The sequence below is a fragment of the Acomys russatus genome, chromosome 26 (assembly GCF_903995435.1).
Source record: "Acomys russatus chromosome 26, mAcoRus1.1, whole genome shotgun sequence".
NCBI lineage: Eukaryota > Metazoa > Chordata > Mammalia > Rodentia > Muridae > Acomys > Acomys russatus.
In genome coordinates, this window is record NC_067162.1 from 6,438,114 (window position 1) to 6,499,061 (window position 60,948).

At 44.2% G+C, this 60,948-nt stretch overlaps 1 protein-coding gene across 1 annotated transcript; it reads left to right on the forward strand.

Moving 5' to 3' along the window:
- The first annotated feature begins 16,465 nt into the window (after positions 1-16,465).
- Positions 16,466-60,309, forward strand: Otud4 (OTU deubiquitinase 4). The gene is made up of 21 exons (XM_051169294.1): positions 16,466-16,624; positions 21,822-21,905; positions 23,346-23,396; positions 27,502-27,548; positions 28,484-28,556; positions 30,218-30,299; positions 32,078-32,207; positions 35,945-35,999; positions 36,202-36,319; positions 36,409-36,473; positions 38,902-38,996; positions 41,788-41,888; positions 41,992-42,175; positions 49,498-49,660; positions 51,689-51,812; positions 52,490-52,545; positions 53,307-53,384; positions 54,218-54,356; positions 54,962-55,216; positions 56,134-56,174; positions 57,251-60,309. Exons 1-21 carry the CDS (start codon positions 16,466-16,468, stop codon positions 58,463-58,465), a joined length of 3,315 nt encoding a protein of 1,104 aa, XP_051025251.1. The 3' UTR covers positions 58,466-60,309.
- Positions 60,310-60,948: the final 639 nt, after the last annotated feature.

Genomic DNA, 60,948 nt, shown 5'->3' on the forward strand with positions numbered 1-60,948 from the left:
AGACAGAGGGCTTGGCCAGTATCTGAGGAAGAGATAGGAAGAGGGCAGAAGAAAAGTTATGCTTTCTGAGTTAGATCTTAAAAAGCAGGCAGGCTGAGCAGCTAAGATCTAAGAGCGGCTGCGCCGAAGGAGGGGCACCTGGGTGTGTAAACCTGGGGTGTGTAAGTACATTGTATCATTTGGCTGCACCGAAGGAGGGGCACCTGGGGTGTGTAAGTACATTGTATCATTTGGCTGCACCGAAGGAGGGCCACCTGGGGTGTGTAAGTACATTGTATCATTTGGCTGCACCGAAGGAGGGGCACCTGGGGTGTGTAAGTACATTGTATCATTTATGGGTCCTTATTCTTCCCTTTTCCTTAACGTATCTTCTGATGAGTCTGATTTCCTGAGGAGTTACCTCCCGGCTAAGTGATGGGCAGCCCAGATTGGATTAACACCCCAGGGAAGGGGCAGAGATAGAACTAGCTTTCCTTTAATGGGCCTCAACTGCGCCTTGCCATCGTCACCTTCTTCTTTTCACATGGGAGTTTATGACTAAGGAGCAGTGATTGTGACACTTGTCTTCTTGAGCGTTATCAGGGAAATAGGAAGTGGAGGCCCAAAGCTGATCCCGAGGGCGGTGGCCAACCCTCTGCAGTGCCGACCCCTAATGCGTGCCCGGGTCCTAACACTCCACCATAGGTGGACAGTGCAACACAGTGGAAGGCTGTTAGCCTGGCCTTAAATCCCATCTTCACATGGGCTTCAGTACTCTGGTCTTGACAATAGAAACAATCATACTTTCTAGTGTCACAATCACATGAGATAACATACATGAAACATAGTTCCTGTAAGTAGGACAGGACGTTAATGGAGGCCATTGTTACCCCAGTCTGCTATCTGAATAGGTCTTAGGTAGCATGGTAGTTGAACAAGGTCCTCGGAGGGGAACGGCTGAGTACATTTGCAGACTCGTGGCTTTGGTGTGAAGATATTCATGTAATTGGCAAAAACACCCATGTGCCCCAGGGGCCAAGCACTGTGTATATAGTAGGAAATGATTAGCACAGCTAACATGTGCTAACGAATGAAGAACAGAAGTAGGAAGTAGCCAGGGGTCTGGGGGAAAGGGAAGACTTTAAGATTCCGAGTTGAAAGTGCAAGAACTGCAAGTGTCATCAGTTATTAGGACCAGAGACGGGGCTGGCAGCTCTGACCAAGCCAGGCTCAGGCCCGGATCCTCAAGAGGTCAGTTTAAACAAACAGGGCACAGAGCAATGCAGAAAGAGAAGAGCTGTGCACTGTGTTCACACTGGAAAGAGGAAGAAAGAGACTCAGTAGCCACTGCCCAGGTCCATCTTCATGTTCCTAACGTAAGCTTATGTTTAAACAGAGAGCAAAAGAGACGCACAGGTAAGCACCCTGGTCAAGGTGCAGCGCCACCCACATCATTGTGCTGGCAAACTCTGTCCTGCACAGTAGTATGACAAACTATCAGAGGGCCTTTAATCCCAGCACTCGGGAGGTAGAGGCAGGTGGATCGTTGTGAGTTCGAGGCCAGCCTGGTCTACAAAGCGAGGCCAGGACAGTCAAGGTTACACAGAGAAACCCTGTCTTGAAAAAGAACAAAAACAAAACAAAAGAAAAACTCCTGCACTCCTGCCAAGACAGCTACAAAAACCAGCAACTAAACTTTTAGAAGAGCCAGAGGCACATTGTGCCTTTCACAGTGAAAACTAGACATTCGCATTTTTAAGGTTATTTCTTTTTCATCCTGTTGTTAGCTAGTATTTCAATGTCATTTTTTTTCCTTTTTGTTTGTTTGTTTGTTTGTTTGTCTTGAGACAGTGTGGTAGTATAGCTTTACTTGCGGACAGAACATGATTATCTTGTTATTGGCATTAGTAAGTGTCAGACCCTGGCCTGACACGCTGTTCAAGGCCAGCCACCCTGTCCAATAACAAAAGCAGAAGGAGATTTATTCATTTGGGAAGAGGAGGGGCAAAGAGATCCAGTGATTTCCCACTCGAGTCCATCTGGGGTCTTGGCACTGGGTTTAGGTCCAACTGTCTGGCCAGAGTTCTGCATAATTACCCAGTCCTGGTGCCCATCACTGACCCACCATTGTTGCAGCTCCTGTCTCTCCTGCAAGGCAGTCTGACAAGTTGCAACTGTTCCTCAGAGAGCAGTTTGTCCTCTGCCTGACCTAGGCTCTAGCCTTTTTATTCCCCCCCCCCCACCCAGCATGAAATTCCTGGGGGAATTCCAATTTCTTGGTGTCCATTGTTTCAATAACGTGATGGCCAAAGTAAGGGCCTGAAGTGTCTCCTCAGTGTCTCCTCATCCTTTCCAGGAACTCCAGTTGCAGTTCCATCTCTGTCCTGGTGACAAGGTAGAAACCACCTCTAGGATCAGCAGGTGAGCATCAGAGAGGAGCCATCCCTTCAAAGGAACAGATGAGTTCTCCCGTAATGGTGAGCAGCACGCAGGATGGACAGAGCCGAGGATGCTTGACAGTTACCTGGGTATCGGTAACACACAGGAGGCGGCAATGTCTATCCGATAACGGGACTGTGAATGTAACTCTGTTAGTACAATGCTAGTCTAGCATGCAGTCTAGGTCCCAACTCCAACACCATCTGCGTGAACTCCGTGGTACACACCTGTAACCCTCCTTATCTACGTACTGGGTTGGGAGGCTCGCCCGGCCCGCCCCCTGTGCCTTGTGTATGAGATCCTGTCTCCAAAAAAAAAAAAAAAAAGGTTGGGCAGAGAAAGAAAAGGCCAAGGAGCATCTTGGAGAGGCGCCAGTCTCTAGAGATAGACACAACAATGTGGACAAAGTTCAATACACAGAATTGTCAACTATGCCAGAAAATAGTGGAATAGGGGGTTGGACAGCCAGAGATAAAGAGTCTCCAAAGGATACACAAACAGCAGATTTAGTGAGCAGCCAGCACCCGCTGTCCCAGCTGAGACAAGAGAACCCGTAGTATGGCTGACTTCCAGACTCCAGTGGAAATAGCACAGACTTGGTTCACCAAGGGTAGAGAAGTTTAGTGAGGTACATTCCAGAGTGTCTCGCATACTGACTACTGACTGAGTTGAACATCGTACCCAGCTTTATTATTGGACAAGCCTTGGAAGGTGGGTGGATTTGAACCAGAGAGGTAAAGATGTAGCAAATAGCTCAGAGTATTTATAGGATTATCTTAAATATTTATCTTAAATCCATATCATCCATCAGTCTTATTTATTCATCTTTGAGTGGTTGGGGGGTGGGGGGGTTGAGCCAGGGTTTCTCACTGTAGCTCAGGCTGTTTTGGAACTTGCTCTGTAGACCAGGCTGGCCTCGAACTCACAGAGATCTGCCTGCCTCTACCTCCCAAGTGTTGGGGATAAAGGAATGCATCACCACAGCCTCAAGTTAGGCCATCTTAACAGGAAAATGTTGACATAATTGTTTACTCAAGCAGCAAGACTGACGCCGCTGCAGTGTAGGTGTGGACTGGCTGGCTGGGAGCAGAGTAAAGCGTGATGTGAGCTCCACAGTAAGTCAGCTGTACACTGGGTGCACGCCGGCGTGCAAGCCCAAGTGAGTGTGTGAGGGGCATGGTATCGCCCATTGAGCAGGCTGGGAACTGACTGGTTCATGAGGCACCATATTAATCTTTAGACCCCTTACCTGGTACTTTTGGGCACCAGGCACTGACTTTCCATGATGTGTCTGTGACATTCCTAGGCAAATGCTCAAGCACCACTCCCTATTTCATTCCCTTCTAGGAATTTCTTCCTAGTACCCCTCGCCGTGCTTTTTTTTTGGGGGGGGGGGGTTGAGACAAGGTTTCTCTGTGTAGCCTTGGCTGTCCTAGACTTGCTTTGTAGACCAGGCTGGCCTCGAACTCACAGCGATCCACCTGCCTCTACCTCCCGAGTGCTGGGATTAAAGGCGTGCGCCACCACGCCCGGCTTCACCGTGCTTTTTAAAACCCAAACTAATGTAATATAAATTTTAATAACCTTTTACAATCACATCTTTGTGGCCTTACATCTGTGCTTACATTAATACCTTCATTTTATTTTAGGTGTGTGTGTGTGTGTGTGTGTGTGTGTGTGTGTGTGTGTGTGTGTAGAGGTACACATACCATGGTGCACATATGTGGAGTTGATTCTCCCCTCTCACCTTTATGTGTGCTCAGAGGATTGAACTCTGGTCATCAAGCTTATGTCACAAGCGCCTTTATCCACTAAGCCATCTTGCTGACCCTAGCACAGGCTTTAAACAGGCAGGAAAAACACCTTGTTTTTTATAGTCTCCAGAGTGTCGACACAAATGCCTTCTTCTCTGGAATGTTTGTTACAAAGAACTGGAAAGAAAACATGAAAACGAGTAGAAAGTTCGGGCCCTGCTCTGCTTTTTTCTCATTCTACTGGCATTATGTGGGTTCCCCTCCCCCAGCATGTTAATTATCTATTTTTACATCTAAGATCATGGTAGAGAAGTTATATTGAAAAAGAGTGGTTGGGGACTAAACCTGTATTTGTAAAGCTGTGGATATTTACTGTACAAAATAATCCAAGGTAAACTGATACTATTAGCAACCTTATGAGTGGAAACATGTTAACTGTTTTTGCTAATTGACAGAAATGAAACAAACAACTAAATTAATTGGAAACAACAGATGTTGGCACAAGGAAATGTTACTTGGTTTATAAAACTAAGTCTCATGAGACAATCCAAAGGCAAATAATAAGATCCACTCACTTTTAGCTTTTATTTTGTTTTTTATTTATTTTATTATTTTTAATTTTTGTTTGTTTGTTTTGTTTTGTTTTTTTTGAGACAGTTTCTATGTATAGCCTTGGAAGTCCTGGACTCACTTTGTAAACCAGCCTGGCCTGGAACTCACAGTGATCCAACTGCCTCTGCCTCCCAAGCGCTGGGATTAAAGGCATGTGCCATGACACCAGGTTTATTTTGTCTTTCTATGTTGTTTTTTAAAATGAAAAACAAAAACCTCTTCATCTTTTTAAAGCAAAAAATGCACAATTTTCTTCTTTTGTTTTTGTTTTTGTTTTTCAAGACAGGGTCTCTCTGTGTAGCCTTGGCTGTCCTGGACTCTCTTTGTAGACTAGTCTGGCTTTGAACTCACAGTGATCCGCCTGCCTCTGCCTCCCTAGTGCTGGGATTAAAGGTGTGCACCACCATGCCTAGCTTTCATTTTATTTTTTTGAGACAGAGTTTCTCTGTGTCCCTTATAGAACAGGCTGGCCTTAGACTCACAAAAATCCACCTGCCTCTGTCTACTGAGTTCTGGGATTAAATGCATGCCCCACCAAGCATGGCCCAATTTTTTTATATACAACTTTATAGTATAGTTTGTGTTTTATAAAACATTACAGTAACACTTGATACACTTTAGGGTTTTGTTTGTTTAACAGTGTTCCTGTTCCAGTGATTGATAGACCCACATAGATACATTTAAGGAAGTAGAAAGCAATTTGTTCTTTACCAGAAAGTCTCCTCTTAGAGAGCACTCCTTTTAAAAAATAATTTTAAGACCAAGCGTGGTGGCACACACCTTTAATCCCAGCACGCAGGAGACAGAGGCAAGTGGATCACTGTGAGTTCAAGGCCAGCCTGGTCTGCAAAGCTAGTCCAGGACAGCCAAGCCTACACTGAGAAACCCTGTCTCAAAAAACCAACTACAACGACAAAGAATTTTTTTTAAAAAATCTATAAAAATAAGTGCTTTACCTGAATAGCCTACCTTCTGTTCAGTCACAGCCCATCTACCTGCCACACTTTCTCCCAGAAGTCAGGCCATGCTTGACCCTAGTAATCTCTTTCTTTCTAGATAGAGGATTGATTAGCCTGACTGTGGTCTTGTAGCCCCTTCTTCCTCCTGGCAACTGCAAGTTAAGCTTATAGCCCTACCTCAGTGCCCCTTGACATGTAGCCGAGGCTAGGCCACGTGGTATGAAGCTTGCCCACCCCCTTTAAAAACCCTTAAGAGCCAGAAACTTGCTTTGTCCTAAGGAACCGAAGGGTCTGTTTCCTTCTTTTCAGGCCCCCCATCACACCACATGTTGTAAGCAAGAAGTAGATATGTGCAGTTAGTGTAACAAAGGTTCTATCTTACTGTGCTGAGGGTCACCACACTCTAAATTCCCAACTACGGTCCTAGGCCATCTCCCCAAGGCTGCTCACCTGTGTGATGTATCTTAGCTAAGGGTCAGGTCCAGTCGCTAACAGAAGTCTCTGATTCGTCAGGATCCTGGGGGAGACTCTCCAGCTGCAGGGCAGATCAAGGTCTCTCCAGATGTGCAGAGCAGGGCATTGCTCTGGGTCTCTGCTCATACGCTGTCCTGTGGGTGTTGTGGGATTCTAGGACTGTGTCCGGGTATGAGTGAGTGATGTCACTGGATTCTGGTTATCAGGAGCAGCCTTGGGTGTAGTGGGGATCCTAAGCTATCCCCAGAAAGCTGCAATGGACTTCTTCTGTCATGCTGGGCCCACCATGATTTCTGTTCTAAGTAGGTGACTGTGGCTGGGATAAAACACCAAGGCCAAAAGCAGCTTGGGCAGAAATGGGTTTATTTGGTTTTTCATGTTCCAGTCTGTCACTGAGGGAAGTCAGGACAACAAATTGTGTGGGGTGGGTGTGGCAGGAAAGAAACTGTAGACATGACTGCTCCATTGCGGGGGGGGGGGGGGGGGGGGGGGGGGGGGGCAGGGGGCGACTTTCTTGGGAAATCGAGGATGAGAGAGAAAACATCTGAGGGCATCTAGATGAGTCCAGAGCATGGAGAAAGGAAAGCAGTCTGGATGTGCTTAGATCTATGCAAGAGGGGATGCAGGGGAGAGTAGTTTAGATATCAAGCAATAGAGCAGAAGGGGGGTGGGGGAGAGCAGAGAGAAGGGGGTTGGGGAGAGCAGAACGAAGGGGGTTGGGGGAGGGCAGAGAGAAAGGGGGTGGGGAGGGCAGAGAGAAAGGGGTCGGGGAGGGCAGAGAGGAGGGGGTGGGGGAGGGCAGAGAGGAGGGGGTGGGGGAGAGCAGAGAGGAGGGGGTGGGGGAGAGCAGAGAGGAGGGGGTGGGGGAGAGCAGAGGGAAGGGGGTGGGGGAGAGCAGAGAGAAGGGGGTGGGGGAGGGCAGAGATGAGGGGGTGGGAGAGAGCAGAGAGAAGGGGGATGGGGAGGGCAGAGAGGAGGGGGTGGGGGAGAGCAGAGAGAAGGGGGTTGGGGGAGGGCAGAGGGGAGGGGGCGGGGGAGAGCAGAGAGAAGGGGGTGGGGGAGAGCAGAGAGAAGGGGGGTGGGGGAGGGCAGAGAGAAGGGGGGGGGGGGAGAGCAGAGAGAAGGGGGTTGGGGAAGGGCAGAGAGGAGGGGGCGGGGGAGAGCAGAGAGAAGGGGTGGAGGAGAAAAGAGACAGGGGTTGGGGGGGGGGGAGAAGCAGAGAGAGGGGGAGAGTTGTGAGCCCAGAACAGGAAGCTGAGAGGGACTGATGCAGGGAATGGCAGGTGTTGAAAGAGGCAAATGGAGAGCAAATATAATGTTTAATAACATACATGCTTGCCATTCTCAAAATTAAAGATTAAAAGAGAAAAGATTAAGTTTTGGTTCATCGTGTCAGGGTTCTCAGTCTGTGCTTGATTGGCCCCATTAGCTGGAGTCATGTGGCAAGATGACAGCAGCCGAGGGCATGTGGCAGCATAAGTGTCCTTGAACTCAGAGATTGCCTGCTCTCAGTACTCAGTAAGCAAAAGGAGAGAGAGGAAGGTGTGTCCCATGGTCACACTTCCTCCGTCAGGGCCTGCCTCTTAAAGAGTCCACCATCTCCCTACACACACCGCAGGCCAAGCAACAAGTCTTGAATATACTGGTCTTTGGTGACTATTTCAGACCAAGTTTTAGCAGATATCAACTATTGTATGTTAAAAAAATAAGGTATTGTTAATAAAATATGCCAAAATATAGCATAAAATTTTAAGCTAGCATACTTGTGGAACACAATACTTTGTTGTTGTTTTTTTGTTTTGTTTTGTTTTGTTATGTTTTGTTTCGAGAAAGGATTTCTCTGTTTAACAGCCTTGGCTGTTCTGGAACTCACTTTGTACACCAGGCTGGCCTCAAATTCACAGAGATCTGCTTGCCTCTGCCTCCCAGAGTGCTGGAATTAAAGGCCTACCACACCCACTGGAGATGGAACACAGCACTCTGAAGAGACATTTTAAACTTGCATGAAAGAATTTTTACAAATTCTGTGACACAATTGACGCTGAGTAAGCTATACAAATTCTGTGACACACTTGACGCTGAGTAAGCTATACTGCCCAAAGCACACAAGTTGATGTTTCAATACTCAGGAAACCATTACCCAAATCAAGATAACGAATACATCATGACAGGATATTGTTTCTCCTAAAATGGTGGGGCCACCTTCATATCCATTAGCTTGTAGGTGGGTAAACAAACATAACTACATAACTTGGAGCTGGAGGGATGGCTCAGTGGTTAAGCATGTGTAACTGGTCCTCCAAAGGGCCTGAGCTTGGCTCCCAGCACCGGGTCAGGTAGCCCACAACTGTCTGTCACTCCTGCTCAAGGGGAGCTTTGTCTGGCGCCATGTGGAAGACACAAAGCTAAAGGAGCTTGGGAAGTCAACTCTTTTTAAAAAAAATATACTTTATTGATTTATTCATATTACATCTCAATGTTTATCCCATCCCTTGTATCCTCCTATTCCTCCCTCCCTCCCGCTTTCCCCTTACTCCCCTCACTTATGACTGTGACTGAGGGGGACCTCCTCCCCCTGTATATGCTCATAGGGTATCTGGTCTCTTCTTGGTAGCCTGCTATCCTTCCTCTGAGTGCCACCAGGCCTCCCCATCCAGGGGACATGGTCAAATATGGGGCACCAGAGTTCGTGTGAAAGTCAGACCCCACTCTCCACTCAACTGTGGAGAATGTCCTGTCCATTGGCTGGATCTGGGTAGGGGTTCGAAGTTTACTGCACGTATTGTCCTTGGGGGAAGACAACTCTTTCTGTCAACACACTGGACCTTCATGGTGCTTGGTTTTCTTCTGACCTGGGTGTGACTGTGTCTCACCCCCACTGGTGAGTGTTGTTTACTTCACTAGTAGGTTTTCTCCACCGACAAAAATGAGCCAATTCAAGTCAGGCTAAAGCATAAAGGCAGGTTTATCGGGTGCAGCTCTTGGGTGGGTTCACTACTCCCAGGGAAGGAGGCCGTGGGAGTAGCCATGGGGAGCAAGACAGAGAAAAGGGGGAAGAGAAAGAAAGTGCACAAGCAGGGAGAGACAGAGACAGAGAGAGAAAGACAGAGAGACAGAGAGAGGAGAGAGAGACAGAGAGGGGAGAGAGAAGAGAAAGAGAGAGAGAGAGAGAGAGAAGAGAGGGAGGGAGAGAAAGGAAGGAGGGATAGACGGAAGGAGAGGGAGGGGGAAGGGAATGAAGGAGGAAGAGAGAGAGAAGGGGCAGGAAGGAGGGAGGGAGGGAGAGAGGGATGCTGGGAGAACCTGTAGGCCAGGCCCACTTGGTATGTTAAGTATGCACCTCAGCTGCTTGTCCTGGGTCTGAAACCCAACATTCACACTGTGATAAAAACTTGCTAATTGTGTTTGCTTGTTTTTTGGGGTTTTTTTTGAGACAAGGTTTCTCAGTGTAGCCTTAGCTGTCCTGGCCTCACTCTGTAGACCAGGCTGGCCTCGAACTCACGAAGATCTGCCTGCCTCTGCCTCCATGAGTGCTGCAATTAAAAGCATAGGAAACACTGAGTCCTTGCCTAGCTAACTACCTTTGACTAGAAACAACAAAACATTTTTCACTTGTGGGCACTGCACTGTGTGTGTGTGTGTGTGTGTGTGATATTAGTCAACACACACAACAGTCCCTTTAGTCTCGGCCCTTGAGAATATGCCTTACACAATGGCCTCTCTGCCCTACACTGTCTGTCGACTCTGTTTTCGTCCCTCTGGTTGGTGTCACCCTTGAGAGTGCCTCATGTTGTCTGCGAGGGGCTCTGGCTGCCTTTACACTCTATGGGGGTCACGTGGATTAAACTGGAGGAGGGTAGGGGAGCCAACGGGAAGACACAGATTCCAGTAGCATCACCATGCAGAGGAAGCTAAATGTGAACACAAAAGGACAGCCAACAACTTTAACATTTTTGATCTGGGCAACACAGGCCTTCACAAAATACATTAAAAAAAATACTGTGTAACAAAACGAAAACAAACAAACAAACAAAAACAAAATGAAAATATGTTCAAAAATTGAAAATTTATTTTTGAGGCGATAAAACATTGAATGTTTAAAAAAAAATACTGTGTGTGTGCATGTATATTTGGAGCATGTTGCGGTCAGAGGACAACTTTGGCAAGTTGATTCTCACCTTGTTGAGGCAGGGTATACTTTTATTTCTGTAGCTGCTATGTCTTTAGAACTGTCTGCCTTCTTAACAGTGCTGGGATTACAAGTGTGTGCAACCTCATTTGACTTTGTGTGAGAGTCAGGTTGTCAGGACTGTGTAGCTAAAACCTTTAGCCACTGAGCCCTGGCTCAGTGTACATTTTTACTAGGATTCCATTACTTGGTTTTGTTTTGGGTTTTGGTTTTTGGTTTTTTGAAACAAGGTTGGTTTCTCTGTGTCCTGGACTCATTTTGTAGACCAGGCTGGCCTGGAACTCACAGTAGTCTGCTTGCCTCTGCTTCCCTAGTTCTGGGATTAAAGGCATGTGCCACCACGCCAAACTCACTTGGTTTTGTTTTGTGTTTTGTTTTTAAAGATTTATTTATTAAGTATACAGTGTTTTGTCTGCACATACACCTGCACACCAGAAGAGGGCACCAGATCTCATTATAGATGGTTGTGAGTCACCATGTGGTTGCTGGGAATTGAACTCAGGACCTTTGAGGACAGTGTTCTTAACCTCTGAGCCATCTCTCCTGCCCCTTGGTTTTGTTTTTAAACAGGAACTCCCGTAGCCAAAGCTTGAATGTTATGTAGCTTAGGATGGGCTTCAACTCTGTCTTCCTGACTCCTCCTCCCTAATACTAATTAGAGGGATGTGCAACCATGCCCAGTGCTATTCAATTACTGAAAATTTTATAGTAAACAAAACAAAATACTATGTGGCGATAAAAACCAATGTTATGTGTATGGATGTGTATGCAGGTGTGCCACCTGCAGGCCTCATGCCAGTGAAGGCCAGAGGAGGGCATCTGATCCCCTGGAAATGGAGTTACACATTGGTTGTGGATGCAGGGAATCAAACCTGGGTCCTCTGGAAAGCAGTAATCTCTGCTGAAGTCCCCTGAAGCCAATTTTTAAAGACCTTTAAAAAGGTGTTTTTGGCCAGGCGTGGTGGCACACACCTTTAATCCCAGCACTGGAGAGGCAGACGCAAGTAGATCGCTGTGAGTTCAAGGCCAGCCTGGTCTACAAAGCGAGTCCAAGGCTACACAGAGAAACCCTGTTTCAACGGCTCCCACCTGCCCCCGCCAAAAAAAAACCCCAAAAAACTAAACAAACCAAAACCAAGCTGGCCTAGCCATTCTGACAGGTGATAAAGTAGATCTCAAGCTAATTAGTCAGAAAAGATAAAGTGACTGCATTAACAAAGGGACAAGTCAATCAAGATGATAATTATTTATATAATCAAGATACATATAACAAGAGGATAGGATGCTTTTATGTATACATCACACACACACACACACACAGACACACACACACACACACACACAGACACACACAGACACACACACACACAGACACACACACAGACACACACACACATACACACACACACACAGACACACACACACATACACACACACACACACACACAGACACAGACACACACAGACACACACACACAGACACACACACACACACACACACACACACTGGAGTTCCCTACTGGAGTCAGTGCCTGACTATTGATTTGTTAATACTTTTGTTTTTGAGATAAGGTCTGGTTGGGGTGATCTTTTTGTGCGCTGTGTAAAGATTACAGTTTTCAAATGCTGATTTCTGTGCCAGCAGAGAGCTGAGTACAGACAGGACCTTGGTATTGTTAAGGGGCACCTGCCTCAGTGTTTTGTAAGCGCAGACTCTCTCTCTCTCTCTCTCTCTCTCTCTCTCTCTCTCTCTCTCTCTCTCTCTCTCTCTCTCTCTCTGTCTCTTGGTTTTTCCAGATAGGGTTTCTCTTTGTAGCACAGGCTGTCCTGAAACTCACTCTGTAGAGCAGGTTGGCCTCAAACCCAGAAATCTGCCTGCCTCCACCTCCTAAGTGCTGGGGTAAAGGGGTGTCCCACCTCTGCCTGGGAAAGAGATGTCTGAAAAGAACGTTTCCCATCAAAGAAAAGCCGAGGACTAGGTAAGATTTTTCTGCCAGAATTCTACCAAAGAGATCACAAGGAAGAGCTTAAAGGAGGAAGGAGGAAAATGGAATCCGTGTGGCAGGGAGGCGGAAGGAGCTAAGGAGAAAAAGAGGTGGGGAGGGGCATGAGTTATCCGGTGGAGAGTGGGAGTGGAGAATGGAAGCACGAAAATGGCATGATGGAACTCAGCCTATGCCAACTTAAAGACTAGTGGCAAACGTGGTGTTGACCCTGTGAATCTCCGCATTTTGTCCAGCTGCAGGTTCTACAGCAGCTTCCGTCCGCTGCAAAACGAAGCTCTTTCATGAGAAACATCTTGTTTAGACTCTCAGAGCTTCCCTTGTTGAGGGCTAGGCAGGTCTGAGCTTGGCTAGTGAGGGGTTTGCTTTCAACCCGATGGAGAGCCACTAGCTCCTCGCTAAAGGAACGTCTGTCTGTAAACCGGCTACAGTGCAGACAGCTTGCACCAGTGGAGGGCGAGGAAGGGTGCGGGGAGGGGGAGCATGCCAACAGAGCAAAATGCACATCCACAGCACCTAACCTCAGATATCAGTTTGAACTATTTTTTTTAATTGTTTAAAATATATTTTAGAGCTGGGCGTGGTGGCGCACGCCTTTAATCCCAGCACTCGGGAGGCAGAGGCAGGCGGATCGCTGTGAGTTCGAGGTCAACCTGGTCTACAAAGTGAGTCCAGGATGGCCAAGGCTACACAGAGAAACCCTGTCTCAAAAAACCAAAAAAAAAAAAAAAAAAAAAAAAAAAATATATATATATATATATATATATATTATTAATTTATTCACATTACATCTCAATAGTTATCCCATTCCTTGTATCCTCTTCTTGGTAGCCTGCTATCCTTCCTCTGAGTGCCACCAGGCCTCCCCATCCAGGGGACGTGGTGAACTTTTTCTTTTCTTTTTCCTTTTTTTTTTTTTTTTTTTTGAATTTAGGCTAATCTTCCCACAAAACAAATGCCATTAGAGAAATGTGTGAAAATATGGCCTGGAATCCTTGTGGGTTATCTTAAAGGCTGTTTAGCATACTATCTAATCTTAGGCTGGGAAAACTCTTCCATACTGGCATATCAAGTGCCAACCTCCCAATTAAAAACAAAACAATCGGGCTGGGCCAGCTGGTGCACAGCTTTAATCCCAGCCAGCACTGAGGAGGCATGACATAGGCTGATCTCTGCAAATTCAAGGCCAACTTGGACTACATCACGAGTCCTATGACAGCTGGGGCTACATAGTGAAACCCTGTCTCAAAAAGCAAAATTTAAAAACCTGAGAAATTCTTGAGCTGGAGGTGTAGTGAGTAGTGGAGTGCGTTGCCTAGAATTTGCAAGGCCCCGTGTTTGAACCTTTGTAGAGAAAAGGCCAGGCTGTGGTAGTGCATTAAGCCTCTAATTCCATGTAGCACTTGGGAGTGGCAGAGGCAGGCCTCTGTTAGTTCAAGGCCAGCCTGGTCTATATGGTGAGTTGCTAGCCAATACTGATTAAGAACCCCTCTACAAAATAAATGAACACCCATAAATTTATCTACCATAATTAACCCTAAAGTGTGTCAACAAACTAACTTGAGGTATTAACTTATACAAGGAAAAGCAGTTGGATGACACATTTGCAAAAGATTAATTTTTAGTAATTTCTTCTTCCCCTTTCTCTTTGTTGTTGAGGGTTTTTCAAAACTGTTTTAGCCTGATGTAGTGGCACATGCCTTTAATCCCAGCACTCAGGGAGGCAGAGGCAGGTGGATCACTGAGTTTGAGGGCAGCCTGGTCTATAAAGCGAGTCCAGGACAGCCAAGGCTACACAGAGAAGTCCTGTGTCACAGTGATCTGCCTGCCTCCTGAGTCCTGGGATTACAGTCATGTGCCACTGAGCCCAGTGAGCAATGCAAGCTTATCAATACATATTCCTCACAAATACATATGGAATATGAAGTTAATCCCAGAAGTCCTTACTGAAGGACCATGCAAGTCGAAAGGCATGACCTCCTCTGTGCATACTTGGTTGGTTAATAAATTGATCATATAACCATCTACTCATTTTAAAAGTTTTATTTAAGCATTAGTTTAGATATTACTAAAAAAAACCCCGCAGGTCTATAAGGGCAAACTATAGTTTTGGATCTTAGTTGGTGGAATGCTAGCTAAGCATGCATCAAGCCTTGAGTTTCATTCCCAGCATAAACAGGATGTGGTGGCATACCAGTAATCATAGTATTGGGGGAGGGTGGGTGGGAGCAAGAGGACCAGGAATTCCAGGTCATCCTTGGCTATATGGCAAGTTCAAAGCCAGTCTAAACCAGTTAAACAAAAACAAAACTCCTAGAGTTCTCAAAGCGTTTCCCTCTACAAGTCAAAAATTTAAAATTGGGGCAAGAATGTGTTTTTCATTTAGCTCACAACATATTTTATAAAAATAGCACAATTACGGGAACATTTAGATGTTAATAATTTACGTTTTCAGGAACTTGTTGGAATCCTACCAGTTGGCTTGTCTTGGCCCCATTCCCACAGCTGCCCCCACCTTAAACCCAAGGTAATTTACCACTTTTCTCCTTCCAGCATGACCTCAAGACCTAAGTTTTAATAACTTGAAGGATACCAGATGCTATTGTATGCTAGTAAAAGAAAATTCTGGTGTCTCAAAAGGATGTTGAGTAAGTTCCGGATTCTAAAACCCAACCGGACTGCCTGTTTCTCATGTAACTTTGGAGGGTAAGGAGAAAGAAGCCTCTAGCTCAGCTCGGATTACACGTAGCACGTCTCCGAACTTTAAAAAAAAAAAAAAAAAGTTTCTTCGAACAGTGACAGCTCTCTGTGTGGCGGTGCGCAGCTGCGGTGACAGAGAGAGCAGGCGTGCCTTTGGCAAAGGCGTGCCTCCTCACAGAGTGTGAGCTGTCCCAATTTCTAAAAGCAATCAGCTCTCAGCGCTCGACCCGGGGTCAGAATCGGTCAGCCTCAGGCTGGCAGTTCCAAGAGCCTCCGCCAATTAGCCGGGGTTTCCGCCCGCTCAGGGTGGCGAGCCACCTCTAAAAGGAAACGCCAGGAGCACAGGCCCGGGGTGGGGTGCAGACAGGTGCGCCCTCTGTTTGGAATACACAAAGGGCCCGCGGCACTGCCACCGTGTCCCTAGCAACTCCACGCACGCCGCGCGCTTTCCACCGCCCTGCCGCGCTTTGGGCGGGAGGCTCGCTGGGAGGGCGGGGCGGCGTGCGCAGGTCGCCGGCCGGCGTAGGCGACAGACAACCCTCCGGCCTGCTCGCGGCCCGGGCCTGGGAAGCGCGAAGTCAGCTCCTTAGGTTCGGCGCCGCCGGCGTTGTCGGGATTTGTAGTCCGTTAGCCTTTTGGGGGGGGGGGGAGTCCCTCCCTCCCCCTCCGGGTTGGCCGGCCCAGGCGTCCCCTCCCTCTGCCGCCCACTTCCTGCCGTTGCTCAAACTACAACTCCCGTCATCCTCAGCGCTGCGGGCTGAAAGCGAAAACAAATTCTAGGCTGCGAGGTTGCTGCCCTACCGCCCGGGCGCCCCTTTCCCGTTCCCCGCCCCCTCAGGCGCCCTCCCGCGAGGTGGTGGTGGTTGGAGGGGAGGGGGCAAGAAAAACCGAGAGGCCTCGGCTTTCTCTCCGGGTTTCCTCGGTCCTCGGCGTGGAGAGAGCGCGCGCGCGCGCGCGCGGTGGGGGGAGACGCAGGCCTCGCTTCAACCTCAGCCGGCCCGGCAGAGCGCGCGCCCCGGCGGGGCTTCTCGCCCGACACCGGTCGGGACCCGGAAACTTGTGGGGGCGGCGACCCCCCGGGCTTTTCTGTAATTCTCGGGCGCGTGTCCCTCCGCGGAGGCGGCCGCGTGCGGATGGCGGTGCACTAGGCAGGGCTCCCCTATGCTCCCGGTGAGCAAGGGCCGCCGTCGCCGCCGCCGCCTCGGGCCACTGTCGCCGCTTCCTGCCGCCGCTCGCCGTGTCCGCGTCGGAAGAGCCCGAGCCGCAACCTGCCCCAGGCCCGGGCGTCGAACAGCCGGCGGCGCGGCGGCCATGTGGGGCTAGTCCGCGCCGCGCACGCTGCAGCCGACCGGCAACATGGAGGCAGCCGTCGGCGCGCCCGACGGCGGGGACCAGGGCGGCGTGGGGCCGCTCGAGGATGCGACGCCCATGGACGTCTATCTGCACAAACTGGGCTTGTATCGGAAACTGGTCGCCAAGGACGGGTCGTGCTTGTTCCGGGCGGTGGCCGAGCAGGTAAAAAAAAAAAAAAAAAAAAAAAAAGGAGCCGGGGCCCGACCGGGGCGGGCGCGGGGCTGGGTGCGACAACTCCACCCGCAGCTGCCTGGCCGCCCCCGGCGGGACCGCGCGTGGCTCGCTGTCGTCACAGCGGCCCATTGTAACGCCGGCACGGGGACGGAGTGAGGACATCTCTCGGGCGGGCCTGCTGGCGGCGTGGCTTGCCAGCGCACCCGGCGACATGCTGTTTCTGAGTTGGGTTCCGCATTCACCTGCGCCCGGTTTCTAGCAGCCCCGCGTTCACACCCGCGTTGAACACCATGTTGATTAGAGGAGGTGCTGCGCCCCGTAGTGCTGGTGGACCGCATTTTTTTCTCTGCTGCTGGACTTTGGAATGTGGGGTAGTTGGTCTCACCGGTGGTGTCACGCGAATCAGGAGGCCAACGGGGCTGTTTAAGGAAAGCAACCTCCCTCCCTGTATAGGTCTTCTTAGTGACTTTTCTGAGTAGGTCCCACGCTATAGCATGTGGGGATCCCGCAAGGTGTACGAAAGAATTTACTCTTCTAAAAGTCCTTTATTAAATAGGACGATATTAGCTTGGGGGGTTTTCAACGTAGGCACATGTCCGGTTTTCTTCTTCCCAATACAGAGTGGACATAGATTTATCAAAGAGAAGTGGAGATAGCATTCTTGAGTGGGAGGAATACTCAAGTTTTTTTTTTTTTTTTAAAGAGTGCTTTTCCCCCATGTTATGTAACCAGATGTTGTAGGTGTGGGGTCACCAAAACCCATCCTATATTTGAAAACTGCTGCTGAAGAAGTTGAATTAAACATTACAGCCTTGTTGTGTATTTCATGCCATTTACAATTTGCTTTCCTTTGGCTTAAACTGGAGTTTTTGTGGTTTTATTTAGTCGTCCCCCCACCCCCACTTTTGTGCATTAATCAACTTTTAAGGTCTGTATTTTCCAAAGATGTGTAAATGTAGAACATTAACACGAGAGACCCTTGCACTGTTGTATTCATTGAAACATTGTAATACCTCCCAAATCAGCCTACCATGTTGAGCTCAATAGACATCTCTCAGTTTTCAGAAAATTAGGAAGCTCCAACGTGGGTGGGGTGTTTTCACCCCAGTCCTTACGGTTAGGAGGTAAACAGTCTGCTCCATTCGTGAAGTTTCCAGATGGAGAAGATTGTTTCCTTGTCTCAGCCTTCGCAGAGCTGGGGAAGTGAAGTCATCCCACACTGCCTGTTTACACAGTGTTAGCGTTAGCAAGTCTGGGTAGAAGGAGGCAGAGGCTGACGTTTGCAGCCGATTTTTCCAGTTCCTAGTTAAACTGGAGCGGAGCGGAGCGGTGTGTCTGTGAGGTGTGCCACGGATCCTTGGGACATAGGACTGAGGCTTACAGGGGGCTCGCTGTGTGCGCAGTGGGCAAGGTCTAGTTGCACTCAGAACTCATTGATGTGGGTAAGCCCCTGTTTTGCCATGGGATTTAGCTTAGTCATAACCTTTACAAACGTGGGGGTTTATTTTTAATGTATTGAGCCTATATCTGGGGGAAGCTCAGTTATCCTGTAGATACGGACTAAGGAATGGTGAGAAAGAATGCGCTGCCAACTTCCACTGACTTCCACAAATATGTAGAGAGGGGTTTTGGGGGATTTTCTTTCTTGGTAAAAATTACAGTAGATATTTTTAAAGAGTCAGCTAAATAGCAGTCTTAAGAGACAGGGAAGAGACTTCACTTTCCCCTTCAGATTACCTGATTTAGATAGGCTCTTTCTTTTCTTTTACACTTGTGGATTTGGGCCTGCAGGAAGCCTGACCTGAATCAGCTCCTAGCCTTGCAGCTAAAAATAGGGCACTCTTAGAGGGCGTGCTAAAACAGTTCTCAGCCCTTCCCAGTGTTGATCGCTGCCTTGTCTTAGCCTCTCTACCTTCAGCCTGTTTTCATGCAGCAACATACCAGGCCATTTGGATTGTGAGTGTTCAGGGAGTTGAGTGGTTTACTACTTGAAGAGTTGTTATCTCAGCCTTGCTTTTCTTGCATTGGTTGGCTTAGTAACTTACTGGCGTCCTACAGTTTATGGACGTTGATGAGAGTTTTGCATCTGGGCAGCAGGTTCAGATTGATGCCATCTTCTGAAGTCTTCGTTAAAAGGAGAAAAAAAAGGAGAAAAAAAAGTTAGGTATTCCTGACATTGTTCCTGATGACAAACAAGCTTTACTAATATGTCTGCCACCTGTTGTTAGGTGAATGGCTTTAACAGCGAGGCGCTCTGCTGATGGTAGGAAAGCCCTATCAGGTGACATTGCGGCTCACTCATATTAATAATGCTTGATTCATAACAGTGTCTAATGTAGATGCTGGGTAAGATAGCTTGCCAAATGTGGTATGTTGAAATGGCAAACTGTTGGTGCTTTTAAAAATATGTGGATGGTTCCTGTGATGCAGGAAGCTTGGACTGTTTAAGGCTAAAACAGTAAGGAAGGTTCACCTAGTTTAAGGAAAGTTTGTCTAGTTAGGACGAAAAGCAGCTGTTGGATTGAAAAGCTGACCTCAAGGAGTGCGTCTTCCGGCGTAATAGAGCATACTGGCTGTCAGTGGAAGTTGTATCTTCTAGGGTATCAGTGAGCCTTGGCTGTTGTCAGGAGAGGTGTAGTGTGCAGCTGGAGCCTCTCTTTTCCTGACTCTCTCGGTTTAACATTAGGGAGGACCCAGTTGGAGCTGTAACCCTTGCGGCCACATCCTATTGTAAACTTACAAGCAGCATTCATTGCTGACGTGACGCTTATTTCTAGTGTATGAGTGATGGTGTGGGGTTGTGGGCTTTACCCTTGAATGTTGGAGTCCTGGGAATATCTTCATTTAAGATACCTGTTTATACAAACTGAGTTTTACTTTATTTTCTTTAAACGTGGTGAGAGCACTGGGGATTAACATTTGATAAGAAATTTAGTTTGCTTCTTTTCAGAGCACAAATTTTGGTAAAATTGCAGTGAGTCCGTTCTTTTTGTTGTTGTTGAACTGCTTGTTTAGGGAGTTAACAGATGAGAGATTGAACATACTTTATGATTTTTGTTTGCTTTTATTTGTGTGTGTGTGTGTGTGTGTGTGTGTGTGTGTGTGTCTGTCTGTCTTTGAGTACACCACTGCATATATGTGGAAGTCAGGCAGACAGTTTGTGGGATCAAACTCAGCAAGGGCCTTTACCAGCTGAGCCATCTTGCTAGCCCTGGGTTTGCATGTAAGAATAAATGTACTAGCTCTCGGGATGACATCACTCAGTTGAGCATGGCTGCTCATTTGGGTATTTTGAATTTTGTAAGTTTGATAAAGTTACACATAATTATTTTGAAACCATAGTGGGCTTACATTTTCTTTTCTTTCTTTTTTACTTTTCAGACAGGATAGCCTTGGCTGTCCTGAACTGCCTTTGTAGACCAGGCTGGCCTCGAACTCAGAGATCCACCTGCCTCTGCCTCCCTGAGTGCTGGGATTACAGGTGTGTACCACCACGCCCAGCAGGTTTACTTTTTCAAATAAGGCTGTTATTGATGAAAATAACTTTTTCCCTTGTATTGGGAATTGAGCTAGGGCTAAGTATGTGCTGGGCAATCTTTCATTGAGTGATAGTCCCAACGCTTTTTTTTTTTTTCTTTCTTCATTATCTTTCTTGTTTGTTTTTTTGAAACAGGGTTTCTTTGTATAGCCCTGACTGCCCTGGAACTCACTCTCTAGATCAGGCTGGCCTCTAACTTACTCTGCCTCCCAAGTTCGGGGATTAAAGGCATGTGCCACCGCCTTAGGGCTCTTTTATTTTTTTCTGTTTTGGGTTTTCAAGGCAGGAATTTGCAGTGTAGCCCTGGCTGTCCTAGAACTAGGTCTGTAGTCTAGGCTGGCCTTGAACTCAGAGATCTATTGCTTCTGCCTCCCAAGTGCTAGCTAGGACTAAAGGTGTGCACCACCACATCCAGCCCCAACTAACTGGTTTTAAGTTATTTATTTTGAGCGAGGTTCTCACTCAGTTGCTTGTACTGACTTTGAGTTCTTTTAGTAGACCAGGCAGGACTTGAACATGCAACTATCCCACCATAGGCTTCCTAGTAGCTGGATTATGTCTGTGCTACTGGGCCTGGCTCTTATCCTATTAACAAGCATAGGATGAGCCCCCGCGTTCCGGAGCATTCCAGTCTGCCTTATGAGGAACAAAGTTAATTGTAGAAGGCCTGCAACAGAGGAGAGCCTCTTAGGAGTACAACAGTGTCCTCAAAGGAGTCATTTTAGGAGAAATGGTGACAAATACTTTAGAGACTGACATTGGCGGGCTGAATGCTGTGATGGTTGGATGCCTTTAATCCCAGGACTCGGGAGCAGAGGCAGGCTGATCTCTGAGTTTAAGGCCAGCCTAGTCTACAGAACAAATTTTGGGATAGTAAGAGAAGCCCTATCTTGAAAACAACAACAGCAGCAGCAACAACAACAACACATTAGGCTTATAGAATATTGTTATTTTTTTATCTTTGGTTTTTCGAGACAGGGTTTCTCTGTGTAGCCTTGGCTGTCCTAGACTCGCTTTGTAGACCAGGCTGGCCTCGAACTCACAGCGATCCGCCTGTCTCTGCCTCCCAAATGCTGGGATTTAAGCTGTAGGCCACCACCGCCCAGTGAATATTGTTTTTATATGTCTTAGTCACTACTCTAATGCTGTGAAGAGACATCATGCCCAGGGAACTCTAATGAAAGAAAGCGTTCAATTGGGGGCTTGCTTGCAGTTTCAGAGGGTTCTTCAGTGCATGATCGTGGTGGGGAGGCACTGGAGCCAGAGCTGAAAGCTCCATCTTGATCTGGGCTTGGGAGCACGCAGTGTGGGGCCTGGCACGGGCTTTTCAAACCTCAAAGCCCACCCTCAGTGCTAGCTCCTCCAGCAAGGCCACACTCCTTGTCCTGGTCCTTTTAAATAGCTTTACTTCCTGGCCACTAAGCACTCAAATATACGCGCCTGTGGGTGCTGTTCGTGTCAAACCACCAATGTGTCATGTCCTAGTGCTCAGAGAGGTCAGAATGAGAAAAGATAATAAGTTACAGAAAGGGAGAGGACAGGCTTAATTAACTATTGGTTGTCACATCACTTTGGGGGTAAAATTGGCATTAGTTTGTAACTTAAGTTTGTTTTTAACATACTTAATGTGTTGCCGTTTTGTTTCAGGTGTTGCACTCTCAGTCTCGGCATGTGGAAGTTAGGATGGCCTGTATTCGCTACCTTCGAGAGAACAGAGAGAAATTTGAAGAGGTAAATTTTACCTTAGATTTGATGGTGTCTTTACTTGGATTTACATTTTGACCGTTTTGACCATTGGAAAGACTCTAGTTACTATTTCTTAGGCTAGACATTTAAAAAAAAAATTATGTATACCTGTATGTCAGAAGGGGGCATTAGATCACATTACAGTTGGTTGTGAGCCACCATGTAGTTGCTGGGAATTGAAATCAGGACCCCTGGAATAACAGGCAGTGCTCTTAACCACTGAGGCGTCTCTCCAGCCCACAGGCTAGACTCATTGCATAGCTCCTCAGCTAGAGTAGAGTCTTGTGAGCCCTTCTTCTATCCATGCTGGAGTGTGACGATTTCAGTCATGTGAGTAACCACAGTTTCGGAGTGCAAAAATCTGTGTTGTGTCTAGAAGACATATGCTGCTCTTCATCCTTCCAGCCCTGTTCTTTCCTGTGTGACAGGGTGTCCCCTGAGCTTGGGGGGATGTCGATGTGGAGGTCACGTTTAGGGTAGACCACTCACACTTACTCTTGTCACTTGCACCAGTTATGTGTCTGTCCATCTCTGTCCACTGCATAGAGAAGCTTCTCTGACCCATGTTGACAACACATAGACATAGGTAAAGACACAAGGATTTATAAGGCAGTTGGGTACATGTCTGTCTAGCCAAACCAAAGCTGTAGGGTCATTGTGGGACCTGTGACCTCCCCAGCCATGAATTTTTGTTCAGAAGGAATAGATCCCTCTGGTGCAGTAGTTCTCATTTAATCAAAGAGCATGTGGCTATTCCCAAACAGCTATGCCTCTGTTGGGCCAGTGGCTAATCTCTTGCCTGCCAGGGTTCAGGGCTAGGTAAGACCATAGTTTTTTCTCCCCCAGCAGCCTATGTAAGTAACATCTTCTGGCCTCATGAAAGCTAGCCAGCAGGGAGGAAGTTTCCCAGCCAGTTTGAGTGCGGTGTCTTTGTGTGCTTCATTCAGCATTTCTGCTGTATTCAGCAGTAGGTCTTGCCTCCTGATTTTGGTGGGCAATGAAGAGCAGTGGCAATAGCCTCTGGTTTTTGTTTTTTCCTGGAGACATAGTTTCTCTGTGTAGCCTTGGCTGTCTGAACTCTTTTTGTAGACCAGGCTGGCCTTGAACTCACAGCGATCTACCTGCCTCTGCCTCCTAAGTGCTAGGATTAAAGGTGTGCACGACCACATCTGGCTTAGGTAGAGTTTCTGATAGAATTTTTTAAAAAGATTTTAAAAAACTGCATATTTGCTTCCGTGTGTGTATGTATAACATGTACAGGTATGTTAGCCAGGAGCTGGCATCAGGTCATCTGGAGCTAGAGTTACAGGTGGTGTGTACTGCACGGTGTGAGTGCTGGGGACGGAAACCAGGTCTTCTGCAAAAGCAAGAAGTGTTTTTACGTGCTGAACCACTTCTAGGCCTCTAACAATATTTTTCTTGCAGTTTATAGAAGGGCCATTTGAAGAATATTTAAAACGTTTGGAAAATCCACAGGTATGTAGTAATCGAATTTCTGCTTATGTATATCCAAACATATGAAAACTTACTGATGGAAAGTCTGTAGTGTGTGATAGTTGGAGTGACTGTACCCTTTGTGCAGTATTTAATTGAAAGATATTTGGGTAAGTTGGGTGTGGTGGCGCACGTCTTTAATCCCAGCACTCGGGAGGCAGAGGCAGGAGGATCACTGTGAGTTCAAGGCCAGCCTGGTCTACAAAGTGAGTCCAGGACAGCCAGGGCTATTACACAGAGAAACCCTGTCTCGAAAAACAAATCAAAACAAAAGACCTTACCAGAGATACAGATAACTGGAATGTCTCTTTAATGGTCAGGAAGGCAAATATAAACTAGGAAAGTGCGTGTGTTAGAAATACAGATGGAGTAGCTGTTAATAGGCCTCAGACTGACAGGGCTGTGAAAGTTGCTCAGTCTAGCAGGGTTCAGATGAAGGGTGCTCTAATCAGGAAAACCTGAGGAAGGCAGAGGGAGAGGACAGTCACTCTGAGTGGAGCATGGAGAAGACAGTAGGAAGCAGTGGGGAAAGCCGGACGTGGTGCACACCTTCAATCCTAGCAGGCAGATCTCTGACCAGCCTGGTCTATAGAGAGTTCCAGAACAGCCAAAGCTACACAGAGGAAACCCTTTCTGGAAAAATGTAGATAGGCCAGACATGGTGCCACATGCCTTCAATCCCAGCACTCGTAGGTGGGTCTCTTTGAGGACAACCTGATCTATAGAAAGAGTCTAGGACAGCCAGGACTACAAGAGAAATCCTGTCTCAAAAAAAAAAAAAAAAAAAAAAAAAAAAAAAAAGAAAGAGAAAACTGTAGATAGATAGGTGAGTGAAGTATCGAGATAAGTTGGAGGGGAGACTGTGCCCATGAATTAGTTGCTGTGTGGTATAAATGTTGATTCTCTGGCTCCCATCCTATATAAGCCGCTAAGGCCTTGAAGTCGGCCTGTCTATCATGAGAAAGACATTTAAGGGTTTTGAGGTAAGAAATGAGAATTGCGGCTACCCTGTTCAACGTTTTGTCTGTATTCATCTGTTTTCTCTCTAGTTGGATTCATCGCTTTGATCTTAAGAGTTCTGTGTGTTGCATTCAGTGGTGCTACCTAGAAGCCAAAGTAGTGCCCAGTGTTTTTGTTGCCCAGATGCATGGTGTATAAAAATGTTTGTTGTTTTGCATCCTGAGCACAGAGCCCAGCACCTTGTGCATGTTGTCAGGCAAGGACTGTACCAGGGAGCGCAGTCCTCCGCCTGTCTTTTCCTCTGGAGGCCTTGCACTCACTGTACAGCACAGGCTGACTTTGAACGCAGTGCTCTCCTTTCTCCCGCTTTCAGAGTGCCATCGCCCTGCCAGGCTGGAAACAGCTTGTGCTGCCTGAGGCCAGGCACATTTCTTTTTAAATAGCGGGGGGAAAAAAGTGTTGTGTCCGTTCCCCCCCCCCCCCCCCCGACAGGGTTTCTTTGTGTAGCCTGGGCTGTCCTGGACCTGCTTTGTAGACCAGGCTGGCCTCGGACTCAAAGTGACCCACCTGCCTCTGCCTTCCAAGTGCTGGGAGTAAAGGCGTGCGCCACCACTCCTGGCACAAAAATATTTCTATATGATATACAACATTTGTCCATATTTTTGAGGCATTTCTGTACCTTTCTGTAGGTGTGTGGTTATAAGGTGTGATGATCACATCTGGTCGGCTGGCCTGTTGCTTCAGTCATCATGTCTTGGGTTTGGGAACATTTGCAGTGGTCTCCATTAGTATTTTGAAATACACAGTTAAATGTAGCAGTTACTGTGCTCACTGTGTTAGGTACTGGGAACCTACCCCTCCCCCCTAGTTTTCTGTGCACTGATGTTTTTGCCTCCTTGTGTATTTGTATGAAGGTGTCAGATTTTAGCGTTTCGGACAGGTGCCAGCTGCCATGTGGGTACTAGAAATTGAATCTGGGTCCTCTGCAGTGCTTTTAATCATTGGACCTTTGTTTTGTTTTGTTTTTTGAGACAGGGTTTTTTTGTGTAGCCCTGGTTGGCCTTGAGCTCAGAAATTCACCTGCCTCTGCCTCCCAAATGCTGGGATTAAAGGTGTGTGCCACCACACCTAACCCCGCCCCCCCAGGGTTTCTCTGTAACAGCTCTGGCTGTCCTGGAGCTAGCGCTGTAGTCCAGACTGCCCTGCCCTCGAACTCATGGAGATCCGCCTGCCTCTGCCTCCCAAGTGCCGAGGGTGTGCGCCACACCACCCGTCCCCAGCTCGTTTTCTTTTGGTTTTTTTCAAGACAGGGTTTCTCTGTGTAGCCTTGGTTGTCCTGGGACTCTCTGTAGACCAGGCTGCTTGGAATTCATAGAGATCCCTTGCCTCTGCCTCCCGAGTCCTTGGATTAAAAGCCTACATTACCACCACCTGGCTCACTTATTTTCTTCTGAGAAATAAAAGTTTGCATTTGATGGTTGATTTTTAGTTAAGGAAGAAGATAATATTTTGTGATGGCAGTTGTTTACTCATTCAGATTAGAGTAGAATTTATTTGGAAGGTTACCTATAGGAAAGGCTATTCTTAACAGATAGGCTATTTTTTCCTAAAGATTTTTTTATGTTAATGATCTAATTGCATGTATATATATAGTCCACTGTGTATGTGTTCTGGACTGTGGTCTGGGTCTGCTGCAAGAGCAGCAAGTGCTCTCAATGGCTGAGCCCTCTCTCCAGCCTGTTTACAGTCTTAGATTCAGTATGGCCCATATTGCATAAAGAGGGCATCACATGGGAGGATGTGTGAGAAGCCCACTAGCCCTCAGGCTGTTATTAGTAGGCCAGGGCCTAGTTCAAGAAGTCCGTGTTAGTATGTGGCACCTAGATTGTCTTGGAAACCAAGGCCAATGTGGAGGAGCTAGTGAAACATAGTCTGTTCCTGAAGCCTCGACACTGTCTAAGCTGCTCATCTGTGTGCTTCTTTGTGTTGGAAGTTGTAGCAAGCAGTTTGTCACAGTGCGTTCACAGTGACTCTTAATATTAAGACTATTACTTTTACAAGCAACCTCGGGCAAATTTCTACATTATAAGATGTTAAATATAGGTGCAAGTATTTGGGTTTTGTCTTGAATTTCCTGTCTCTGTTGTGAATTTATGTTTTTCTTGTAGCTATGACCAAATATTAAGAGAAGAGGGGTTTGTTTAAGGCTTGAGGTGACTTTGTGGTAGTGAGTGTGTGGCAGCTGCTTGCTCACAGCTTACAGGACCCAGAAGCAGTGATGGAGCAGGCCTGCCTCCTCCTGCTGACTTTGTCCAATTAGGGTCTACAACTCCTGAAACATCATCACCAGCTGGGGACCAAGTGTTGAAACATGAGCACCCCAAACCACAACACACCCTTACAGTTCTTTATGCACACATGTATACAAATATATAGCTTTCTTATTAAACAATATGGCTATTTTGATTTCATGTTGTAACTTACTAGACTTGAGTGATCTTTCACATTGCTTCCTGTGTGGACACTTCCTTCTTTGCAGTACATGCAGCATGTTCTACAGAGTGGACAAATCAAAATTTATTACTTGAGGTTCTTGGGACCGTTCCTTTTTTTTTTTTTTTTTTTTTTTTTTTTTTTTTAATACTTTGACAAATACGTTGCATCAATACCTTTGCGTTTTGTGGACATAAAAACATCCCATCAGGGTAGAACTGTACCAGAACAGGGAAGACCCTCTGGAACTGGAGGCATAGACAATTGTTAGCTGCCTTCTGGGTCCTGGGAACCAGGACTTGGGTCCTTTGCATTAGCAACAAGATGGTTATTCATTGAGCCATCTCTCTGTTTTCTTAGCCGATTTCATAATAATATGTTAATGGTGTACTGTATAAAGGGTGTTATGGCTGGCTGGTGGTGGCACACACCTTCAATCCCAGCACTCAGGAGGTGTAGGCAGATGGGTCTCTGAGTTCAAGGCCAGCCTGGTCTACAAGGAGTGTCTAGCACAGCCAGGACTACACAGAGAAAGTCTGTCTCAAAAACAAAAAAGGAGATGGGTTATAAAGTGTATAATGTATGTTGTAAAAATTAAGATATTTACATGCCATCTTTTTTTCTCTCAATACAGGAATGGGTAGGACAAGTGGAAATAAGTGCCCTTTCTCTTATGTACAGGTAAACCACAGAACTCCTAAGTAAAACAATAAAAGTAAAATAACTGGAAAATTAGTATATCACATTGAACTAAAAATGTTAACATTCAAAGGTGTTTTATGCCTCAGTTGTGAAAGGCCTTCTCAGAGGTTGGAGCTTGAGGCCGGGCGCGGTGGAGCACGCCTTTAATCCCAGCACTCTGGAGGCCGAGGCAGGGGGATCGCTGTGAGTTCAAAGCCAGCCTGGTCTACAGAGAGTTCCAGGACAGCCAAGGCTACACAGAGAAACCCTATCTTGAAAAACCAAAAAAAAAAAAAGGGGGGGGGGCTTGATGGTTAGATATCAATGTTTAAATGAAATGTTTTAATTCTTGAGGGATTTTTGAAAAAAGGCACAGAAAAAAATAGACTATGCCCTATAAGCTATTGCGTATCAGTTTTTCTAGAGAAAGGCCTTCCTCTCAGGGCCTGTAGCATTGCGTGGCCTCAGGGAAGAGCTCAGTGCCCCTCTTCCTCATTGCTGCCATGTCTGTGAGAGCAGGGTTTCCCTGTAGAATTATCTCTGAAGTTATCTGTGTTGTATATCTTACATAAGAATTATTTTGAGATTTTAATTCTTTAGAAAACATACTTCAAGTCTTTACTTTTTTTTTTTTTTTTTTTTTTTTTTTTTGGTTTTTTGAGACAGGGTTTCTCTGTGTAGTCTTGGCTGTCCTGGACTCGCTTTGTAGACCAGACTGGCCTCGAACTCACAGCGATCCGCCTGCCTCTGCCTCCCGAGTGCTGGGATTAAAGGCGTGCGCCACCACGCCCGGCATACTTCAAGTCTTTAATTGTGCAGTTATTTCACTTTATATCTTCAGTGCCTAAAACACACTGCCTAATATACAGATAAATGATTAATTTCAATTCATGAAATACATGCTTTTAGAAGTAATATCTGAATTTTATTTTCAGGAAAGATTTTGTAATATACCAGGAGCCAAATGTTTCTCCTTCACAAGTAACTGAAAATAATTTTCCTGAGAAGGTAAGAATTCTTTGAATTATTAAAATATATTTAAGGTAAAGAGCTGCTTAGTTGCTACTTTGACCTCCTAAGCTATAATTTTAAATGACTCTTGAAATGTTACTATATGAAAGTTACACTTTTTTGCTTGAATGTATGTCTGTATGAAGGTGTCAGGTCTTGGAGTCACAGTTGTGAGCTGCCATGTGGTTGCTGGGAATTGAACCTGGGTCCTCTGGAAGAACAATCAGTGCTCTTAACTGCTGAGCCATCTCTCCAGCGCCTGTTTTTTTTAAAGTTAGGTTAATCATCAACATGTTGATGACATCATGAAGTAGTTAAATGGCTTGTGAAAGTGCTCTGCTTGTGTACAGATACACCAGCGTTTCTGTTTCCTGTTGAAAGGTAATTTTAGTAGCAAGAGTGTCACTGAATCATTGCCATAAGCTGGAAAGGAAACAGTGGAAAAGTTTTAAGAAGCCTAGAAAGAAAAAACCCAGCTGATTCACTGTAAGAGAATTTTACTTTAGTGGAATGATGCAGGCCATGGCGAAGGACATTGTGTGTTGCTTGTGTGTAAGAGAGGGAGAGGAAGTGAGTGGAATGCTATCTGTCCTTTCAGGATGGAGACTGTTGTGGGCTGTGGTATGTTTAAACTGACAAGCAGGGAAAGCTTATCTTTGATTCTGTCTCATAAAAGTTAGCATTAGTATGGCTTTAGGATGGCTTCGTTCCCCTTCCCTTTCCCTTCCCCTTATTTATCACTTCCCCTCCCCCTTTCCCATCTTTCCTCCTTCCTTTTTCTTTACCCCTTTCTCCCTCCTTCCCCTCTTTCTCTCCAAAGTCTTGTTGTGAGGTACAAGCTGAGCCCAAATTCTTAAACCCTGTTTTTTTTTTTTAAAGAAAAATGCTATTAGTATTTCATGGTATGATGAGTATGTCTCCTGCATGTCTGCCTTTGCACCTTGTGCGTGCAGTGCCTTAGGAGGCCTGAACAGGGACGAGCCTCTGGTGGGTGGGTGTGGGTGTGGGTGTGAAAGTACAGATGGCCCATAGAGGCCAGAGTTACCTGTGGTTGTGAGCTGCCAGACATGGGAGCTGGGAGACAGACTGGTTCTCTGTGAGAGCAGGAAGTGCTCTTAGTCACTGAAGTATCTCAACAGTCAGACTTCCTTTAAGTACTCAAATTACATATCTGGTGGTTTAGTTTTTTGAGATAGTTTCTTTATGTAGACTGGCTTCTGCCTTGAGATCTTCCTGCCTCAGCCTCCCTAAATGCTGGGATTACAGATATTTGCAACCACTTGTGACTACTTACTGTGTCTGGTTTGTTTTTTTTTTTTTTTTTTTTCCATACTAAAAACATTTTCAGAATGGGTATGGCAGTGCTTACCTCTAACCCAGCACTGCAGAGGTGAGCACCGGAGGATAGGACTTTCAAGGCCAGTTTCCACCATACAGGGAGTTTGAGGCCAGCCTAGGATACACGAGACTCTGTCTCAAAAACCAAACAAAGCTTAGTGTGGCTTTTCAGCACGCTGTGCTGGACTGTAGTTTGACAGCGTTGGAGCTGCGTTGTTTCTGAAACACGGTTCTGAGAAGGTGTGGTTCCGAAGCTTTGGGACCAGTTGACTTGTGAGTATTCACTGTGACTGACTGAAATCCTGTTTGCTTCCCTTCAGGTGTTACTGTGTTTTTCGAATGGAAATCACTATGATATTGTCTATCCTATAACTTATAAAGATACTTCTGCTGTGTGTCAGTGTAAGTATCATCCCGTGTTCATCCGTACAGGAGTCACAGCCTAAGCCACACACACTTAGTAAGGATTTATATCCATTTGTCAAGTGATTGAACAAATGCAGCATTTAGTTGTATTTTGTTTAATCGGAGGGTTTCCTACCCTTGACACTACTGAGATTTTGGGCCAGATTCTTCTGATGGAGTGTTTCCCCGTGCATCGCAGGGTTTCCTAGTAGCTGTCAGTAACATTTGTTATCTCATGGTGACATCTAGTTTCTACGGGTTTTTCTAAATACTTCCTGGTTGGCTGGATTCTCCACCCCTCCACACTAATGGGAATACTGTTTTAGGAGTAGAGAAATAAAATGGCCCATTCTGCTTTGAACTCCTTTTTCCTCATATGAATAGTAGTGTTGCACATATAATTGCTTTTTTCTTTTTTATTTCTTCCTGTTTTTTGAGACAGGGTCTCACCGTGTAACCTTGACTGTCCATGAACTTCCTATGTAGACCATGTCTTGAACTCTGCAGCAGTTGCCTCTGCCTCTCAAGAACTGGCATTAGGCATGCACCAGCACTCCTGGCTTTTTTCACTAGTCTTATGTGACCAGTAAAAGAGTAGTAAACCTTTATTTTATTTTATTTTTTCCTTTGAGACCAGGTTTCTCTGTGTAGCTTTGGCTAGCCTAGACTCAACTTTGTAGATCAGGCTGGCCTCAAACTCACAAGATCTGCCTCTGTCTCCCTGCAATTAAAGGCCTGTACCACCACGCCCCACTTAAACATGCTCCAGTAGTAAACATTTTAAAAGCATATGTGATGTTTTTGTGGTGTGATGATATTTGGCCATCTTTTGGCTATGTCCCGAAGAGACATAACTTGCCTTCCCTGTGTTGACTGGGTGAGTCTGAGGCTTGCCCTCCCACCTGGAATCCTGGAGAGGACTGTGGGGGGTCATTTAGAGGCCAAGCATGCATTCTTAGTATACTTAGTTTCAGGAAGTTCATTGTAATAAAGCATGGGTTTTTACAGCTCCTCTGGGTTTGAATTTTTGGTGTACTTTTAAACAAATTATTTAATTAATTATTATTATTTTTTTGTGAACTGTATTTCCCTGTTTTTAGATATACTAGCTCTGTAGACCAGGCTGGCCTTGAACCCAGAGATCCCCACCTTTGCTTCCCAGGTGCTGGGTTTAAAGGCATGTGGCACCATCTACTGGCTTTTAGAACCCTCCTTTTCCTCCCTGGGCTCAGTTTCTCTGTGTAGCCTTGGTTGTCCTGGACTCACTTTGTGGACTAGGACAACCTTCAGCTCATAGACATCTGCCTGCTTCTTCCAGAGTGCTGGGATTAAAGCAGCTAGTATACTGTGCTGCTCTGCATTTCTCTTCTCTGCAAACTTAATGATGCTTAAGTTTTTCCATCCAGAACCTTTGGGTTAGGTCTCTTGTGTGATGTTCCAAAGCCTGTAGACTGAAAATACGTGCTGACATTTTAAATGTGAGGACACCAAAAGCCTTAGCGTTAGTAGAATCAAGTAGTTGCTCACTATGCGTTTTTCACTTTTCCTGTCATGTTTGCTTCCTAGATATGATCTACTTTAATTGTGTTTTTAAAATGTAGTAATCTAAAGCATGATTCCCGACTTAGTCTAAACAGAAAAAGGTTCCTGTTGCTTGGGGCTTTTGACTGTAAGAGCTTGTATATACCTACTGAACATTTCAGAAGCCTGAGTGGTACTTTTCCTGTTTTCTAAACATGCCTATCATGTTGTGTACTGTGCTTCTTTAATTGCAGCTCTCCTTTATGAATTGCTGTATGAGAAGGTATTTAAAGCCGATGTTAGTAAAATCATGATGGGCCTCGAAACCTCTGAAGTGGCCGAAAGCAACAGTGACATATCAGATTCTGAGGACGACAGCTGCAAGTAAGAATACAGTTCAATCCTGAAGTTTCTTTCTAGTGTCACCCAAGGAACATTTTCATGTGTTAAAGGTGTATATTCATAAAACCCTGATACACAGTAATGTTTCTTTATTGCTGCCATGAGTTTGACCTAGTTTTTTTAATGGGATAACCTTGAGAGTTGACGTTGTTTAATGGGAATTTATATGTATGTAATTGATAAATATGTAGGATAGATCTGACCAGTGTATGCATTGTGAAACTAGGAAGTTGGCTTGTTTGCAGGCCCAGGGCTGGAACAATGTTTTGATCATGATCTCCTCATCTTTTTATACTTTTCTTCCTTTGCTTCTGCCACCTCTTTTTAGAATAAGTGCTTCAGTGTGGTGTTCTGTGGGACAGTCCTTCAAGGCTACAGACAGACACACCTTTTAGAGTCACTGAGGTAGTTCAGACAGGTTCAGATGCTCAGGCCTGGACATCCAGGCATACTTGTGGACATTAAGTACAGTTTCATAGTACATGTGAACGAGTGCAGACACTTTGAGGTAAGGTGGCAGCTTCCTTGTTGCTAGAGTAAAGGACCTTGTGAGCCTCCTGACTAGGTTCTGGGAACTGAACTTAGATCCTCTGCAAGAACAGTATGGGATCTTAGAACCACTGGACCATCTCTGCAGTCCTTGTTTAGTTTTCTGAGGCAGGGTCTAGGTATTGCTGGAGCTCACTGTAGCTAAGAATGGCTTACTCTCCTGGTGTCCTGTTGTCTCCACCTTCCAAGTGCTTAGGGTTAGGCTTGTGTGCCATCATGCCTGGCTTCTAGTGCTGGTCCAGTCTAGCACTCTGTGACGGTTGTCTCTGTATATTGAGTTGTTAGTTCTGTGCCCAAAGAGAGCTGAGTACTGTCTGGATTTTGGTATTATTATTCTTGTGGCTCAGCACCTGTATTTTACGTTGTAAACAAACACCTTTTGATCAGCTTATTAAAGAGCTGATGGCCAATATCTAGGCAGGAGACAAAAGGTGGGGCTATCTGGGCTCAGAGAGGGTCTCTGGGAGAAGAATCAGATGAGGTAGGGTGGGGTGTTTGCCAGTGGGGCTGAGTGAGAGAGAGGTAAGAGGCCAGGTGTCGGGTGGTGGATAGAAACTTAGATGAGCTCTGGGAGGTAGCCCAAGCCAAGGCCTAAGTAATAATAAGCCCCTGTCTTTATTCATTTTATGGTGGTCCCAGAGAAAGTCTCACTCTGTTCTAGGAATGAATTAACATCTTCTGATCATTTTTTTATGCTTCACAGTGTTGTGAATTTTGTCCTAGCATATGCTGACTAATTCTGCATAAATAGAGATTGCTCTCTTCTTTTCAGACATAAAACCTGATCTAGGTATTGGTAAGCAGAGACATTGAGGTGGTGGCTAGCTTATTAACTTGCTGCCCATGCTTGGCATGGACGGGTCTTTAAACTTGTCTCTTGAATGCTGCAGACGTTTACTGTGTTGTGGACATGTGCGTCGTTGTGCTTGGTTTCCCTTTTACACTGTTCACCTTTCTATGACAGTACAATTGACTTAGCTGGATATATATAAGGCTTAGAGATCGAGTGATTGCTTAGCATGTGGGAGGCCATGGGGGTGAGCCTTCTGTACTAGGAGGAGGGAAAAACCCTTTTTTATTTTTTAAATTAATTAATTAATTTTTGAGACAGGGTTTCTCTGTGTAGCCCTGGCTGTCCTAGACTTGCTTTGTAGACCAGGCTGGCCTGGAACTCACAGGGATCCACTTGCTGGAATTAAAGCCGTGCGCCACCACCGCCTGGCAAACATCTTGTCTGTCCTGTCCTGTCCTTTTCTTTTCTTTTCTGAGACAGGGTTTCTCTGTGTAGCCTTAACTGTCCTGGACCAGGCTGGCCTGGAACTCACAGAGATCCACCTGCCTCTGTCTCTGTAGTGCTGGAATTAAAGGCGTGACCACCACTGCCTGGCTGTCATGTTGGCATTTTAAGAGGGAACACTGTATAGCTGTGTCAAGGATAGATAGTTTAATGTGCTAATTAGGAGGGAGGATGTATACTATGCTCTTGGATTATTTTTACATTCATATTGGTGGGTCTAGAGTCTGCTTGGAATGGTGAGGGAATTTTTTTCCGGTCTATACTCCAGGCTCTAGCTCCCTTTAAGTGAATATTTGGAGGTAATTTTGAAATCTAGATGTAGATTTTTTTTTTTTAAGACAGGGTTTCTCTGTCTACCTTGTCTGCCCTGGAACTCACTCTGTGTGGCCTCAAATTCAAAACATCTGCCTGCCTCTGCCTCCCAAGTGCTGAGATTGAAGGTGTACACCATCTCCAGCTGGTCTAGATACAGCGCTCTCTCTCTCTCTCTCTCTCTCTCTCTCTCTCTCTCTCTCCCCCCACCCCCCATCCCTTTTCTCCCTCTCACCCTTTTTTTTGGGGGGGGGGGCAGGGTTTCTTTGTGTAGCATTGGCTGTCCTGAACACACTTTGTAGACCGGGTTGGCCTTGAACTCAAAGCGATCTGTGATCTGTCTGCCTCCGCCTCCTGGAGTGCTGGGATTACAGGCGTGCGCCACCATGCCTGGCTTCGATACGGCTTTCTTAAGGAGGAGTTTTAGGGTAGAAAGACAGATCCTGTAGGGGCTAAAGAAGAGCCTCTTACACCTTGACTCGCAGCAGCCTTTAGCCAGCTCGGGGGTCTTCTGTATGTCTTCATCTGGAGTACTAGATATGACGTGCTGTCTTCTTAGCTTTCTTTAGTCAAGGGCATCTCAGCAAGGCCTTTTCCACTACCACCTTGTGTTATCTTTTCTTTTTTTCTTGTTTGTTTTTCAAGACAGGGTTTTTCTGTGTAGCCCTGCTGGCCTCCAACTCACAGAGACCTGCCTGCCTGTTCGACTGCGGCGACCACTCCAGGCTTGTGTTGTTTCATTTTACACTGCTGTGCTTGCCGCCTTTTGTTTGCCATAGGACTTAGTAGGTTTTTTGTTTGTTTTCAAGACTAGGGTTTCTCTGTTTAACAGAGCTCTGCCTGTCCTGGACTCACTTTGTAGACCAAGCTGGCCTCGAATTTGAGTTCTGAGATTAAATGAGTTGGGGGACACCATGCCAGCTGGGCAAGTAGTTCTTATTGTACTTGTCTAGTTTGTGTTTACCTTTCCTAGTGTGAGCAGTTTCTCTTTTACTGCTTACCCCCAGCTAGTCTACTAATAATCCGTGCGCGGAACGTAGGAGGCCCTCAGTTGTAGAGTAATGAGCTGATGATGGTTCGTGGATTGACTCAAGATGGGGATTTTTTTTTTTTAAAAGAAAAAGGCTAGTTATGACTCAAGACATTTTTTGTTGTTGTTTACTAAATCAGTAAGAGTTGCTAGTAGTAGGTCTGATTTTTTTTTAATATATGTATACATATACTTCATCTATATGTGTAATATATGCTTACATATGCTAAAGCTTTATTGGCGTTATTGGAGCCTCATGTTTTTTTACCATGTAGCTGACTTTGAGTGTTTTAGCTGAGGTTAAAAGTTGACTACATGCACTGGGAGTACTGGTGCACACCTTTAACCCCAGCACTCGGGAGGCAGAGGCAGACGATTGCCATGAGTTCGAGGCCAGCCTGGTCTACAAAGCGAGTCCAGGACAGCCAAGGCTACACAGAGAAACCCTGTCTCAAAAACAAAACAAAACAAAAAAGTTGACTACATGCAAATACATTTTCATTTCCTAACTATGGTTCTGTTCCTTTATAGGGGTAAAAGTCCTGCTGCCACTGATGTGAATGGATTTAAACCCTCGGGCAGTGAGGTACTTTTAACTTACTCTTTAATGTGTAAAGAAACTGATAATTATGGTTATTTTCTGTAGAATTTTTTTTTGTAAGAAATTGATTTGCTGCTTCCTAATTTATTTTTAAGTTTTTTCCCCATTGTTTTGCTTTTGTGCATATTTGAAGCATTGTTTTAAGAGCATTTCTGTGTTGATTGGACTTCTGACCTTGTTTATTTAGAACCCAAAGAACAGTGGGAGCTCAGCTGGCCTTCCTTTGTCCAGGAAGGTTCTGAAGTCGCTTAACCCAGCAGTCTATAGAAATGTGGAGTATGAAATCTGGCTGAAGTCTAAACAAGGTGAGTTAAACCTAAATCTTTTGGAAAATTGGCGTGTCGCACTTGAAGATAATGAATTATTTACAATGTATTTTTTCTTAAACTAACAGCACAACAAAAACGAGATTATTCCATTGCTGCTGGTTTACAGTATGAAGTTGGAGATAAATCCCACGTAAGTGATCTGTGCTGGAAGAGAAGTCGCTGTACCTGAATCTTATGTTCTGATACTTTCCAAAGGAAAACTTGGCTGCTTATAATTTGGACTTTAGAATTCATTTATGCTAGCACATTCTAAATACATTTTATCCAAAATACACATAAGTTACAAGTAGAATCATCTTTTTTTTTTTTTTTCGAGACAGGGTTTCTCTGTGTAGCCTTGGCCATCCTGGACTCACTTTGTAGACCAGGCTGGCCTCGAACTCACAGCGATCCACCTGCCTCTGCCTCCCGTGTGCTGGGATTAAAGGCGTGCGCCACCACGCTTGGCAAGTAGAATCATCTTAATGCTGAACTTTGTATGTTTGTATAGCCACAGTGCTTTTGCTATTTGCTTGTTTTGTTTTTAACAGTGTCTCACTGTATAGTCCTGGCTGGCCTGGAAGTCACAGATCCGCCTTCCTCTTTCTTCTCAATTCTGGGTCTTTGTTCATTTTATTTGAATACAGTTTAATTGAAGTCTTAAGCAACTGAAATGATAAACAGGCTACTTGTTTACTCAAGTATGCAGGATATACTTTTAAAGTTTGGCAGTAAATAAAAGGCTAGTTGATTTGCATGTGGTGGTGTACACATTTGACCTCAGCACTTGGGAGACAAGGCAAGTTGGATTCTGTGTGTTCAAGGCTAGTGGGTCTAGTTTTCATATTAAGTTACAGGTCAGCTAGGATTACATAGTGAGACCTTGTATCAAAAGCAAAGCAAGTCATGGCAACATGGCTCAGCAGATGAGAGTTCTTCCTGCTCTTTCAGAGAATCTGAGTTTATACCCAGATGAGCAGGCTTAACGCTGTGTGTCCCAACTCCAAGGAATCTGGCATTTGCTAGTACTCCTCAGGTAGCAGAAACTCACATGTAAAACTTAGAAAACTTAAATTATTTTATTACTTTATTGTTACTATTATTTGTTTCTGTTTTTTTGTTTTTTTTGAGACAGGGTTTCTCTGCGTTATCTTGGCTGTTCTGGACTCGCTTTGTAGACCAGGCTGGCCTCAAACTCACAGTGATCCTCCTGCTTCTGCCTCCTGAGTGCTGGGATTACAGGTGTGCACCACCACTACAAAAACTTTCTTAAGCAACGCCAGTTGAGCCTGGTGGCATACGCCTTTAATCCCAGCAGAGGCAGGCAGATCTCTGTGAGTTCAAGGTCAGCCTGTCTACAGAGTACAGGTCAGCTAAGGCTACACAGAAAATCCCTGTCTCTAAACAAACAAAAGCAATGCCCTGTTGTGATTAGTGAGGAATGAGATGTCAGCTCAGAACTCTGTTAACACTTAGAAAAACAGGAGTCTTTGTAGAGCAGAGCTGTGTTTTCTGCTGCTATCTTACCTGACGCAGCCATTGGCCAGGGCATAGGTTAGTGTGTGCAGTTTGCTTAGAAGAAGCTTCCAGACATTCTTATCCACACCACTGTTTACAAGTAACTATCCTCAGCCAGAATGGTAAGGGACAGTGAAGCTTTTGAACAGGTGAACAGTCTGCTTGCTCACTTTGTCTTTGTCTCTCTGGTTTTTTGAGCCAGGGTTTCTCTTGTGTAGCCCTGCCTGTCTTGGACTTGCTGTGTAGACCAGGCTGTCCTCAAACTCACAGAGATCTGCCTGCCTCTGCCTCCTGAGTGCCGGTATTACAGGCATGTGCCACTGCCTGGCTTAGTTTGCTCTCTTTCTTCCTTGTTTTTTAAAAGATTGATTTATTTATTATGTGTACAGTGCTCTGGCTACATGTACACCCGCAGGCCAGAACAGGGCATTAGGTCACATTATAGACGATTGTGAGCCACCACGCGGTTGCTGGGAGCTGAACTCAACACCTCCTGAGTAGCAGGCAGTGCTCTTAACCTCTGAGCCATCTCTCCAGCCTGAAGTTTGCTCTCTAAGCAGCAAAAAAGTCATCAGTATATGTTTTTAGTATGAAAATTGAAAGATAGAAGTCCTTTATTTGTAGAGTAGCATCTGTGTAGACTGCTGTCCTCTGTATGACATATATATCTGCACTCCATCCCCAGGCACACTCTATTGTATTAATTACTGTTGCCAGCTCCAATTTGCATATGAACAAACACAATAGTAACTTGCCCAAGGTGGTGCTAGTCAGTGGAAAAGCCACACCTGGAGTTTGAAAGCCAGGATGGGTTGACAGCTGTTGATGCATTGTTTGCAGGTTGGTAGATTGTACTGTTGCTTCTTGACGCTTTTTTTGGAACAGTTCAAAAGATTTTGACTGAATAAACAGTCTTTCTCTTAGGTACAGAGGTATTGTACCTTAGGGAGACAGATTCTGTTGTAACCCCCCCTTTTTGTGCTTATTTTGTTTTTTTTCTGATAAATGTTTATATTATCAAGTGTCTGATTTTTTTTCCTCCCCCTTCTGGTGTCGAACAGGTTAGATTAGATCATAATGGAAAATTTTCTAATATGGACAGTCATGGGGTTCACTCTGAGAACGGACCAGTTTTGTCTGAAGAGCTGGGAAAAAAGTACGTATTCTTTGTTACCTCATAGATTTAACTTGTTAAAAATTTTCTAAATGCCTGTGCATTTATAAATGCAAAAAAATGTATTATTTATGTGTAAAACCTTAAGTATGGTTACATCTTTAGAAAAATTGTGAGGGATTGCAGAGCTGGCTTGCCTGCAAAGGGACTGATTTTGAAGCTGAGCATGGTAGTGCATGCAGGCACATGTCCTGAGTTCAAGCCCAGCCTGGTCTACATAAAGGCTCAGGACAGCCAGGGCAACATAGACCCCATTTCACCCCCACCCCAAATCCATAACAAACAAGCAAACAAACAAAAAACCAGGAACTGAATTTGAGTCTCCAACATCTACATAAAAGCCAGGCATGGCTGTATGTGCCTGCCATGGCAGTGTTGGAATCAGAAGTAGGTGGATCCCTGGTGCTCACCTGGCCTGTATAAAACAGGCTTCAGGTTCATTGAGAGACTATGCCTTAAAAAATTTGGCAGAAGCACATGTAGTGCGTGCATGCGTGCGCGCATACACACACACACACACACACACACACACACACACACACACACACAGAGAGAGAGAGAGAGAGAGAGAGAGAGAGAGAGAGAGGGAGAGAGAGACGAGAGAGGAGAGAGGAGAGGAGAGGAGAGAGCGAGAGAGGAGAGAGAGAGGAGAGCGAGGAGAGGAGAGGAGAGAGAGAGAGAGAGAGAGAGAGAAAGGAAAGTAATGTGAGTAAATAGAATATTCTGAGTCCTGGTATACTTTACAAAATGCTAGTTTTAACACCTACAGTTTAAAATACATTCTTTACAGAAACAGTGGGAAGTTGCTGAGATTATAAAGTGGGGACTTGGAGAACAGGCACTGTATTTCTTCTTATTCTCTTAGTGCTGAGTTACCTACAATCAGTTAACTGTCGGTGTGGTCTTGTATGTCTCAGACCCCACCACTCAGGAGGCAGCCTCAGGCAGATTTCTCAGGCCAACCTGGTCTAAATAGTGAGTTCAGGCGAACTAGGGCTGTACAGTGAGGCCTTGTTTCAGAAATGTCCGTACTGTTAGGTAGAATAGAAAGACTGACTTAGTGCAGTGCCATTTTAGTGTCTCTCCCACCCGCTCCCCCCCCTTTTTTGGGAGTTACTGCCACCTTTGCTAGGGGAAAATGTAATAACTCAGATCATAATACTTACTAAGAAAATGAATCTAAGTGTGCATGACTGTATGACTTGAAGGTGTGTGGTGCACTGAATTATACTTTTAGAAACTCAAATCATTTCTTCTTTATATTTTATATTACTACTTTTGATTTTTTTTTGAGGCAGAATTTCTCAACGTTTCTCTGAGCTATCCTAGAGCTCACTATGTAGTCCAGGCTGGCCTCAGACGCAGAGAGCCTCTTGCCTCTGACTCCATACCCAGCCCTTATGTAATAATTTTAACCAATTTTTGTATTTTGAGGTAACATCTCACTATGTGACAGTGGCTGCCTTGAAAGTGTCTATGTAGATGAGGTTGGCCTCACAGAAACAGACTCTGCATCTGCCTGCTGGGTTAAGGGTGTGCTGTTTCAGCTTCCATTCATCCATCCATCCATCCATTGATGATTGAGGCAGGTCTCACATAAACCTTGCTGCCTTAGAGTTCACCATGTACACCAAGCTGTATTCAAACTCACAAAAGTCCTGCCTCTGTCCCCCAAGTACTGGGATTAAAGGTGTATGCCGCCACACCTGCCTTTTACCTTATCCTTTATTGGGAAAAGAACTGAATGTCAAGTCTGGACACTATACTATGTTATATATTATATACATACACAAATATGTACATAGTATACATGTGTTATGTACTATATACTATATTACACAAGTATGCCTAACAGTAAGATTCTCTCTTGTTGCCTTTACTATAGTGCCATGAGACAGAAAAACAGCAAAAAAGCAATTGTTCCTTAGTTACTTAGATTATATGTAAGGCCTTATATTATTCCATGAAATATGACTTGGATTGCTAAATTCTTGTACTTCAGTTCTAATGTTTTATTTAAAACTTTTTTTTAAAATGATGCTGGGGATTGAACCCAGTGCCGTGCACATGTTAATAAGCAAGTGTTTATTGAATTACATCTCTACCTACTTTTTCTCGTTTGTTTTTAATGTAGGAACTAAAGGTGTGGTGCTGCATGCCTTTAATCCAGCACTTGTGATGCAGGGCCAGGAGCATCTGTCTGCTCTCTAGAGTGAGTTTCAGGCTAGCCAAAGCTACATTGTGAGACCCTGTCCCAGAAGGGGAAAAATAAAGAATTAAAGCTAGCCATTCTGTCTGCTTATTGAATTATTTATTTTGGTTTTTTGGAGACAAGGTTTCTCTGCAGCCCTGGCTGTCCTAGCATTCACTTTATAGAACAGTCTGGTCTCTGAACTCAAAGATTAAGGTGGGTGTCAGCATGCCTGCTAAAAGTAAGCTGACAGCAGAGTGTCTATGCAAGGTACTTGTTTTAGTGTTTTTGTAAAATGATTCTTTTAGATTTACTTATTGTATGAGTGTTTTGGCTGCATGTTAAGTGCAGTGCATGCATGTCTAGTGCCTGAGGAGGTCAGAAGAGGGCGTTAGAATCTCTGGCACTGGATCAGGGCGGCTGTGAGCCACCGTGTGGTGCTGTTAGACCCAGGTCCTCTAGAACAACAGCCAGTGCTCTTGACCACTGAGCCATCCATCTTTCCAGCTGTGTCTTAGTGCTTCTCTTAGTTCTTACTGAGATTATGTGAAGTTACTAATAAACACTTTGTTTGTTTTGAAGACATACACCTAAGAACCTCAAGCCACCTACCCCAGAAAGCTGGAACACGGTATCAGGAAAGAAGATGAAAAAACCTAATTCTGGACAGAATTTCCATTCAGGTAAGTTCACATCAAAGTTTTTATTTCTTTAAGATTATGATGTTAGTACTTGGTGGTTTTTTATGTCAGAGAAAATTGTGAGATCCTTTTCTGTTGTCCACAGATAGTGATTACAGAGGGCCAAAGAATCTAAGCAAGCCAATGAAGGCCCCGTCTGCACTACCTCCTCGACTGCAGCATCCCTCAGGTGCAAGGCAGCATGGGTTCTCTACTCATTCTTCAGGGTCCCAGTCTCAGAAACCCTCCAGCGAGCACAAGGCTCTTAGCAGGACACCCTCACAGATCAGGTACCTTCCTCAGCTGAAGAGAAGAAGTCATGAGACACTTTGTGGCATGGGCTGTTTTTAGTTAAAACTTCTTGTTCATAATGTAATGTTGAAAGTATTATTGACAGAACTCCCCAAAATACCAGAAAAAAATAAGCCTTTATTTTTAAATACTTGTTTCAAGTGATGATAAACTTTCTGATAGCTCTGTCAGGGTTGCTCAGCCACTACAGCAAGCAGAACAACGATCTGCAGAAGGTGAGAAAGTAGTTTGATTTAAAATGACTCAAAAGCTGGTGTTGGTTCACACTTTGAGAGTCTGACCCCAAGCAATTTATTCTAGGCATAGTCAAGCAGTTTGGTAAAAGATTTCCTAGTGATAAATAACTCATGCTTAAAGGCACAATAAAACTTGAGAAATGACTACATCAAAATGCTTTGTAAAGTACATGCCACACTTCATAAAGATGGGTTCTGTACATTGACAAGCTCACCATGAGAGGTTACCAGGCTATTAACCACATCTGTTCCTATCCCTCCCTTTGAAAGGACAGTCCTGTGCTTAACATTCTCATCCCCGTAGTGCTTATCTGCGATCACAAGGACCTCTGTGTTTTCTGCCTCTAATTGTGATTGTAATGGAGGCCATGGCTGAATACATTGCTTGCTTGAGTAGCCCAGCTGATACAGACATGCGTAACAGAGTAACAATAGCTAACGGAGGACTCGGGACAGGGAACCAGGCCATCTTAAGCCACAATGGCCATTCAAAGGTCACCTGAGGGATTTGTTTATCTCTTTATGCTGATCATTAATTTGAGAAAAAAATCTACATGTTAAAGCAACACATGCCAAGAAATTATTGCCAACCAAGATTATGCTTGAGCAACAAATAATCTGTAGTAGTATTTAGCAAAACTATTTTAGAAAATTTATTAATGGAGGGGCTTCTGTCCACCCTCTCTGGCTCCCAAATAAAAGACACAGGTTTATTAGACTTGTTAATAAGCTTTAGGCTCAGTAATTGGGCAGATGTGATTTATATTAACCCTCTAGTTAGTCTGGCTACTTCCCAGTTCCAAATTACTTGCTGCTCTCGGTCCTGTCTTACATCTGCTCCATCAGGCCAGGCCCTTTCTCTGCATCATCATCTTTTCTCCCTTTTCTCTCCCTCCTCGTGGTCCCTACCTGAGACCCTCAAGCCCGGGTACCAAAGCCCTCTTCTGCCCAGCTACAGGCTGTCTAGCTTTTTTATTAGCCAATCAGGTAACTGAAGAGCAGACTTCATACAACATTGAATAGTGTCCAGGCTGCAACCAGATCTCGAAGCTCAGAATTCAGCATTTGTATACATAGAGCAGCAGACCGAACTCCAACGTAAAACTTGCGCAATCCACCCATCTCTTGATAAATTTCTGGTACTATTTTTACTGTAATATAGGTAGTTTTACTAACATGTAGGCCATTCTTGAGACCTTTCTTTGTATCCTATTCCTTTTCCTATTCCTGGGGCTGTTGTGCCTACAGGATCCACTAGAAGGAAGGAATCATCACACCTTCCTGGGAAAGCAAAGATTTACAAAGCAAAATGGGTGAAATATGGTTTATCCCACAGAAACCTTTATATCCCTCAGGAATAGATGGGTCTCCTCCTCTTGTTGACGACCGTGTGCCAAATGACGGCACAGGTTACTTTCTAAGCTATTGGCACCAGAGAGCTAGTCTAGGTGCAGTACATAAGGTGCTCTCTTTTCATCTTCATACGACTCTGAACAGTACTTAATTATGCTAAAATCTGTATTGCATTTGGATTGATCACTGGAGTAGTCCAACCAAAATAGCCCCTGTTCTTCTGACTGCATATTTGTAGACAGTAGTTTGTTTAGACAGCTGGTCCCTAAAGGGTAAAACAGTATTTAGCACGACAAAATAGCACACCGTCACTGGGTATAGTGGCACACGCCTTTAACCCCAGCACTCAGGAGGCAGAGGCAGGTGGAGCACTGTGAGTTCGAGGCCGGCCTGGTCTACAAAGCGAGTCCAGGACAGCCAGGGCTACACAGAGAGAAAAATCCATAAGCATAAAAGCATCACTTTTGGGTCAGTGGTGTAGTGTCCTTGTTGTCTCCCCAAGCTGAGGCTGGATGAGTTATGCACGCCATCACCTTACTCTTCTTGGGGCTTTTCTTGATGGGTTTGTCGTCTACCTTAAGATGCTTCATTTGCCAGCTTGTTTCTGGGGTGCTGTCATGGGTGGATGCATCAGACTGGGAGCCATCGGGGACTTCTTTCATTTTCTAGAAAGTAATCAGTCCGTTTCCAGTAGTTTCTAGATTTTTCCATTAACATAAATTTTAGGCTGCATTTCCTTTAGGGCAATATAGTTTTGAGCAGGAGAAGAAGCATTGTAAAGTGAAAAAAAAAAAAAAGTGGCTACATTTAGCAGAGTATGCAGGACCATATTATAGCTTTTAGTTGTAATGGAATTGTAGAGAAGAAATGCATAAAGAGCTATTTGCTGTCAAGTGCCATATGTGACACATAGTGTTTTCCTGGGGTCCTGCTCTGCAGTTGACTAGCTATGGCACTGGCATGTCAGTGCACTTCTACCACACTTGATAGCCCAGAAGGCCCCAGACACAGACAGCTCTAAGTCAGATGTCAAACTGATGTGAGAACCACCCACTCCTAATTATTCCCTGGAGCTTGGAACACTGCAAAATATGCCTTCAGTAGAGGGTAGGCGCTCGTGACTCTCAGTCTGATCAATCGTATTAGACCAACGGCAAATGCAGAACTGAAAACAAAACTACTTAATTAACAGTAGCCATTAGCCTCTAAAGATTTAAACCTAAGGTTATTTTTTGTAAGACTTGGGATTTTCACCAGAGCAGTTTTCATTCTGAGCTTAAGAAGACTGTCCTAGGGAGCAGGGCCCTGGGATGTAGCTGAGAAGTTACCACAGACATCCTGAGGGAGAAGCACACATCCGCCTGGCACTGTAAACACACCCAAGCGTGAACAGCACCAAAGCATAGCCACAGAGAAGGCCGTGCTGGGAAGGCTCTGCTTCCCGCTGCATGGTACACACTCTGATGTAAGAGAGTCTTAAGGCTGCACTAAAAATAACTTTAGATGAGATAATCTGAGTCCTACTTGACTGCACTTCTGGTTTAATCCTTTCCAGCCTTGAAGGGAATTTGATAAACATGCAATTTTTGTTTGCATTTCTTGGCCAGAAGAAATACTCTAAAACACTTTTTTGATTTCAATTTGTCCCTATCCAATTTGCCTCTTAAATTCTTCCCAATGCATTCACGTTATTTTTAAAATTTTTGTGTTGTACAGAAATAAAAATTTTAAAAGTAAAGTTGCAGTAATCATAAATACAAAGGAATCTGAGTAGTGTTGGCTCACAGTGCCTGAAAAGCCTGAAGTGTAAAAGTCTCCAGTTTTTGATGTAAACAACACTATAAAATTCCTTACTCTGCTAATGTTGTGAACACATCTTTGGAAGGGTATGTAATTTGACCAGGCCTCAGCAGGGGAAGCATCTATGGTCTCAGTAACAGGAAACTCACGCCATCTTTGGAATGGCCTTCTACCAGCAGTTGCTGAGGGTGGGTGGTGGGGTGGTTGAGGCAAATAAAGAGTAGCAATGAGACCACCTCTCTTTTTTTCTTTTTTTTTTTTTTAAGGATTTATTTGTTTATTAAGTATACAGTGTTCTGCCTGCATATTCACTGGCAGACCAGAAGAGGGCATCAGATCTCATTATAGATGGTTGTGAGCCACCATGTGGTTGCTGGGAATTGAACTCAGGACCTTTGGAAGAGCAGACAGTGCTATTAACCTCTGAACCATCTCTCCAGCACCCCCCCCCCCCCAACCAGGTGCTTCTTTATACAGTTTTCACAGAACAAAGACAGACTAATTATCTGAGTGGTACAGATTATGTGCTTGATTTTTCATTACATGTCCAGGGTTCAGTCACAATTAGGAAATGCAAACAGAACAGATTTTATTTTTATTATCTGTCCTATAATTCAAATTTAAAGAATCTAAAGAGTGTATGTTCCAAAACATATGCATCTGTTATATGGCACTGAGTCAAACAATGGCTATTTACCAACCGAAGGTTCAAGATTCTAGTAGTTGTTCAGTCCCTGAGGCTGGATGTCTCATCTGATCTTCAGTATATGCAGGGATCCCAAAGAATTAGGTTCTAATGCCAGTAAAAAGAATGGGTTTGCCAGTGAGAGGGGGAGAGCAAGCAGGCAAAGAGCAAGCTTGCTTTCTTTTACAGCCTTTACATAGGCTGTTAGAAGAAGGTATGGTCTGTCTTCTGATTTTTTTTCCTCATCAAAAGAACTGGATTAAAGGTGTGTCTTTCTGCTGCAAAGATCTGGATTTAATAAAGAAAAATCCCTCACAGGTATGCCTAGCCAGTTGGGTTTTAGTTAATTTAAGATGTAGTCACGTTGACAACCAAGAGTAGCCATCACAAATCCAGCCCTTGACACACAGTCAGTGCTCTTTATGTTATATTTAGTTGGTTTCCGATTGAATACTAATTGGTCATAATTGCACCTAATATGATATAACTAACTAATGTATAATTGCAAGTACATTATATATTTAAATTGGTCATTATTATAACAGTCTCTCATACAAACAAATGAATTATAAATTTTGAATAAGTGGCAGTGTCTCTTGGGGAATATAATTGTATCTCAAACTTAAATATAACCACGATAGTATCTTAATTGAAGTTATATTACATAATAAGGAAACTGAGAAAAGAATACCTTCTTAACAAATTATCACAGAAACATTCATGTGAGTTATAATCCTTGTTTCTGCACCTGGTCATGGGGCCTTAGCTGGTGTGGATAGCTGCGTCCCCTGCTGCCCATCCTGATGTCCTCCAGCTGCAGCAAGCCCTTAGCTGCCTTAGCTCTCTCTCCTGGAAGAGTGGCTCAGGCCTCCATTCTTGGTGGGCTCCTCTCCTTTGTCATCCTGCCTGGATGAGGTTGACATTAACCACCAGTCACTGGTGGTAGCACTGAGAATGCCCTAAAGGATCTCCTGCACAACAGACATAATTTTACCTCCATTGTGGAGAAGCAGTCCAGTTGCGCCGTGGTAATCTGTACTAATCACCCCTCCTAACACTGTTCTTCCTGTCTTATCCTGTTGGTTTAAGAGCGTTAGAAGCCCTAAGTGGCCAAGGGGAGGTAGCTTCTAGTTCAGTGGAATGTTTGTTCTGTGTCCTGGCAGGTGTGCTTCCCCCACCCCTCTCCAGAACCAAAACTTCTAGGCCACTAGAACTTAAGGTCGCAGGGACAGGAAACAAAAATTTTCCTAGTGGGTCACTAGGGGTGATGGTGGGTGGAACCATTCCCCTTTTCACCCCTGGCTGTGGACGGAACCATACAATGTATTGGAGGCATATACTGCCTAGGAGAACTCTGTCCCAGCCCTTGGGCTGCTGCCACGTAATTAGCACTGTAACTGTGTCTTGAAAAGGCCATTGCATCTTTCAGGCTAGCTGCTTCATAATGGTGGGGAACATGGTAAGACCCGTGGAGTCCATGACTGTGGCCCCATTTTTGAACTTCTGGCTGTGAAATGAGTTCTAAGGTTAGAAACAATACTGTGTGCAATGCCATGAACAGTGGATAAGGCGTTCTCTAAGTCCATGGATGATGGGTTTTGGACATACAGGAAAGGCATATCTATAACCAGAATAAGCATCTATTCCAGTAAGGACAAAACATTATGCTTTCCACAGAGAAAGTGCCACTGGGTCGTTGGTCACACTGGGGAAATGTGCCATATCTGGGGCTCAGTGTTGGTCTCTGCTGTTGGCAGATCTGACGCTTAGCAGCAGCTGTAGCCAGGGTAAGGGTAGCCTTGGTGAGCTGCAATCCATGCTGTCTAGCTCACAAATAAACCCCATCTCTGTCACCATGGCCACTTTGTTCATGGGCCCATTGGGCAATGGCAGTGATGTCTGGGCAGAGAGCAGGCCATCCTGTCCGTGTGACTACTCCTCAGCTGAAGTTGGTTGGGATTTCCAGATGCCTGACAGTTTGCCAAATCCTCTTCAGAGTCTTTTACCCCACTGGTGTTGAGAAGAGCTGGTCTGAGGGCCTAAGGGTCATTTGTTTGCCCCTTGGATTTAATACCTAAGGTAGACTACCTGAGGACATTAGTGGCTTTTATTTCAGAGTTAAAATAGTGATACCATAATAGTCCAGGATTTCGTAAGATTATATTTGTGCTTTGACAACTTTTCTCCCCTTAAGTTTTGAATTTTAATTTTGATTTCTTGCTTATACAGCTGAAAGAAATGAGAGAAATAGTAGTCATACTGCTATTCAAACAATGTTCGTTTTTATTTCGTTCATGTGAGTGTTTTACTTGTGTGTGTGTGTGTCTGTGTGTGTGTCTGTGTGTCTGTGTGCCTAGTGCCTGAGGAGGTCAGAAGAGAAGACATTATATTTCCTGGAACTAGAGTTACGGGTGGTTGTGAGCTGGCATGTGAGTATTAGGAATCAAATCCTGGGTCCTTTGCATTGTAGTCAGAGATCTTAACTGCTAAGCTGTCTCTCCAGTACTTGATACTGCTTTTCATGGCTGCATGCTGTATATAGATCTTAGAGCTGTGACTACATTATTGACTCTCACAGTTTCTCTTTGAGCAGAGTTAGGTTGAGGCAGCAGTGGAAGCCAGTCACCCAGCCGTGCATATCTCGTTGTTCCCAGCTTCTTCCTCACAGTGTAGCGAGGATGGTCTTTGTCTCATCTGGCCATTATTCTTAGAACAGAAAATCAGAATGCTTTCCCTTTTTTTCCTTTACGTTTTAATTAATTGACGTTAGTTTGTGTGTGGGTGTGCATGTGGAATCAGAAAAAAAAAACATGGCTGTCCTTCACCCATGTGACTTATGGGGATTGAACTCAAATGCTCAGGTTTGGTGGTAAGCCTTAAGCCATTTATTTGGTGATCTATCTTTTCCTTTCTTTTGAGTAAATTTTTTGATAATATTAGAACGTGGCATAAAAAATAGGTATAGTGCTTGTTTTTCTGCTCGGGGTGGTGGTGGTGGTGGTGGTGTCTGTATCATGTAGAAGGAAGTGAGTTGTATTTTACTTGGATTTTATTTTGTGCCATTGTAAGTTTTATCTTTGTAAAGTAGCTTTGAATGCTGTATATTTTCTTGTTTGCCAGCTGTGTTAAGTTATAAAGTGTTAGCTTGTTTTGTACTGCAGAATAGATTATTGTATTTGTGTTCTCCATATATTTTCTTTTCTTGAAAGAATGTTTTATTTGACAGAAAACCTGATCGTGAAAGACCTGAGGAATTTGATCACATGAGTCGTGAATCTTACTATTTTGGCCTCTCCCCAGAAGAGCGCAGAGAGAAGCAAGCTGTTGAAGAGTCTCGGTTACTGTATGAGATTCAGAACCGGGATGAACAAGCTTTTCCAGCCCTTTCTGTACGTATGTGGAGATTTTAAAGGTCAATGTTTAGAAGTCTTTCTTGCTGTGCGGTGGTGCCGCACACCTATAATCCCAGCACGCTGAGGCAGAGGCAGGCAGGTCGCTATGAGCTCGAGGCCAGCCTGGTCTACACAGCGAGTCCAGGACCAGCCAAGGCTACACAGAGAAACCCTGTCTCGGAAAAAAGAAAAAAATAGAAATAAATAAATAGAAGTCTTTCTTAATGTAGCTTGTAGTAAATGATAATTTCAGATGATGGACTTAAATTTCTTTTTTTCTTTTTTTTTTTGGAGACATTTCTCTGTGTAGCTTTGTGTGTTCTAAAACTCACTCTGTAGACCAGGCTGGCTTGAATTCACAGAGATTGCCTATCTCTGCCTTCTGAGTGCTAGGATTAAAGATGTGCCTGTTACTGCCCAGTAAACTTAAGTTTTTAAATTGAAAATATTTTAAATATTACGTAGACTTTGGGATGATGGTTTGTGCTTGTAATCCCAGCTGCTTGAGAATTAGAGAGTCCTTGAACTCAAGGCCATCTTGACAACATAGTGAGATTCTGTGCCAAGAGAAAAGGGAGGAAGGGAGGGAAAGTAAAAGTAGAACATGTAGTTAATCCTGGGTCCAGAGAGATTAGTGAACAACCAAAAACAGCTGCTTATAGTTAAACAAGCAAGTTGATTCCTTCACCTAACTGCTGAGTGTTTCCTTTGAGACTGAGAGACTTGGTATCTGCAAGTAAATACTGCAGTGCAGAGACTTAGGATTCCGTTAACCATTTAAGAGGCTTTTCTGAGTAGTTGGGAAACGTGTGCTCACCATGTTGGCCTGAGCAAGAAACACATGTATGTGCCCTGCTCCACATGTCAGTCACTGAGCTGTGCTGGATACTTCTGGTGAAAGGAATGACTACACTGTGTTTTCTTAACTTTGAGAGGTAATCAGAAAGGAAACCGTTGCCTTGTAGGTGAGGGGTTTCACTGACAGACAAAGAGACGCTTAAGTGATTGTCATAGGAACCCTGTTGTACCTCTTAGCAAATTATATAAAATGGTAACCCTGACTAGAAAAGGTTGAGTGCTGTTGAAGGCTCCCCGCTGTGCCATGTGCAAGATCAAAGATGCACATGATATTTTGCTTATGAGAGAGAAGCTCAATTTGAGAGCTTTATCTAGAATTGTTCAGCCTGCAGTTTAGGGAAGATTGCATAAAGTACCCAAGTCAGATATGCCTGCGTGGTAGGTACTGTCTGTGTGCTAAGTGCATCCCCTTCATGTGTTATTTGTTGTTTTCTCATTGCTTTTATGCAGTAATAGGCTGATTTTAATCATTACCCTTGTGCGCAAACTTTTGTCCTCGTGCCACTGTGAATATGGTCATAGGTTGTGATTTTTTTTTCTTTTTTTCTTTTTTTGCTAAAACTGGGCTTTCATACTTCCAGATTTTAGATTTAGAGTGATCTGGTTGGATTTGATAGTGGCTTAGATTTGTTTACTAGAAATTGGAATAGAAGAATTGTGATTAAGAGTGCTGTGCCAGGAGTCTAGAACTAGAACCTTCAGTGAAGATTCACCTCTTTGTTTGGCCAGTGGTATGCGCCAGTCAGAGCTCAGGTGGTTTGCTCTTGCCTGGATCATTTTAGTGGTGCCTGCTAATTGATACCTTGGTAGAGAAGACGACATTACTGTTTGTGCAAAGAATATCAATTTCAAGGTGACCATTTGGTCAGTGTGATTTCTTGAATTTGATACATGAAGAAATATTAATTTAGACTGAAATTAGAGTGAAATTAAATTAGACTGAAAGTCTGATTACTGGATACTTAACTCAGTAATAGACTATTAATGTAGAGCGTATAATTGGGTATGACTGTAGATGATATCCGTAACTACATATTAAGTAGATTCTAAAGGATAAAAATATAAGGCTATGAATTTGGAGATTTTTGATGAGAAGTATGAGTTATTTGTAGAACTCTTATACATGTTTGTAAAATTTTAATACAGAGTGTTGACTTTATTTTAAAGAGCTCATCAGTCAGTCAGTCACCCTCTCAGAATAGCAACTCGTGTGTCCAGAGGAAGAATTCACATGCAAGGGATAGGAAAGGAAGCATTCGGAGAGCAGACGCAGAAGAGCGGAAGGACAAAGGTACCCGCTTCCTCACTGCAGATGCCGGCACTGCTGAGTGTTCCAGTCACAGTGTTTCCTATGAGCTGGAAATACTAAATGGGGAATTCCAGAAAAACTTCATAAGACCCAAACTGAGTGCGGTTCTGAGTAGCACCGAGATGTCTTGATTTGTACTGCTCCTTCTTGTATACATGTGAACAGCCAGTGTTTCCACACTGTATGTGCTGCCTGCCTACTTAGTAGCTGGCTTGACTCTCACTCTGCCTGGCTGTAGCACTGTTTGTGTTCTAGTAATGCTCTCATCGTGCAGAGTGCTGATGCTGGCAAGTGAGGAGCCCGAAGACAAGTCCTAGAGTCCTTTCTTCAAATGGAAGGATAGTAGAAGGTCCATAAGGAGTTATAGTTGTATTTCTCTTTTACTACAATATTAGTGCCTGCTGACTTTACATATACAGGGGAAACGTCATAGTATAAAATTAGGTGCATCCACAGTTTCAGACACCAGCTGGGGTTCCATCTGTAAGAGATAAGGATTGATACATTAGGAGAAGACACTTAATTGTTAGGCTGTCCCTCTAGTGTTACATATTTGACATTGGAGAGAAACATTAACTTGAGCTAAGGCAGTGCTTGCTTTTTCTGTGTTTAAACAGAGTGGTGGTTGATCTGCCTTTCTTACTCTTGATCTGTTGCAGACTCCCTACGTGGCCATACTCACGTGGATAAAAAACCCGAGCCAAGCACACTGGAGGTAAGGACTTGGAATATATTGAAAACATCTATTTGGTGTGCATGCACGCGTGTGTGCAGAGTGTGGTGTGTGTGTGTGGAGAGCAGAGGACAACTTGCATGAGTCACTATGTGAGTCCCAGGATTGCGCTCAAGTAACTCGGCGTGGTGGCAGGCCCTTAGCCGCTGAGGCATCCCACCGGCCCTCAGATTTTTAAATGGTAGTTGCCTGTTGTTCTTTAATGCTGCCATGGAGTAGGAGGAAGAAGTTAGATGATGAGATTGAAAGCATTTAGATACCTTATAAGTTTTTTAATGAAATAGAAAAATGGAAAATAGGATGAAGCTTGAAGTTGACAGAATTCTAGTTAATTCCGCAGGCTACTTTAGGATGCTCTAAATAGTTGCAAACTTGATATTTACTTATTTATTTATTTATTTTTGTTGTTGTTTATCAAGGCAGGGCTTCTATGTGTAGCCTCGGCTGTCCTGGAACTTTGTAGACTTGGCTGAACTCAGAGACCTGCTTGCCTCAGCCTCCCAGGTGCTGGGATTAAAGGCATGTGCCACCTCTCCTGGTCTCAGCGTATATTTCTCATCACTCTGTGAAGTGACATTTATAAAGAAGACTGTTATACTCTAAATTAAAGTTCCCCAGTAGTGTGACATAGCCGTGTTCAGGCCAAATTAAACGGGAGTGGGTTCTCGGGGTGAATTAGAAAGGCAACCACAGTATGCATGATGTAGTCTCTTAATGACACTGTGACTTCCTTGCTCTCAAAGATTAGTGATGATAAATGTGCAAGAGTTTCCTCACCGTCCAAGTCAAAGAAAGTAGAGTGCGCATCTCCAGTAGAACAAGTAAGTCACTGCACTTGGCGCGCAGGGCTCCCTTCTCTGGGTTTCTGTACTCTGTGAAAATGTCTGTGTTGTAAGTGGAAAACCTTATTCTGGCATAATATGGGTGTGTTCTGTTTTTGTTTTGTTTTTTTATAATTATATTTAGTCTAGAATGTTGTAAAAATTTCTGGAATGTCATGTCATTTTATACCTGTTCTCCGACCATTCCTGTAAGCGGGTTTAAAGTGCGTTTACAGTTGATATTCATGTTTGGCCCCTCTTACCATTTTTGTGCTGGTTCAGCTTGACAGTTAAAAAGAAGACAAAACTTTTACTATGATAAAAATATTTTTAGAAGTTATCTTGCATCATCACCAATGAATTACTCCATAAACATTTAATAAAAAGACTAGGAGTTTGTCAAGTAAATGCACACTTGAGTATCAGCAGATATTTTGGTTCTTGGTGTAATGTAAGGATAGATAGTTCCTTGCTGTACTTTGTGTTAGCAAAATGAATGTACCTAAGTGCATTTTTTGTGTATGAGTCTTTGCCTTGGGGGGAAAAAAGCTAAGGAAGGACTTTAAAGGGGATTTCTGTGGTTTTATTCAGTTGCCTTTAGAAGCTTGTTGTTTCTACCTGCCTGTGGCTTGCACCAGGCAGTCTCATTATTGTAAAATGTGTGTTACATGGTATTTTTGACGGGTGAGTGAACTCTGAGTCTGGCACGAGCAATTACATGCTGGATTTTATAGTAGGCCCTTTTACACTTGACTAAGTAAGATAAAGCTGTAGTAAAGCTTGTGTCAAAGCAAAATGATGTTTTTTTCTTTCTTTACCTCTCCTTCTTGAAGAAGCCAGCAGAACATATGTCTTTGTCGAATCCAGCTCCCCTTCTAGTCTCTCCAGAAGTCCATCTCACTCCTGCGGTGCCTTCTCTACCAGCCACTGTGCCAGCCTGGCCAAGTGAACCTACAACTTTTGGACCAACAGGTTAGAGAAGGATTTGGAAAGATTTAAAGCAGCCTTTCAAATCAGAGGCTTCAGGTTCTCGAGTGAGATCTGCCTATAGCAGAACCGTGACCGGAGCCCACAGGGCGTCCAGCCTTGTTGGAGGAGCAGGCCATATGCACGGTCCTCACTGGGCATCATTTTATAGTCTTGAGTGCGTGACGATCACCAGGCACCTCTTTGTTTGGCGGCACAGCGCCTATTGACACCGCAGCTCGTCCCTCCGTAGGCTACACTGTCGTGTCTCCTTTAAGAGTCCTCACAAGGGCCTTTGCCCTAACCATTTCACTGTGGGAACTAGAGGTAGAAGATGTGGACTCGGCTTCTTCCCAGGGTTGTTACTAAAGTATTTTAGTTGCTTGACTGCACACTGCTTTACAAGGCATATAAGTTGTGTAATGTATTAAATTAACAAATTTGGGGTTGGGGATTTAGCTCAGTGGTAGAGCGCTTGCTGGGTTCGGTCCTCAGCTCTGGAAAAAAAAAAAGACAAAATTAAATTAACAAATTTAACACAAACTTTATTTCTACATGAAAATATCTTTGAGTTTTTAAAATAGTTTTTGTTTCTTCCCTGTCTTCCTTAGGTGTCCCTGCTCAGATTCCCATGTTGTCAGTGACACAGAGCACTGGACCTGAAGCTGCCGTGTCACAAGCGCATTTAACACCCTCTCCAGTTCCTGTGTCAATTCCGGCAGTTAACCAGCCCTTGATGCCTTTGCCTCCGACGATGAGCCTTTATCAAGACCCACTCTATCCTGGGTTTCCTTGTAGTGAGAAGGGAGAGCGAGCCATTGCACCACCTTATTCACTGTGTCAGACTGGAGAGGACCTACCTAAAGGTGAGGCCCTCGCTGACGTCACACTTTTCCCCTTGAGTATAGACAGAGTTAGTGAGACATGGAAAGATGTAAGTAGACATCAGAGGTCTGGGTTTTTTGTTTTGTTTTGTTTTTCAAGACAGGGTTTTTCTGTGTAGTCATGGCTGTCCTAGACTCACTTTGTAGACCAGGCTGGCCTCGAACTCACAGTTATCCCCTGTCTGCCTCCTCAACTTGAGTGCTGGGATTAAAGGTGTGCCTCACCATGCTTGCTAGCGGTCTGGTTCTTATTAAGCCATATGAAGGACACACTCAGTGAGGAGCAGAGATTTAATCATTTGATTGTTCAGGCCTGTTTTAGTTTGATCTTTGTAGAAAGTGAGTTTTGTGTTAGTTAACCACCTAGTGTTTCATAAGTAACTGAGGGCTTTGAAAATCTTAGAAATCAATTCTAAGCTTTTGTTGATTTTGTAGGTAATTCCTCCTTATGTAGGCCAGGCTTGCCTGGAGCTGATATTCTGCCTCAGTCTCCTGGGTTCTAGGTTATAAGTATGAACTACCAATAGCTGATTCTGTTTTTGGGAATCTTACTGTATTCCCTTGTTTTTTCATTTTTGTAATTTTTGAAACCACAACAGAATATATGAAAAATAGTGTTTGAGTTTTCTCCCAGATTGAATTTTAATCAGATAAGCTAAATTTGAGCTATTATATTTAGCTGTTTATGCAGGAGAGTTAGCTGTTAAAGCAGAGGAAAATGCAGCAGATGTGCAGTCACCCTCCAGTAAAAGCCTGCTGTTTGGTTATGTTTCCATTTTAGTGTTTCGCTGTACAGACAGTCTGGCAGGAAAACTTGCTGTTAGAGCTGTAGTGATTGATGTTGATGGAAAGGAAAGCTTTGAGTATGTAGTTTTGGTAAAATACTATTTTATTTTCAGATAAGAACATTCTTCGATTCTTCTTCAATCTTGGTGTAAAGGTATTTATATTTTATCCTTTTAAGTTAACTTTCCATCACTGTCTAAATAGTAAAATTTAAAATATTTAACTCTTAATTGGTAATCTAAGGTTTGTTAAATGCTATGTTTTATGTTTAGTTATGGCACAGGCTCTAGTTATTGCTTGCTTTTTCTTTTAATTAGTAATGGTTTGGCCTTGGGGAAACTATGAAGGGCAAACCAGTTTCCTGGGCTCTGGTTGATGGGGACCTTCTCAGTAGGGAAGATGAAAGATCTTAGTTTGAAGTTCTGCTTTAGCAAATTTAGGTCCCATGCAAGCCCTTTGGTGTCTCTGAAGCCTCCAATTTATTATGCAAAGCTGCCTCTGTTGAGAGGAGTGAAGGAAGTAGTGTAGAAAGCATTGCTCTGCATGGTGGCAATATTGTTCACTAGCACAGTAAAGAGGTTTTGGTGGCAGGGTTGGGAGGGGGAGTGGTTAACAGAAAAATAGCTTTTCTTAGAGGCCACAGGACTCTCTGTTCGTGTCAGTGATTTACTGTCTTTGACTTGAATTCATTCCGTCAGTTCTACAAACATGGAATAAATATCAAGTGCCCAATCTAGTAGCCAGCTTCAGGAAGTGACGTGCTTTATCCATTGCGTACTTACACTTCCCTCGACCGTGCTGGACTCATGTACGCAGCTAGTTAGGAAGGAGTCAAAGTATTTCTTTTTTATCTTGATGCTTTGATATAGGGTCTTGGTTTTTTTGTTTTGTTTCCAACCCTTGTCTTTTGGAGTATTTAGAGGGCTTCTAGAAGAGTCCTGTTATACCAAGTCTTTTTGAGCATTTCCCTGGTAGGATAGAGTCAGAATGTGAAGTGGTCTAGCTAAACTCCAAGTGGCTGCGACGGTGCTTCCTGGTACTGCATCAGGCCAGAACCCAGGGAGCAGGGCTCAGTCCCAGCCCGTGTCATGTTGGTTATCACTGTGATCTAGTATTATATGTCCTTGCAAGCATTAAGCTTAAGTCCATTACTTTCAGAAAGACAGTATTTTAACCTCTCATATTTCTGTTTATCTTGCTTTTTTTCTTTTCTTTTTTTTTCCCTTTCAGGCATATAGCTGTCCTATGTGGGCCCCACATTCTTACCTGTATCCTCTGCACCAGGCCTACGTGGCAGCCTGCAGGATGTACCCAAAGGTCCCTGTTCCTGTGTATCCTCAGAATGCTTGGTTCCAAGAAGCCCCTCCTGCTCAGAGTGAAAGTGACTGTCCTTGTCCTGATGCCCACTACTCTATGCACCCTGAAGCCACTGTTAATGGTCAGATGCCACAGGCCGAGATTGGACCTCCTGCATTTTCTTCTCCTCTGGTTATCCCTCCATCTCAGGTGTCTGAAGGTCATGGACAGTTGTCTTACCAGCCTGAGCTGGAGTCCGAGAACCCCGGGCCGCTTCTTCACGCGGAATATGAAGAGCCACTGAGTGGCAAGAACGTGTACCCACAACAGTCCTTTGGGCCTAACCCATTCTTAGGTCCTGTCCCCATCGCACCTCCTTTCTTTCCTCATGTTTGGTATGGGTATCCTTTTCAGGGATTTGTAGAAAATCCTGTGATGAGGCAAAATATTGTCCTGCCCTCTGATGATAAAGGAGAATTGGATTTGCCCTTGGAAAATCTTGATCTGTCTAAAGAGTGCGATTCTGTCTCAGCAGTAGATGAGTTTCCAGAAGCCAGAGTTGAAGGTGCACATTCTCTCTCTGAAGGCAGTGTGAGCAGCAAGCATGAAGGCCGTGTGGAGCAGTCATCCCAGACGCAGAAGGCAGATATCGCTTTGCCTTCAGGCTCACCTGGAGTGGAAGGAAAGGCTCACCCTCCCACTCAAATTCTAAACAGAGAGCGAGAAACTGTGTCTGCTGAACTTGAGCCTAAGAGGACCAGTCAGAGTCTGAAAGAAAAGCCTGAGAGAGTGAAAGATCCCAAGACTGCTGCTGATGTGCTCAGCTCCGGGGCCAACTCTGCGGATAGACTGCAGAGAGCAAAAGAAGAAAGTTCAGAAGATGAGAAGGAAGTATCTAATATTCTGAGAAGTGGCAGATCCAAGCAGTTTTATAATCAAACTTACGGAAGTAGGAAGTACAAAAGTGATTGGGGCTCTTCCGGTAGAGGTGGCTATCAACATGTGAGAGGCGAGGAGTCCTGGAAAGGGCAGCCTACCAGAAGCCGGGATGAAGGTTATCAGTACCATCGCAATGCTAGAGGACGCCCATATAGGGGAGATAGGAGGAGGTCAGGCATGGGAGATGGCCACAGGGGACAGCACACTTAATGCTTAGTTGTAGCTCATACTGTAGAGCGGAAGCCTTTCCTTAGGTGGAGTATTTCTGAAGGCTTTAAACCATTACAATAAAAGCCCAAATTGGAACTATTTCCTCTCTCCCCTTTACCCTTAATTCCTATTTTGGTGAGACTTTGGACATGAGCTCAAGGGGCAGATGAATTTTTGACATTGTGGTTTTTCTTACTGAGAATCTGTTTATTAGGTTACTGCCCCCATAAAAATTAAACATGACTCTTAAGTATTTTTTTATAAACAGCTCAATATAAAACATAGACATAGTGTTTTTTCTCCCTTGTGTAAGTTTGATTTAAAATATTGGAAATGTGTGCTTTTTAGTGTTTATTAACGTGACAAGAAAATAAAGCATTCAACACACTATAGAGTCCAAAACATAACATTGCACCAAATAGAAATGTATATTTTATTAAGCAATGCCTTAGTCATAAACTGGGCTCAAACAATCCTCAGCCTAAAACACTGTTGTCTTTTAATATGCTTCCAACCCAAAGGCCTTTCATCTCAGTATCTGTCAAACTTGAATAACGTCTTCTCTTTACTATTACACACAAGGCAGCCTATTAACCTGTGTCTTAGAATCATTGTATATAGTTCTTTTAATATCCATAGGGTATATTTTTGAATTTTGGTGAGTATTTGTTGAACTTGAGATTGCATACAATAGATGTTTAAGGAACAGTAGGAAGTCCGGGGAGCCGGCTGTTTCCATCAAGAACTAGCACTGCTGGACATGTCATGGTGCCTACTCGAGAGGAGTGTAGATGCTATGCATTTTGAAAATAATCTGCATCTGTTAAAACTGCACAAGTTTTTTTAATGCCACTTTAACACTAATGCACTGACAGATTCTAAATATTTTGTGAGAAATGTTAAACTTTTTAACTGATAGGCTTCTCTGTAAACGTTCTGCTTCCTCCCCGCACCAATGGGTGTGCTGATCACTTTACAGTTGCATGTTAACTCGTCATAGCTGGAATTACTGTATAAGAAGAACACGATTGTGACTTCTAGTTCTTCGCTAGAGGATGCTGCTAGAAAGTGGTTTTGCTTCGCATTTTGTAGCTGTTCCCATCAGTGCCGTGTCTGCTCCTGCCCCTTCCAGTCCGCAGCATTCCCTAGCGCTCACTTGCATGGTGCACTGTTCTCACTTGGAGATTGGACTCAGAAGAGTTAGCACAGTATTCACCCATCCGTGTTACTTTGTAAACTAACTGTGCTTTGTATTTCTTACTTGTACATATCAATGTGAAAAATCTACTTTTTTTTTTTTTAATGTTGCAATTACCTTGTAATCAGGCAGCTTGAGTGCTATGCAAATAGTATGGTGGTGGTTTTCTTTGCATGTTGTGTGTAATATACCTAACCAGAAATAAATGTGGCTTTTGTTTTGGGGGCAGATTACTTTTAAAAGCAAATAACAATTCACTTGAATTTGACAGACTGAAGCAGACATGTTTTTCTGGGTCCTCTGATAACTTGTGGGAACGTTTGGCTGTCAGCTAGGCTCAGTGACGCTCCACTGTACTGTAATGGTGTTTACCTCTGTGCTGTTTTAATTACCCTCATGTCTGTGTAACTGCTGATTTGAGTACTGATAAGCATTTAAAAATTTTGTAATGTAGGGCTTTAGAGAGCACTTTGAAAGATAACATTTTTATTATGATGGTGCTAGGTAAGAAAATTTTTTAGCCTGGGATGTGTAGAAAAAATTGAGAATCTGTTGAAAGGAATTTGTTGTCTGCTTCTAAGCTAGAATGGTTGTAAAGTTTCTGCTTTGCCAGTGTGTCAATATTAGTGGCTGAATTATGGATTAGAGCTGTGGAGGATCTTCTCTGTATAGTCTCTGCTTTGTGTGTAGAATTGGCTTTAGTAGTTTCAGTATAAAAATCACCTTTTGATATAATAAACCAGATTTAGAAGTTTGATATGTTTGGTCTCAGGAGCCCAGAGAAGTAGCTGTTTTCAGTGTCCTTTTTTTCTTTTTCTTTTTTCCGTGTGTGTGTGTGTGTGTGTTTTACTGACTGGGGAAATGCTTAAAAAGTGAACAGAAAGCCTGGCGCTTGCTTTCTGCAGTCACTCTGTCTTACCTTAATGAGTGAGGTAACAGTACTTCATAGCTCCTGAGGGAAACGGATGTACTTCTGACCTCTAGGACATGATGGATCAGTGATGAGAGAATTCTAGCCTTTGGTACTTTCTTTGTGACCTCTGGAATAGAGCTCTGACTTTGGTAATTTTAAAATGATGAATTTTTGTATGAAGGTCAGTTATCTTTCTTTAGTTATGTTCTTAAGTGTATTCATCCAGGGGATTCTGCCTTATCCCGAGGTCAAACTAGGGCCAAGCAAGCTTTTCCCTTTACATGAACTGTCAGTGTATTTTGACTTCTTTTTACATGAGAAAAGAGGAAAATGATGGCTGAAATGTCCTTCGTATTTGGAGATGGTGAAACT

What these genes read in the sequence shown, in the direction of transcription:
- Otud4 (XM_051169294.1), top strand. Translation starts at nt 16,466, where the DNA reads ATGGAGGCAGCCGTCGGCGCGCCCGACGGCGGGGACCAGGGCGGCGTG. An exon ending in TGGACAGAATTTCCATTCAG is followed by an intron (nt 41,889 to 41,991) that starts GTAAGTTCACAT and finishes TGTTGTCCACAG; the next exon opens with ATAGTGATTACAGAGGGCCA. An exon ending in AGAAGAGCGGAAGGACAAAG is followed by an intron (nt 51,813 to 52,489) that starts GTACCCGCTTCC and finishes GATCTGTTGCAG; the next exon opens with ACTCCCTACGTGGCCATACT.